We start from the raw sequence: 70,474 nt of genomic DNA, 5'->3' as shown, positions 1-70,474 counted from the left end.
ATATTAATGTGCCTCAGTCCGTGCGGGTAGCGATGGCAACTTATAGTCTGTACAGTATGCCACACGCTTTCGCTTTTTTCTTGCTCTTGTTCATCATTTTCATTGTTGTGCCTCACTCCGCAACATGAGTTTGTCTAAGCTGAAATATGACTTCCTGCAAACACGTTTTTACATTTCCGTTTCCGTTGATTTAATGCCAAACACACAAACAAACAAACACACAGCTGAAATTATTACCATAACAGTAAGTAAAGCAACCCCCCCACCCAACCCACCTTCTATGCTCGACACTATCTGTACAATTACGAGCGCGTTGCGGTTTATGTGCGACATTGTCCCTCCTGGTAGGCCTGGTAGGCCTGGCAGGTCTGCTAGGCTGGAATTTGGAATGAATCTTTAACGATGATGTGCGCGCTCTCACGTGTCAGCAGTTTCTGTTGCCTGCCTACCTGCCCCTACCCGAGAGCACCCTCCGCCTATATAACACGCCCTTTATTCCTCAGCTTTTTACTGAAGCATTTTTTGTCACATAATTCGCTCGACGTTGATTTCGTTTGCCGTATGTTGCATATAACGACGACGACAACGATGCCTCAGCGGCAGCCATAAAATGTTGCCACAACACGTTTTCGCTCAAAAGTGGACGGAGGGTAGCTTTGGGAGAGCTGCGGGGGGCGCGAGTTTGTGGACTGCGCCATTTTTCATAATTTGTACATAATTACATAATGCGTTGACAGCGGTAGCAACAGAAACAGGCCCAACAGAGATACAACAACAGCAGCAATAACAACAACATCACCACGACTTTTTTTTTGGTTGGCTAAATTATTTTGTCTGCGAAATTTCTTTTAAGCGCTCTTCTCATTTTTTTAATGTTATTTTAGGCACATGATTCACATGCAACTGGCACAGTTTTTAATTAAAACATTTTCCGCATAATTTTATGCAATCCTTAATATTTTCCAGCACTGCATGCAATTGTTGAAAATGCTGCATTTGTTTGTGGCATCAGCAACAACCGAATAAACAAACAAATGAAAACTTATTTCAAGCACTCTAGTGAATTTCTCTGCTGGAATACTCGTATTTTCACGGCACGCTAAATGCTCGCAAATTGAAAAGCCAAACAATAATAATTCTCAACCACAACGACTTTGGTTGGCCCTTTAAATATTCATTTCTTATGCATTCATAAAAATATTTGGAAATAAAACATACAAATGAAGAACTTATCTAATCTATGAAATGCTATTAATATGTCTCTTATTCCAAAACTTTTGAAAACGCTCTAACTTTTAATCATTAATTTCGATTAGCGATTATGGTTAGATTACTGATTAGTAAACATTTTATTGTTTAAAAATTCCACTTGAAATCGCAATATTTTTACCATTGCGATTGCAATTGGCATTTTTGTAAAGTCTGCATGCTTTTTCTGCAACACAAATATATTTATGTCAACCAATTGGCTGAAAATTATTTCTTGACAGTCATATATTATGGTCGAAGTAGAAACGTTCTTACAAGTAATGCGTGGAATTTAAAGAATTTGTACATGAAAACATAATCTTTGCCAATATTTGAAGGAACAGTACTGAACACCAAAATATTCCTTGTTTTAAATTAAATATATATTTTGAATAGAGAGAAAACATTAACTATTTAATGGAATCATCATTTTTTATCCTATGTACAATGTTAGTTGTTCTTTTTCTTTTTACATTTCCTTCTTTTATTCATAATGTCATGTTTCTCTTCTGAGCGGTTTTGTAGCAGATATAACAGGACATGCATATTCGAAATTAATTTCCTATTTTTCAATTCTTTATATAATTTTTGTATATAAGTATACATACATATAATATACATACATACAAGGGCGTTGGCAGGGGGGAGGTGAGGGGCCATTGCCGCCCCATAGAAAAAAATTTGCCATATAAAGTCGACCACATAAGATATTTTTTAAATGCATCGTGCATTATTTGATCAAATTATTAATTTTTTGGACCCCCCTTTGGGGGCCGGTGCTTACTAGCCGTTATTAAGGCCAAAGGCAGGCCTACAAAATATTAAAATTTAAATAAGATGTAAATTTAAGAAAAATAATTTGAAAACAATTAAGTGTACGAATAATTTATGGACGTAAAAACCTGCCTTATTTTGATTAGATTAAGTTTTTTCTATTACCAATTATGAAATTGTTTGTTATTGTTTTTAAAATATAAAATATAAATATTAAGTGTTCATTTGAAATTGTTGTGTATTATAAATAACAGTCAAAAAATAAAAATATAAATAAAAATAATAAAAATATTATAAATAAAGTCAAAAGTAAAGAGTGTACGAATAATTGTTGGTTTCACTGTATGTAGACGAGCTTTCTTAGCTGTCAATTCCATTTCGTACTTCAATTCTAAATGCACTTAATTGAATTCGTTCCTTTACCCGAAGGGTAAAAAGGTATATTAGGTTTGTGCAAATTATGTAACATGCAGAAGGAAGCATCTCCGACCCCATAAAGTATATATATTCTTGATCAGCATGACGAGAGAAATCGATCTAGACATGTCCGTCCGTCTGTCCGTCCGTCTGTCCGTCCGTCTGGATGATCGCAAGTATCTCAGAAACTATAAAAGCTAGAATAACCAAAGTTGGTATCCAGATTCTCCTAGGTCCGACAAAGGAAAGGACAGGTTTATTTTATGTTTTGGAATTTCTCCCCCTTTCCCCGCTACAGAATTTTGTCTATAGCGTCCACATTTGAAATGCTACCTAAACTAAACTTTGTACACATAATTTATTTATAACTATCTACTGTTGTTTAAAATTTTAAATTTAAATTTTTCAATTCGGTCAATTCTAAGTTATTATCGTAACAAATTCTCTCCAGTACAACCCTTTAAACTGCAGCAACAAGTTCGCTCTTCTTCTTCCTCTTTTTGCTGCTGCTTTGGGCGGATATAACTCAGTGACTATAAAATCATTCAGCTGATATATTTCATATCCCCCCTAAACAATGATCCTTTTTATGTCTGAAATACCCCTTTAATCCAAGCCAAATAAATGAAAAGCACAAAAAAATGCTGCAAAAATTAATGCATTCACATATACATACATATACATATATTTATTCATGAAGATATTTCCTTGTTTTCCCCCGTTGTATGTGTGTGTGCCTTTCTCGCACACAATTATACAAAATGAGCGCTATTTACAATTTAAATTATTCAGCAGCCTTGCTAGTTTGCAATCATAGTCAACAACTTACTTTTGATTGTGTTGTGTAGTAAGCATTTTAAGATAAGTATGTGTGTAGTTATCCAAACTTACACTGTTGACAGCTGCGCAATTGTGAATAATTAAAATAGAAATGCAATTCCAAGAACCTTAAGATGCATATACTATGTAAATACATACATACATATGTATATACATATGTGAATACACAGAGAAAAAACGACGTACTTTGGCTTCAGCTGTCGGACATCAAGCAGCGACAAAAGTTAGTTGCTTTGCGGACCTCAATATTTCAAAACATACACCTAAAATCGAAGTCATTTATTGTAATAAATGAGTTAAAAGTATAAAAGCCAATATTAAGTAAACTGTAATATTTTTAAAGTATTTCATTGTATTAGTATTTCTTTTGTTTATTTATGTCTGTTCCATTTCGTATCTACTCTTCAGATATAAATTATTTTAGATACCCTAACAAAGGGTTCAATACCTTTTGCTAACCATACTTAATGGAATCCCTGACTTGAAATAATATTTTCGAATTTCAAAATGCTATCTTTTTTATCGGTGTATTCATATGGGATTATGTTTGTTTATATTCTAGTATTTATTTCAGTTTACATCAAAATAGCAAGCCAAGGTAAATAAATGCAGAGGCAAATGAATTCCATTTGAAATCAAGTTATTTAGAGTTAGCTGCAAACAATACTATGCAACAACAACAACGACCATAGCTTTGCAATCTCATTTCCGCTCGCAAAAGGAATTGTACTTAATCCTTAATACACACGCACACGCACACGCACACACACATACACTTGCACACTAATGTATATATAAAGTGTTGACAATTAACATTTGTCTAAGCCAAAGCTGCAGATGTTGTGGTTTTGCCATTGTAGTTGCCTACTTGATGTTGTTGCTGTTGTTGTTGTTGTTGCCTCTGCCACTACTAGTGCTAGTGATGATTACGAAGCTGGCGATGTTATGGCCACATGTTGTTGCTCGTATTAAGTGCTAACAGGCGCAGCAGCTGAGCCAAACAGCTAAGCTGACAGGCGTTTAAATGAGTTATGGCCAGTGGCAAGTGAGCAAGAACGGTGGCACAAGCAGCAGTAACAGCAACAGCAACAGCGATATGCAACAGCAACAACAATATCACCAGCAACAGCTTGTTGTCCGTTGCACTTAATTAACAGCGTTAAAGTTTCAAGCAGCGGCTGTCAGCTTTGTAATTGACTTGGCGCACAAGTCGACGCCGCATTTTGGGGCCGTTTAATAAATATTTATAGTGTATGCTATAAGTGTATGCAGTCAATGTGCAGACTCCCAGATAGCAGGACATACTATACATATTCAAGTCTCCATTGCCAGCTTGCTGCAACAGCAACTTCTTGCAACTTTTGCGCGTTTACCGGACATTTATTTGGGACCAACAATATGAGAAGCTAATTTTTGCGAGACAAGTTTACAGCACTATTCCGAATTCTGACAGCTGCCTGACAGCTTTCTCCTCAGACTTCTAGCTAGCCGCCCACTGGTTAGTTATGCCACGTAGCTGCGCTTCAATAAATCTGTTGCATAAAATGAAAGGAGGGCAGTTTGGAGGGAGTATCAGCTGCTGTTGCTTCTTTAAATAGAGATGGCCGTGTGATACAACATCAAAAGTTCAGCTTTTTGTTTTGTAAACCTAGTCCATATTACTAGTATTTCAAATGATAAATGATATTAAAAAATGATATTAAAAAAATTCAAAATTAAAATTAATAATTAATTTTTTTTAAAACCTACCCAACAAGGCGTATTTAATATTAAAGATCCTCAGAAAATCTATGTGGAAATTGTAGTTGGTTTCGGGCTGGATTTGAAGTTTTAAATGCATATTTGATTCAAGTACTTAGTTTCATGTAAGATAAATACTTATAAACGGTACGAATTTATAGTTTTATATTGCCCTGATAGAACCATCCGAAGGATCAAGCCTTCAAATTAATGTTCACTCTTCCTTCCTCCACTCTTCCTTCCTTAAGAGTAACTCATATTCTTTTCTGTCCAACAATGAATCCAAATCAGTAGGCAAAATATACACTTGTTTTCTATGTTTATGGAGAACAGGCACATTATACGTATTGAATAATTTACTCGGAACAGACAAAAAATTCAATTTGGAATATATATAACAATTTAATACAATTTAAACAATGTAATTGTTTAAATATTACAGAATAGCTTTTAGATGTATTTCAAGTCTTTTACTTACGATATTCCTATGAACTAAAAACTGTTTTGTTTTGTACCATCGATGAACTCAGTGCCTAGAGAGGTAAGTTCTATGTCGTGCTGTCATGGAACCCGTCATTGTTAATTTAAAATATAATGGAAACATAAAATCAAATATTTTTGCATGCGTCAGAGTTTCTGTCACATATGTTCGGTGTTTGCGAATCCGCAGAGTTTATTCCTCTGCTTATATGCTATAGGAAAATATCACACTTTTTCCAAAGTTGGACAACTTTCACGTCGGAACTCCATCACTAACTGGCACGCACATTAACAATGTAGGCGCTCGCACAATGAAAGATGCATGAGAAGACCGAGCAAGGTTGGATGGTGGGCATAACAATGGCGTCGTTGCTAGTTACCGGCTTCAGCAGCCTGTGCGATTCCCTGGCTGCTTCGCATAAATACGAAACTACACTGATACGCCTACCCTACCCCCACCTCCATTTACCACCCATTCACTATATAGTATGTATGTAGCATCGCCTACATCCCCGGTAGGGCAGTTGCCTGGCACAATGGTCGTTTTGTTCGCTCCTTGGTTTCTGCGTTCGAGAAGCAGGAGCGCGCACTTTACGGCACAAATATTTTATGTCATAATAATAAACTAAACTCTATAAACTTGTCATATTCAATTCCCGGGCATACACCACAGCAGCAACAGCAGAAACAACAACAACAACAACAATGTAATAAGGAGCGGGAGCCGCCATGCAACGGCATAAATTAGGCTTATGTTGAAGCAGCGGGGAGACGACACCGACTGTGATACTGCGTTGATGTGCCAAGCCGCCTGCGAGTACGTGCTGTGATTGAGTGGCGGTATCTTCCTGACATGTCATTGCACACTAGTGACCATATGTGTACGCACGTGTGTATATTGATCGAACGATTGGACACGAAAATGTGTGTAAAATTAAGTTTATTGAATTACTTTATGTTCAGCCGTTCAGAGCACAGTCCAGTGCCGAAAATAAGCCTAAACCGCTGTAGTATTAACCCGACCAGGTAGCAGTAGTGGTATTTGCGTGCCCACAGGCCTCGCACGCCGTCAACACGCAACGGTGGCGGGCTCAGTCAATGCCAAGCCTACTTGTATTCGTCATATTCGCCAAACTTGTACAAGGCATATCCTTGTTCGCACTTAAACCCTTCAAGGCCTATTAATTGTGAGCTTATCGATTCGCAATTGGGCCAACCGCAAACAGATGGCCAGTTAAAGCATTATGTAAGCCGCCACCAACGATATGGAAGATGGCTTTAAAGCGAAACAGTGCCAAACATTCAAGTTGATTTATATATGACATATACACTTAAATTTCATTCAAATCAATATTAAATCTTCTGTGTCAAAAAATACTCATTAAATCTGGTTTATATTGAGCGATATACAAGGTGTGATCCAAAGTGAACAGGACTTTTCGCCCCTCGTGGCGCTATCTATATGTCGACTGTTGCGTTAGAATCTGCTATCATTATCGATGTCTAGTGAGAATTTCATGACATTTCATAGATTGGAAGTGAAGTTATTGCGTTTTAAGTGTCAGTATGTTTGTGTTATCGGTGCGAAAATGAGCTTCGAACAAAGAGCCAACATTGTTTTAAATTTTGTTTTAAAATTGGTAAAACTTTTATCGAAACGTTTCAATTGATGGAACAAGTTTATGGCGATGATTGCCTATCCCGTAGCATAGTGCACGAGTGGTTTCAACGTTTTCAAAGTGGTCGTGAGGACATAAATGACGATCAACATGTGGGCCAATCAAAATTCGTGATCACCGAAAATTCCATCGAAACTGTGCGTGAATTCATCAAAAATCAACCGAAATCATTAATGAAATTGATGGAAATGGAATTGAACATCTCCAAAACATCGATTTATCGCATTTTGACCGAACATTTGGGCTTACGAAAGGTGTGTGCACGGTTTGTTCCGCACAAATTGACTGACGACCACAAATTGCTCAGACGATCGACTTTTGTGACCGATTATTTGACCAAAAATCACATTTTAACCATTAACCACTCGCCATATTCACCTGATATGGCACCGTGCGACTTCTACCTTTTCGGAAAAATGCATTTGCCCATGAAAGGAAAGCGTTATGCAGACGTAGAGTCCATTAAAAAGGCTTGCACCGGCATACGAGCTAAAACACTCGTTCGACATGCTTTTGGATCGTGCAAAAAGCTGTATTGAAGCAGAAGGAGACTATTTTAAATAAAATAAATTGATTTTGCCGAAAAAACCATTTGTTCTGTTTTTTTTAAAAAGTCGTGTTTACTTGGGAACACACCTTGTATATAGTATTGTAAGCTCTATCAGGTGTGCCACAGAATTCTCTTTCTCCCAAATTTCGCCCGAAAACCAAATCTCGGTGCCACAGAAATTTAGCTTGGGATTTTTTAAATCTCGTCTGTTAGGCCTAGAGTTTCAAACACTAACAAATACATATTTTCTCTTTAAAAAAATCATTTGAATATAAACCTTATAGTTTTTCTTAACACAATTTGTTTGTCAAATGTAAACGTCGACGCTCAACTGTTACTAATGGCTTAAGGGGGAAGTTCGAAAAATGAAATCTCTGTAGCCCTACGAATTTTTCGAGAGATTTCGAAAGCAACCCTAGCCCAAATCTCTAGAGTTTTCTGTGGCACCCCAGTATATCACATTTTTCTTAAACCAATGTTTTCGGTAACTCTGTTTGTCTATTCGGCCAGCTCTGATCCGGCAGAGAGGAGTACAGGCTCTGGGTCGGACTAATATAGTACAAGAGTATGAGGGCTGAATGTGGGACCAGCTGAAGATTTCAGAGTAGAGCAAATGTTCAAATAAAAACCTATTGTTGCCTTTCAACACAACTCATGTACAAGTAAATTCATTTAGAGCTTTTCCAGGAGCTGTTGAAATATTTACAAAACTTAAAAGTTGAAAACGCAATCAAAAGATTTATAAAATTGGAGGCAGGGGAATACTTATTATATCTGTGCAATTGCCTCTAGAAATTTAAACAAGGATTGTGTGTTTCAATGTTAACCCAAGACGATTTGTAGTCTATAGGAAGCCAGTCTATGGCGCTATCCCACACACACGCGCACGCACACAGCCGCACTTTAGTGCCTACGCAGTGAAAATATTAAAAAATTCCCATGGAAAAATATAAAATATGAGCGTCTCATGAAAATGTAGCACAGATAATGGTGCACGGCACTGCGGCACGTCTCATTTTAACAAAACGAGCTGGCGGAATGGTCGAGATACGTTTGTACGAGTATACGCAGCAGCACGCCGACGAAACGCAAAAGTAATATGCTCCAACCAGAGTTGAAGAAGGCAACAACGAGCCAACAGTGTGGCCAAAAACATAATTAAAGCTGTTGACAACGAACGAGCAAGACAGCGATGAGAAGAACAAAATGATGTAGGCGGCGATTGCTATGGCGATGGCGATGGCGATGGCAATGGCATCTCTTGGGTCGCAGTCGTGAGTTATGTTTCATGATTAATGAGTTTATTAATTTTGTGCGGCTATAGCATGTACATGTACATGTATTTTAAGTGGCCCAGTTGTCCATTCACGCACACATCCTTAAATATTTATAAACAGTGTCTACCTATGCCCTTACGCATTACGCATACGCAACGTGGGCTTAGCTACACAGGCTTGGCCTAATGCTGCACAAAGATGTTAGGAGGGGGGGGTGGCGAGAACAACATTCAATTACCGCTTTCGGTGGCAGCTGCAACAACCCGAGCTCCAAGTTGAGCCTCAGCGCCCGCCCGCAGCATCATCATCAAAAACGCATCAATGTCATTAGCGAGCGGAGCGTGTTTTGTATCGCTCGTTTCCCAACACTTTTCCGCGCCCTTCTCCACCACTGCTCTGTCATTTTATGGTCGCAGCAACACGGAAGTGGCTGTGACTCTTTTTCCTGCCCGCCTTTTGTTTAAATTTCGTTTTGCTTTGCGCATGAAATGAGCGCAAAATGACAACGATGTGGAGCACAAGGACGAGAATGCAAGGATGCTCGGGTGCTGGCGACGACAACTGTGGCAAGCAATTTTCAGCTTGAATCGTTTGTGTAAGTTTGCGCTAAATGAGTGCGCCGCAGACTTTGTTGCTGTCATTGCTTTTTCCCATTCTGTGTGCATGCTCGTCATGTGTGCGTGTGTGTGTATGTGTGTGTGTGTGTGTGTACGGCAATATGTTGCAAGTGTTGCCAAAGCATTTTGCAGTTGTTGCACACACACACACAAACAGATGCCGCCACATATTCATAAAAAATTATCATTGTCATAATCATAAAAAACAGTAAAAAGTGAAAGATGAAAAGTTGTGCTGTTTTTGCGACTACGAAGCCTTAGCACTTATAAGTTTTACTAATGCCCTGCAATTTACTCATAATGGAAGCAATTTTTCCTCGAAAATCCAGATTCTATTCTATGCGTTACATATACACGTCTATGTATGTTTGGAAGAACAAAAACTGTTGACATTTTACTTTCAAAGCGCTCAAATTACATATATTGTCAAAGAGTTTCGCAATTCTCGAATATTTCTCTAAATTACTGAAAATGTCCATCGATTGGGTGTTGTTTGATTTCAATTCAACGATGTGTCAACAATGCAATGGGGATTTAAAATAACAATAAACTATATCATAACATAATCCGGATTATTGCTGCGTTTTGTGGCGCGTTTTGTTTTGAAATGCCTTTTCAGCCGCATTTGCGTTTGTTTGTGGAAACTATAAAAGTTATTCTCAATTACAAAATTTGAGTGTTGCCATCATTTTGGTGGAAAAAGAGACGGATTAGAAAGTAAAGAAAAAATATTAAAATTATAGACGTTTTTACAAAAGTAACACTGTTAAGTAAATGGTTGCGTACTCGAAAACAAAAACAATATGTGTTTATAAAATCGAACATTCAAAAGTTGTCTGGAAAAAAGTGAGAAGAAAGGCATAACAAAAATCTATTATATATGAATTATATAAGTAATGTTTAAAAGTATCAAAAGGCTTAATAATATTCTGATTTGGCTCTGAGAAATGCTTGGCCAAATTCCATTTAATTGACCTCCCGGATGTAATATATGTTTTCTATCCAAATTATTTAATATACCATTGCAGATACAAATTTTAAAACGAAAAGTTGACAAATTATTCAGAAAACAAATATTTTTTTGGAAACTCCGTAGTCTTAAAATAATTTTTATTAAAACCCAGAAACGTGAACCATATACCTCATTCATCGATCACAGAATAATAATATGTAATAAAAGTAGGAAGTCCAATTAAATGAAATAATATTCCTGAACTCTGCTTCTTCGTAAAAGTCTAATTTGTATTTAAAGTAAACCTGAACACAAATCAATCAATCGCTTCATAAAGTTGTACAATAATTTTATATTGCAATTTTTTGTTTACTAGAAAGTCTAAGCTCTAAATGCACGCAGACCCCATGTACACAGTATATATTGTCAGCATGACGATACGAATCGAGATAGGCATGTCCGACTATCCTTCCATATTAAAACCGGCAACTTTTTAGCCATAACATGTAGACTTGTCTTATCTATGTATATGCAGAGCATGTTTAAACAATTCACATATAGCCTCAATAATTCAAATATTGAATATATATTCTTGATCAGGATGACAAGCCGAGTCGATATAGCCATGTCCGTCCGCAAGGATCTCAGAAGGTACAAGAGCTAGAATAACCAAACTCGGTATCCAGATTCCCATAAGCCCTAGGCAGGTCAAGTTAATTTTTTTATTCTGATGCTTTGTTGATGCTTTGGTTCAACTTTGTGCTGCATACATACACGCATATAAACACGCCGAGACACGATTCGCATGTAAATGTATGCTGTTGAAATTGTACATGAACGAACATGTCCTTAATTTAATAAATATACTTTTTTTTAATTATTTAAAAAAAAAATTTTTTTATTTGTTCCTTTTCGGTGGGAGGTACAGGGTATGTAAGAATTGAGCTTGCTCGACTTTAGCATTCTTTTCTTGTTTTCTGCTAGTCTGTATAGTGATCTGATGCTCTGAAGTTTCATCAAAATCGAAGCACTCAAGCATTAAACAGAACTTTAACTAAATAAAACTAAAGAAATAAAAAAAATAATGAATCCGACACATTTACATAGCTTCAAGAGTTCATAATTTTCCAATAATGTATTGTCCTGAAAAAACAAAGAACATTTTATAAAAAGTATATTCTGATTAAAATGTAAAAATCCTCAAACTATTATTTTGACAATCGAATGAGTGTCTGCAGTAATAGAACGAAACTCCTTCAATAAAGAAATAAATGTCAGCTACATATCCATATGATCGACTGCAATTTCTTTCTTGGCTTTCCCCTTGGCCTGTAATAATCATTATGCCCATCATGTAGCGACCCATTGTGGCAGGCAACACAATTTCCACACTTAAGCTGACAAATGGCGACGTGGCGCCTGGTTATTTTTTTTCTCACTATCACAGACTCTGTACGCGAATGTAAAAGTAACGGCAGATTGTATGGCAATACCATATACCAGAGGATGTGTGAGCGTGTTTGTGTGGACATGTGCAACACGCGTTTGCCACAAAGATAGCGCTAAGTGGCCTGGGGCGCAATTTCGCCATTGGTGCTCGTTAAATTTGCATATGCATGTGTGCGTGCGTCACATTTCCGTGCATATTTACATTTACAATTGTATGGGTGTCTGCTAGTGTGTGTATGTGTGTGTGTGTGTGTGTGTGTGTGTGTGTGTGTGTGTGTGTGTGGAATTGTAAACGTCGCTAAATGCGCGCAACAGTTACACAAAGCCTTGATACGCGCGTCTAGTTTGTGGTTCCGCTTGCACCAAAATGAGTTTTTGCAGTCCTTCCTTCGCTTTTGCATTCAACGTGCGTGTCAAGGACAAGTCTGTTGCAAGTCTGCCTCAAAAGCTTACACCCCACCCCAGTCTGCCGACTGCCCCCCTGAAAAACTGTCACGCATTCAAGTCCTATGCAAATTCCATGCGCTTCGTGTTTGCGTAGCTGAAATTGTCAGAGCAAGCGACTGACAATCGGCATTGGACGGCAATGCAGCCAGGGTGGCGTATACGCAACTTTCCGCTGTTGCACACGAATTTATTCATGGGCTGGCACAACAGGAACACGGCAAGAAGGGAAAAATAAATGAATGCCTTCGTACATTGCCAAATCTACTTACTACAGTCGAAACTCGCTATAACACACCAACAATAAAAATAAGGTTTTTTTAGTTTTTATAAAAATGTGACTCCAAGACGGATATTTGGTGACATAGTTGAGGAGTTAAGGATTACAAAAATAGTTGAAGCAGCAAATGGACTACAGAATTATCTCCAGCTTCTTGAGCGCTAGGCTTGCTTGAATCTGACAAAGTGGAGAAGTGTCTGCTACGCACTGAGAAGAGGAGTAATACCTGCTGTCGAGTCAGATCAAGAGGCGACGTACCAGGACATTATACTAGACCGAAGGAGCCACATATTATTGCCGAAAGAAACTGGCGCAACATATTTGACGACTGGCTGGCAGGAACAGCAGATGGGTGCAGAATAAAGCCCTACTGACCATCACTGGATGGGACTGGTACTTAGCTTTAAACATTACTACTTGAATATATGTATATAAACATACTCTACTTCATACGTGTACTCCTTGTAGCCCTGTTATTAAAACTTTGTTAAGTGTGGCGTTTGCAATAAGTTAACTAAGTTGGCCTAAGTTGTAAGCCGATTCGGCAAAGTAAAGTACCCTTATCAGAAAATGGTTAATAAAGCAGTCATGTAATGCGAGCATCAGCTAGTGGTTTATTCTAATTTTAAAAAAATAATCTTATTGCATGAGTTGTATAAATAAAAAGGAAAAAAGCAAGTAATATATGAATAAGAATACAGCATTTTTAAAAAGGAAGAGGGGTAGTAGAAAATAGTTCATTAGTTAATTAATATTTAATTTTTATCAAAGACACAAAAGAAAAACTCTTGTAAAATCAAAATTTCAATTGCCATTAGAAGGAGGCTCGACTATCTGTAGACTACAATAAAATGCAAAACGTAGTGGCGAATATCAACAAGAGCATTAACAAGAAATAGAAGAGCAGCAGGAACTACTTGAAAGTAGCGACGAAGCAATAAAAATCGTGCAGCTGTAAAACTTTATGAATTAAACAGTGGCTGTGGTAGTGTAGTGGTGGGGGTAGAGGCAACACCGTCTTGTAATTAAAACTTGCCAAGCGTTTTTCACAAAGTTAATTATGTTGACAGGCAGCCTGGCTGGCTGGCTGGCTGGCTGGCTGGCTGGCTGGCTGGCCGTCTTTAGCCCAATCCCTTACATCCAACCCACTGCTGGCCTATCTGTAGCCTGGGGCTCTGGAAATTTCATAATCTCGGGCATAGTTTGCTTTTGGCTTTGGCACAAAAGAATGTGCCACAAGCTGGCCACAAGCCGTAGGCGGGCGAAAAGGCACAGAGCTCGCTGCTGACAGGATCCCCAAGCAGACCAGAAACAAACTAGACCGTTGTTGGGTCTATATAGTACAAGTAGTAGTATAGTATACAGACGCTGGCGTGCATTGTTGTTGGTGGCAATATCGATGTTAGCGCTTGATTGAAAACCACACGCGCCAAATGCATGCACCATTCTCGGATCCTTTTGCCAATTAGGCGACGAACGCACCCTCATCGAGTACCTGCCAACCAACCGCTGCTTATCACAAAAGCTCATCAATTTGCATTCGCCGGCAGAAATTAAAAAAAAAAAAAAATGATGCCAAAATCACAAGCAGTTGCTGGTAGGTCAAAAAAACCAGAAAAAAATTGAGAAATGGTAAAAACCAAGAACAGAGGAACAACAAGCGAAAGGAAAAACCGTCGAACTTTGACGAATTTAATTAAAATGCGAGTACGTCAACGATCTGTACGCTGAGATGGGAAAAGGAAAGGCTATGAGACCACCCTTTTGTTATCGCATTCAGCTTTTGTTTGCTTGATTAAATAATTTTTCATTATTTGCCAAATAAAGGAAGAAGAAGGACAAGCTGACGAGCACTTTGGTTAAAGCGACGGCTGGCTTACACATTTAATAAGTTTATTATTAAACGACGGCGGTCCAAAGTGAAGAAAAATGGAGAAAGTAAGGCAGAAATGAAGAAGCTATTATGCGAAGAAAATATGAAAAATGAAAAATCTTATCTACAAGCGGAAGTTGAGTGACTTGTCATTTGGCTGTGTAAGCACACGCACGCTCACACACACACACGCACTCTCACACACACACACAGACAAGAGTGAAATCCTTTTTTCTGCGGGATAATTGAAGGGCTGGTAGAGGAGACAGCGACGTGACTGCACCTGGCGCGTGGCTCTTGTAGCTCAACAGCACGCAAAAGTTACGCGCCATAATTGCTGATTTGTGTCTACGTGTTTGCCTTTCCGCTTTTCTCAACCTCAGGACACACCTCTCTTCCTTCCCGGCCCGCAATCATCCGCACCGCTTCATTGCTTACGAATTCCATTTTTTGTTGCACGCAAAATGAAAAGTAACCAAAAGAAATGTCTCCAGCAACAGCAACACTGATATTCTTCAAGCAACCTCGCGCCAGCAACTCCGCTCCCCTCCCCTCCTCACCCCGCCCAACAATTTATACAGCTACTGTCAATGTCAGCACCAAGTTCCTCGTAGTACGCAGTCATCAGATTGTGGCATTCGTTACCTTCTCCATTATTTTAGCTCCAATATCAAAGTCGTCTGCATACATATGTATATACAAGTAGTAGTGTGCGACCAATACAGTGCACAGTGGGCCTATGACAACATTTGAAATTTACCTTAAAACTGACAGAACTAATAACTTTAGCAGAATGGAGTCAAATTATTAAACACAATAAAATAAAAACAACTCTATCCCTTTCAGACCCATCACCAAAATTCGTATTATTTTTTGATGATTTTTGAAATATATGTTCTTTATATTTTATGAAAATGTTCTCAATGTCTAGGTTTCGCAAATTTCATATCCTTCATGGATTTCCTGGGCATGGACATCGGTTTAAAACTTTAGGTGAATAGCATTTTTTTCACAAATGACTCAAAGTCATTTTAAACACTAAATATTATTTTAAAAAAATTGTAAATGCGTTATTTTTGCTACTTATTAATTTTTAATTTAAGTGTCTTCTTACTTCTGCAGCTTATTTTGTCAAAACTGAAAAGTTTCTCGAGAAATTCACTCCGCAACCGCGGAATAATGTGAGAAACAAACGTAAACATTAAAATGCATATAGGTCTTATTGACATTCGTTAAATATAAATGGAAATATGGTGGTCAGAACCTACCCTCACAATCGATGCATCAGGGTCTGAAAGGGCTATTGAATTGTAAACAAAATAAAGTTAACGTGCTAGATAGTTGTCTCCAAAGCCCTTAACTGTGCATATTCTGAGCGTTCTAAAATTTAATTTCTAGCTTTTTCAATAGAAAACCATCCACCAGTAAAGCTATAACACTATGACAAGAATAGTAGTGATTGAAGCAGGCAGACAGACAAATGAATGAACAGCCATCAACAAGGGCGTAGGCAGCTTTTACCAAAGGGGGGAGCCAAAAAATTAAAATTTTGATTAAATAAATCACGATGCATTTAAAAAATAACTTATGCATATGATCAATGAAAAAACTTCAACAAATCCAACTCAGATCCATTTTAAGGCGAAATATTGCGTCTTAATAATGAACGTGTGGTCGACTTTATATGGCAAAATTTTTTGTGCCTACGCCCTTGGACATTAACCATTTCTTCATGGGTATTACAAACTAACGCACAAAAACCAATATGGCCTTTCACTTTTGTCAATGAAGGCCTTAATCAATAACGATCAGTACGAAAAATTCCTTACATCAATTTATATCGAAAATGTTTGTTACAAATTTTCGCACATCTACTTGTATATTACCGTAATGGTTGGGGGCCCCCAAGCTTAATCGATAGTCAACCTTTTTGAAATCTGTTTGTGAATGAAATCTGTGTGATCATAAGGAAATTTACAAGTATGTTACGCATTGAACAACTTATAATTTCTAACGCATTTTGAATATTGATATTAAAATACTTAAGCATATTTTTTGTCTGCCAAATTTGAGAATAATTGAACAGACTTAATTCTTACAATACAGAATACAAGTATTTATGTATTTAACCGTTCGTATGCCGTAATTTTTCTGATTGCAATGCGGTTTTCCACTTTAGTTCGAAAAGGCTAAATACAATTAAACATGTTTTAACGTTTTTCGTATTTCTTTTTGTTATTTAAAAAAAAGGTTGTGTTTTTTATTATTATATGTTTAATTAGGATTTGTCTAATAAAATAAACCACTTTTTCGAAATCAACGTTGATACTTTGCTGTAGTCAGCCTATTACAAGTATACAAGTAAGTCTAAATGTATCATAAGAATGTTTTTTTAAGTCTTTAGGAACTTTTTGATCTTTAATTAATTAATTAATAAAACGCCTTTCAATCGATATCAAGTTTTAAAATTTCAATCCGGGATAGGAGCTAAACCCGTTTGATGCTTACATAAAAACGTAAAACTGAATACTTAATACGTAAATGCTGAACATAACAACGGACTTAGGCTGTGATTACAGAATTGCGATCGGGTATTTATGAATTTTCTGGCTCTTTATAATCTAAAGTTTTTTAAGAATATGTAAATTATATCATAGAGTAGCCATTGGAATGATTGGTAGCAAAAATTTGATGCTAGTTGAAAAGTTGTACTTGGACAAACAGTTGGTATAGGGTTTTAGGAATCGGGCTCATAAGACTCTGGGAATTTAATTTGTAATCGAATTCAGCCGACAACCACAGAAGATATGTACAGTTTTATATACATATACATATACATATACATATACATATACATATACATATACATATACATATACATATACATATACATATACATATACATATACATATACATATACATATACATATACATATACATATACATATACATATACATACATAATAATATTAATGGTACTATATCTAACCCACTGTGCCAAAGGGGGTTAAAGTTCTTCATGTCAAGCCACACACTTCGAGCTGCTTCAGTGGAACTTTGCAGCCTTTGATGTCCCCGCTCGTCTTTGCGGTCAATTTGCAACGCTCACCACAAATACACAATAAGCCGAGTGGCAAAGCTAACAATGTCGATGGCATCCAATTCGAACAGCAGCTTTAGTTTCATAATCAGGCTTACGGGTAAAACTGCACGTGCTGGTTGGCTGACAGCTTACTCGTTGTATTGAGCATTGGCATTGGCAAAATTTGCAAATCTCTTTCGAAATACTTTGCTTCGCTTATTATAACTAAGAGAGCAACCCTTTAGTCGGTGCTCAACAATTTCTTAGCTTATACAAAAGTCCTTCCGAAGAACTATGTAATACGCTTTGCCCTCATTATCCTGCCAGCTTTAAAAAGCTGCTGCTTTAGCTTTAACCAGAAACCCATTTCAAGAAATTTATTTGCTGCTCAGCTGCCTGCTCTTCAAATTTTTTTTTTCGCACTCAATTAGCATAGAAATTGACTTTCCTTTGATTGAGGTGCTTTTCATGGGGGATTTCGAGTTAAGAAAAAAATTTGAGGACGTGCCGTAGATAATTTTATTGCATAATTCTTCAATGTAAGTGTGGCTTCTTAAAAGTAAAATAAAAATTTAACTATTAACTATTTAACTTAGTAATAGCTAAGCAGTAAATTCAAGTAAGAAGAGAAAAATATAACGTGCTTAAACTAATATTTTTACCCTACTCTCGAAGGCCAAAAGGGTATACTAGTTTAGTGAGAGTGTAAATGTAACCCACAGAAAGGGAGGTATGATCAGTATCACAAGACGAGTCGATATAGAAATGTCCGCCTGCCCGTCAGTCCGTCTGTCTGTATGCACGCAAGGATCTCACAAGGTATTTTAAAAATCTTTAATCTTTTTAAGATCTATCCCAGAAGAAAGTTTAAAAGCAAGAAAAACCAACCTTAAAATCCAGATTCTCCAAAGTCCGGGAAGGACAAGAACTCTTTTTTCTAAATAAATTTATACATATAGTACATATGTATATATGAGGAAATTGTCACAATTATTATATTTACCACTAAAGTTCTGGATACCTCACTGTCTATTCTATATAAACAGCGCGTAGTTTGTAATACTTATAACATCGTATATCTGTAATTTATTTAAATATTAAATATTTAGGCATATTTTTAGAATTTTTCGCCTTTAATTTTAATTTGAGTCTCTTTTTAACAAGTGAGTTTCCACTGACTCTATGTGTTGCTGTCAACTCTCTAGTACGCGACTCTGTTCCACTTCCGCGATTCTTATTCCTGCTTATTCCTAATTTTTTTCACTATCAATTCCGGAGCCGGGCATAGTTCAACAAGCAAACAGGAGAAATCTGAAAAAATTGTCAAACTTGCCCTTTCTCGGGCTTAGGAGAATGGTTATTATACTTATACTTTCTTATACTTTCTGAGTTCCTTGCGTTCATACACACAAACGGACAGACAGACAGCTATATCGACTAGCCATTAACGGATAAAGAATATATATACTTTGTGGGGTCTGTCACGCCTCCTTCTGTGTGTTACATGTACACTCTCGCAAAAAACTAACACCCTTTGGGTACAGAGTATAAACATATTATCAACATCGTAAGTCATTAGCATAATTACATTTTTATCCTTCAATTTGATTGCGAAAAGGAAGGGAAAGCCTTTTGCTACTTGCTTCTTAACAATAATTACTTCTGGTCCTCTATGGTCATCGATAAGCGCGCCACTCTCTAAAGAGATGTTCTCCAACTTTTGCAAATTGCCAAATCTGTTACCACAAAGCAATTTCATCTTGTGTTCATCCATCATAATTCAGGTGAATGTAAGGCAGTTATTCCATTTCACATCGTACATATACACATCTATTATATAAGTAGTATGCATATATGTACTTTACCCGCGATTTTACCCCACTTGCGGATCGAATTTTCTTATTGCTCACTCACACTCAAAGAGGAAGCTGACGTCAAAATTCGAAGCATATCGAGTACAAATAGATGTCGATAGAAATATAACTCTGATTAGACTGTCAGTGGGTGTGTGTTTGGATGTGAATGTGTATTGATGTGTGTGTGTGTGTGTGTGTGTGTGTGTGTAAACATGTGAGAATCATGGGGAGACAAAAAGCCAAAACCAATAACTAAACACTCACCTTTAGTGTTTTGGGAATTAAATGAAAACAAATTGACTTTGCTAAATCAATTTCCACTCAATCTGCCTGCCAGAAAAGTGGTGGCTGGCATGCGACATTGCCACGTCAGGCGCAGTCCCAGAGCTTGCAAGTCGGCCCAGAGCTCAGGCAACGACAAACACAACAAAGCAGCGACATGACAACAACTCCAACAACTCCAACAACAGCAACAACACCAACAAACAGACAGGCGACTAAGTAACTCAATTCACTGCTGAGGAATTTGCGCACAGAAAGGAAACTTATCGATTTGTTTTAAAATTATATTTCAAACTTGAGAATTTGATTTGGTGTTGCACTTTTTTTTTGCTGTTTCTGTTGCTGTGTTGTTGTTTGGTGTTTACAGTTATCTTTGCTGTTAACAACATCACGAGGGGGGGAAAAACGAGCTGGAAAAACTTTCCAGTTTTCTTTGCGTTCACTTAACTGAAGGATGAATAAATGCAACAGCGGACGACAAAGTATACGGTCCGATCCGGTTTGGTCCTCTCCTGCGTCCGCCTGTAAATATTTAGTTTTAAATAATAAATGCCATTAGAAGAGAAAATCAGTGACAAGCCAAACGCATAACTGAATAGTGAATGGCAGTGAAAGAGCTCCTTGAAAATCAAGTGGCTCGGCCAAGTTAAAGTGCCGACGGAGACGTGGAGGGCTGGGGCGGATGCATAAGCAAATCATTCCATAATATAATGAGCCGTCGCTGCTGAATGGAGGCCAACAGCGCTAAGGGCGACGGAAGCGCTTGTCGCGAGAAAATTGCAATGGTCATGTCTACGTCTGTCTGCCTGCCAGTTGCCAGTAAATGGCCACAAAATTAGTTTAAACTTTGGCGGAAGCTGTGAATGGCTGCCAAGACAACTTGAGTTATGCTCATGCAGCCTCTTCTTTTTTCTCTTACAGATGGTGCACCTGGTCGGCAGATACGACGACGACAACGTCGAGGCGGACAACATCAGCAGGGACGCCATTTAGCAAGTAATTGTGCACGGGTGAGGGCAATGTAAACAGGTGGAGGACATAGGACAATAAGTCGAAAACAAACCATTTATATATATATATATATATATATATATATATATAGATATATATATATAGAGAGAGAGAGAGAGAGAGCAGCAAGAGCTGATTAAGTGAGCGCACAATGGCCAGAACTTCGGGTTTGCACAGCAACGAGGAAGATCTTAGCATGTCCGGCCTGGATGCTGACAATAAAACTGACTCTATCTACTCCATTAAGTCTAATTGGATTACGGAATGGTGAGTTTCTCTTCATGTTTTGTGTTAGTTAACTAATATACTTATGTTTAGAAAATACGCATTCATTTGAATAATTGGAAAAATATTCTTACACTTTTCTGTTCTTAGGCGCCTTCGCAAGGAACGGGAAAATCTCTGTCGCGTGCTCTATAATCGTGTGTTGAAACACAGCGACTGCAAACGTCTACTTGAGGCGGCCAAAATCTATGGCGAGAATACGGACCTCAATTCATGGTCGGCCAATGAACAATTGCAATGGTATCGCAACTTCAGCTTCAATGGCACCAGCGTGGCGCGTAACAACTCAGATGTATCGACAATGGACAGCGGTCCGGCGTTGGTGTTGCCGCCATTCGAGACATGGCAATCGATAGCCATTGCTCTGTGCCTGGCCATCTGCATCATTTTGACGGTCGGAGGCAATATTCTTGTGCTTATGGCGTTCATAGTCGACCGGAATATACGACAGCCTAGCAACTATTTCATTGCCTCTCTAGCCGCCACGGATATGCTGATAGGTAGGTACTTTAATTCTTTGCAATTGTAGACTGTACTGATAAAATTCTGTAACGGTGGAAGGAGGGAAATTGTTAGACGCACTTGAACTGCATACACATGAAACGGATCTTTGTGGAAAATTAGGTGGTTCTGGCTCTTATAGTCTTTGAGATCTAGGTGTTCATACGGACAAACATAGCTAAGTCAACTGGGCTCTAAGAATGTATATATACTTTATGGAATGGAAGAAGCTGTGTTGAAAATCATGTGTCTCTATCTCTTATAGTCTCTGAGATCTTCGGGTTCATACGGACAAACATAGCTAATAGGAATAGGAAATACCTACTGCCATTTTTGACATTCAACAGCCCTTATATAACTTTTTGTAAAAACATGTTCATGTAAGGATTCTTTAAACCCTTTGAATGCTAATGGCTATTATTTTTTAAAGTTCTTGAACTACACCGCTTACTTAATCATCCTCCAATTTCATTTCGCAGGCACTGTGTCCATGCCTTTCTACACGGTCTACGTGCTGATGGGCTATTGGGATCTAGGACCGCTGCTTTGTGATCTCTGGCTATCTGTGGACTATACCGTCTGCCTAGTCTCCCAATATACAGTGCTGCTTATTACCATCGATCGTTATTGCTCTGTTAAAATAGCGGCCAAATATCGGAGTTGGCGAACTAAGAAGCGCGTCATCTATATGGTCACTATTACGTGGATTATACCAGCCCTGCTCTTTTTCATCTCCATCTTCGGCTGGGAGCATTTTACTGGCAAGCGCGACTTATTGCCCGGTCAGTGTGCCGTACAATTCCTTAAGGATCCGGTGTTTAACACAGCACTCATCATTGGCTATTACTGGACGACGCTAATTGTGCTATTCGTCCTGTATGCGGGCATCTACAAGACGGCATACGAGATGCAAAAACGCAGCGAGGCTAAGCAGCGTAAAATGCAATCCATGGTGGCACTTAGTGCGGGCGCCATGTCTGGCATGGCGGGTCATGCTGCTGGCATTGGTGTAATCGAGGAGAAAATATTGAAGACAAAGGTGGAATTGGCCGGCGGTCTAACAGATCTGACGGACAGCGGCTCCGGCACGACGGCCGTAAAGCGTCTGAGCGGTTCAGGCCAAGCCAATCCGCTGGCGCAGAGCGATGCCATCAACTGTACGCTGGTCGAGAACCTCACGCCCGAGCAGCGGCGAGCCTCAGAGGCTAAAATCGAGGAAGCCAAACGTGATGCCGCTGAAGCGGAGAAGAGTGAACGCTCCAGCAGTCCCGCATTCGACTCAGATGAGGAATCGTCTGTAAATCAAGCACAGCAGCTTATCAATCAACAGAAGATGACCAATTTGCGCAAGCGTTCATCCATTGGTCTAGTTTTTGGTGCACAGGCAGCGCTAATGGCGACACGCAGCAAAGGTAACTTGCATCAGAGTACACCCACCTCCAAGTCCAGCGAGGCCATGGCCACGTCGGACACTCACTTGCCCTGCCCCCCGACGACGGACATGAGTTCCAGCACTCTGAAGCGAGCGCAGAGCAAGGAGGAGGTTGGCCATCACCATCATATGCAACTCGAGCGTCCCAAACGCACCTCCTGCTCTACGCTCTCCCAGATAGCCGAGCATGAGCGCCTCATTGATTTCCAAACCACAAATAGCAGCACCCATAAGAATCCTTTCCATGGCAAACCGAGTGACCCCAAGAGCCCGCTCTCACCCGTCGACATAGCACCCATTGAAGTGCCGCGCGAACAAGTGCAACAGTGCTTGGTGCAGGCCATATTGCCGCCACCTGAGCAATTCCAGTGCCCCTCGCCCTTCTCCGAATATTCGGATCGCCCGTTTGGTAATAGCTCCGGCAACAGTGAACTGGCCATGACCTATGATCTGCTTACCAATAACTCCGAGCTACGTTTCATGGACGAGACTTCGGTCATGATGGCCTCTCCCACCACCAACGGCAGTTTAAGCTGCTCGCTTAATCAGCCAACAGCAACCACACAATCCAGTGGCAGATCCAAAACTGCCACACGCACTCCGCAGGCACAGAAATCGGCACAAAAACAACAACAACAATCACCTCAACCCGCTCCCAGTCAAGCCAAAACCAATAATAACAATAGTAGCAACAATAATAGCAATGGTTCGGGGCTGCAGCCGACTCGAAGCTCAGTCCCACCACCGCCACCTGCACGCAAGCATATTTCCCCCACCGCCTCGACAGTGCTGCCCCTCTCCGATGTGGTTCCCGACAACAACAGTAACAGCAGCCAAAAAGATGGCGAGATAGCCATTGAAAAACGTCTTCTCGTCTCGTACACAGGCATCGAGGATTTCGCGAAGGTGCGTCGTGAAAGTTGCATCGAGGCCATCTGCTTGCTGGACGTGCCGGGCAACAAGCTGCTAAATGACTGCCCACATAGACGTGCCTCCAGCCCTCTAGAGTCTAGGAGTAAGGATGCTATACTTTACTCGCCAATGCCGCCAATAAAACTGACGGCAACAACCGAGCGGCACTCATCGTTGGGCGGTGGCGCTGCAGCGGCAACATCGGGCGCTCCATTGGAGCGCATTGAGGAGCGTGAAACCTCGGACACGAATACAAATAAAATGCCCTCCACATCGGGCACCACCAGCAGCTCCCAGGCAGATGTCAAGCCCACGTCCGGAGGCAGCATCAAAAAAAGTGACCCCGATGTCGGTGGTGGCGGCGGCGTCTCTAGGCGCAGCTCCAGCAAACGCGACTTTATGCACTCGATAGGGAAGCACTTCAAGAGCAAGAAGGCGCTACCGTTGGTCATTGGTGGCGGTAGACAGAAGTCGAAATCAGAGAATCGTGCACGCAAAGCGTTTCGCACCATCTCCTTCATTCTGGGCTGCTTTGTGGCCTGCTGGACGCCATACCATGTGCTGGCCCTCGTCGAGGGCTTCTGCCGCAACCCGCCGTGCACGAACGCACATCTGTATATGTTCTCTTATTTTCTGTGCTATGCCAACAGTCCGATGAATCCTTTCTGCTATGCACTCGCCAATCAGCAGTTCAAGAAGACCTTCACACGAATTCTGAAGGGGGACTGGCATATGACCTAAGCGAACAACTGAAAAAGCACTATAAATGCTGTTCTATCCCACGACCGACTCCATTTTCGAGCAGTCTAAAATTTAGCTCTGCCGTACTACTTCAAGTAATCGAAAGTGGAATCGGAGATTGGACAGACATAACATTTGATACATGATGCATTGAAGCGAGGCAAGCACTCGTGGGATTAGCTTAGCATTGCATTTCGTTGTGGCGTTACACTCTCGAGAGCCCCGGAGTGTTGCGTCGATTATAGAGCTCTTTTTGTATCTCCTTTTTATTAATCCGTAAAATAGTTCGATGTCAAATGCTCCGCTAAGCTATTGTCTCAGCGCGGGGTACTGTGCTCCGTTCACTGCATCAATAAGCCTGATTCAGATCAGTCTACACAAAATAAATTAAAAATGTACACGGTGTGTAGGCGCCATAGTCACATAAGTAGCCAAAATTATTTGAGTGTATTAGTTAGAAGAATGCGTTAGTCAGTTAGTCAGTTAGTCAGCGAGAAAGGAAGCGATTTAGAGCATAAGTTGATGGATGAATTGGGGAAATGGGGAAGTGGAAAATGTTTTAGACAATAAATAAATTAATGCTAATATCTAATTATATAGAGTATTATGCATACATGCATATATTAAATAAATGGAAAACACTTGGGAAAGATCTGATATATGTGCTATATAGTATGTGTGCATATATTTGACAACAAACATACACACACACGGACACAGGGGCGGACATGCAGGCGCATATGCTTGTCTGCCGTGTCCGGCACACCACACGCAAACATATCTACTAATTAAACAATTTTAGCATAAAACTAAATAAATATGAAATTAGCACTAGTTTAATGATAATAATTTATTTATGCAGAATACAATAAATATGTAAACCGAATGCTGTCATTAAATAATAAATATATATACATACATATATACACATAGGTACATACATATATACAGGAACCCATAAATACAAATGAATGTATATGTATATGTAAGTTCCTTAAAAACAAATGTCCGACATACACGAGCAATGTCCAAGGAGGTAAATACCCGTAGTACTTGCTACTCGGAATTATTTGTTTATCACTTGTTTATTAATACTCGTATAATTGTCATTTCTCGTGTGGATTGGACATAAAGGAACTAAGCCCTAGGAGCTAAGGAAAACACTGTGTGAAAGAATAAAACATATTGATGTCAATTTTGCGCGCGCTATTTAACCGATATCGCCATTTTTGTGCAGCACTGTACTTCTCTGAGAACAACACATATTCCATTCAACCGTATAGTCATCTCTTTCGCGCCTATACCAATCTGCCTATTTGAGTTTACTCTTTGACTTACTAAGTACTATATACTCGTACATATGTATAGCATATCAGTCAAGCTACATTATAGTTGTTATCTGTTTTTCACTGATATAGTTTATAGTCGAATTTATTTACATATTTTTAAGTAATGCGTTGCGCGCATTTTAAAATGCGCCCTTTTTTCCCAAAAAAACATACTACGTGTATATTTATTTCGTTTAGCACAGAAGTGAAGTGTAACAATAACTAAGGAAATAAATAAATATAATACAATTATATCAATCAGAAAAGCTCGCCTCACAACACTGGCACAAAGTGCTGAGAATTTATTTGAAATTAAATCGAAATCGTATCGAATTAAATTCGAATTTTATGCACCAAAACGACAAAGCCGCTTTGATACCCCCAGTTTGTGTTCAGACGTCGAAGCGCGTGTTCTAATGCCCAAGAATTTAGCAAAGCGAACTGACAACGGACCTACTTACAAGTAGTACCACATTATTGGTCAAAGTCGCAAAGTACGCGCGACCATCAATCGAACGCATTTCAATTAACCTTCTGTGTGACCTCGAATCGTAGGAACATTTGAATTTGCTGTCTATTTGATCATGGAGTTTCTTATTCGTTTGGTCGCCCTAATTATGACCGCCGTCTGCACGGTGCTTAATAAGTTTCTGGATATAATATTGCCGTGCAAGAAACCAAACTATCCCCCCATAAGAGATCCCATACTCTTGAAATCGGTCACAGAACTGTCTACGGAACTGCGACGCGGCGAAGTATTGAACATTTGCAAAGCAAATTCCGTCCGTTCTCTCTCAATTTCTGTTTGTCATACAGCTTAAATCGGTGGATTTGGTCAGCGCATATATTACACGTATCCGGGAAGTAAACACGGCATTGAATGCTGTGGTCGAAGATCGTTTCGAGGAAGCACTCAATGAGGCTCAGCTGGCGGATGATTTTATTGCGAAGGCCAGCTCCGAATTTGATCGTGTGGCGCTTTTCACGCGTTATCCACTCCTTGGAATTCCATTCAGTGTGAAAGAGTCGTGCTCTGTCAAAGGTTAGTATAAAATAATATGAACATTATATGGCTCATGTAATCCCCATTTCCTAAGGGCTCTCCTATGAGGTGGGCAGCATAGTGCGCAAGAACATCAAGGCACCCCAGGATGGCGACGTGGTCGAGCTTCTGCGGGCAGCTGGCGGTATTCCCATGCTTGTGTCGGCCAATCCCGAGTTTTGTATGAGTTTCGAAACAAACACAGTGGCCCATGGTCGCTGTCTCAATCCCTACGATCTGCGTCGCACCACTGCCGGCTCCTCGGGCGGAGAGGCAGCCTTGAATGGCAGCGGTTCCACGCCATTTGGAGTTGGCTCAGATATCAGCGGCTCTATACGATTACCTGCCATGTTCTGTGGCGTGTTCGGCCACAAGCCCACTGGAGGGCTTATATCCGTCAAGGGTCACTTTCCGAACTCGGCGACTGACAAAAATATGCCCAAGTATCTACAGATAGGACCGCTGACACGGTTTGCTCGTGACATGCCGCTGCTGCTCGAAATAATGGCTGGTGAGAATAAGCACTTGCTGAAAATGAATGAACCGGTGGCCTTAAAGGACATCAAGGTAGCACCTTAATGTGCAGGACTAGCTCTGTCTACTTTACTTAAGCCCTATCTCCTTGTAGATACATTACGCCTACGGCTATTCTGGCTTGAATGCGCTCACACATCCAATGCTGGACTTTGACATCAAGCTGAGCATCTTGAGGGCAGTCAAGTGCTTTGAAAAGGCCGGCATGCAGCCGAAACAGGTGAGTGGCAGATCGATTACTATATCTATCCAACTATTTATCAATCAACTATCATCAATCCCAGCTTGATCTGAAATTTCTGCATAACTGCATGGAGGTTGTGCTGGTGGCCCTTGTCGATCTGAAGGGTATACCCAGTATTGTGACACAACAAGCCCATCGGCAGCCACACATGCGGCTGCTAGTTGTGGAGATGTTCAACAGTCTTATTGGCCACTCCCTGTTTACCAAGGAGGCGCTGTTCCTGGAGCTAATGAAGCGTCTCAATGCTTTAATGTTTGAAAGCCACATGGAACAGTATCGCAAAGAGGCTAAGACAATCAAAAAGCAAATGAGTGTAAGCAGATTTCAAACACACATATGTACCTACTCGTAAGCCTTTCTATTCATTTTATTCCCCCCTTCTATAGACTATTCTCGGAAATAATGGGGTGCTCTTTGTACCCACCTTCCACACCAGTGCCCTGTGTTTTAACACTTCCGTGCTGAACTTTACTGGCATTGATATTGTGTTGTTGTTCAATGTGCTCGGCTTTCCATCGACGCATGTGCCCATGGGTCTGAATCAGCGTGGCATGCCCATTGGGTTTCAGGTGATAGCTGCACCCTATCAGGACAAGCTGTGCCTGCAGATTGCTGCCGAACTGGAGGGCGCCTTCAAGGGCTGGGTTCCGCCCGTACCACATCAGCTGGCCAAATAGAATAAAATGCAATACAACTATTTGTAAATAAGGTTAACGGTATAGTTATTAAACTTTTTACAATAAAATGCACTTGGGGTTTCCATACAAGAGACTTTACTCTTAGCTCTCACTCCACCATCTCCTCTGATATTTCCATATACATACATACATACATATGTATATGGCACGGCTCTCCAATCAGTGTTGCCAATTTGGCTTTTTCCCCGTCAAAATTCAAAATTGCGGAAAGCGCGAATTCAGGCTTTTTTAAGTACATTCAGCTTTTTCCGCTTTTTGTAGTTTGGCCAACATTTATGTAAAAAAAAGTGGAAACTATGCAGCTTTATCATTATTTTTTTTATCAATATCCAATGACACTACTATCTTAAACCATCTTTCATTCAAAATTGAATTCTCCAAAATACAAATTTTCTGCTGGTTTTTGAAGCCATCGAAACTAGAAGCGGCGTTGTGCCTATTTGTTGCTCAGCCTACAGAAATAGGGCACATTACACTAAGCTACTTTACTTTTACACTAGCTACTCACTCACACTACTTTTTGAAGGCGCCATGTCCTCGTATCATGGAACAAAATGCGCGAATATCATATGAAATGTCCACCAACTTTATTAAAAAACCTTGAAAATACATTTTTTTTAGCATTTTTTTAAAAAGAGATGTAGCTTGTTTGTAAAATTGTTTAGCTTTATTTCACTCTATTTCCCGTCAAAATCAGCTTATTTCCTTCTAAAAAGTTGGCAACACTGATCGGACGACTCTCCAATTGACAGCCGAACGTGCTCATAAATCGCAACTCTCTCGCTGGTTAATTCGCGAACGATGCTCGCTCAGTCGATCAGTTTGTCGGTGTCTTCCATTGGCTTCGGTTCTGTGTGTGCGCGGCTGGCGAAATGGAGATTCTACTGCGTTTCATTCTAATTACAGTTAAAGTCGTCGCTTTGTGTATTTATCCGCTGCAATGCGTTTTAGCATACCTCCGCCCCCGTTCTGCCACCCGCTTGCCATCCATTCGCGATCCTCTGCTGACGCTTAGCGTGCGTGATTTGCGAAACAAGCTTAAAGCCCGCCAAGTAAGTCAGAAGATGCATGATAAGAGGAACGCGAATAAGAATTTTTGCAGAGTACTACTAACTAACTACACCTTAATGCTCTTAGGTCCAGCCACTATCTGCTTGAAGTTAATCAACAAAATTATTATTGTTTTTTTTTTTAATTCAAAGTCTTTACACAGGTTTTAATTTTTTTTTTTAAGAATTTATTTCAAAAGGCTTAAGATTCCATTTGCCATGTCACATACTTGTATATTTGTTATTAATAAAAGATGTGTAGGTAATAGCCTACTTATTTGTTGAAAATGTCTGTCTCCTAGCGGTTGAAAATATTTCCAAAGCCTTATTCCAAAATCTTATCTTGATGGTATTAGCTGTCTCTTCTGCTTTAATACGGGAGTCGTCTAGAACCATTTAGTGAATCTTGGAGATGTTTTCGCCAGTGGTTAGATATTTTGGACGTCCTTTAGTCCTTAAGTCTTTACTTTATTATGCAAAAATTGAGCAAAAATCTCGTTTTTGTTTTTGATTTAAATAGGCGTATTGCCTTTAAAAACAAATAACTTATGACCTTACGATATTCAACTTTTTTCATCATTGCAATCGCACTGATATCGACTTAATTAGTTAATCGATTGTAAAATAATGCCCTTATATCGATATGGCTCAAGTTTTTGAGAAAACATTAAAAATAGCCTTACCTAACCAAAGTTTGGTTAGTATTAGAGTCCGTCTTCACGGCCCGGCTTCGAAACATTTTCAACTGCCCTCGTAAACTTAAAATTAGGTTTTTTTGTTTACATACATTGTACTTGAAATAAAATCGGAATAATAAAAAATCAATTGAATTATTAATAATACAAAGATGAGTCCAGTTTGTTCTTTAAGCTCAGCAATACACGTACATAACAACGGAGAAGAAATGTCAGTTTTCACGATTTTCTGAGAGACTGGTTTACAGTTCCAATCATTAATGCGTTTATTGACAGCTTAGTTCCGTAGATCTGGTTAACGCTTATATAAAACGAATTGAGGACGTAAATCCGAAGCTGAATGCTGTGGTCGAGGATCGTTTTAAGACAGCACTACAGGAGGCTAGATCTATCGATAAGCGCATTTGGGAACACGCTGGGCACGCTGATGAGCTATTTAAGGAATTTCCACTGCTAGGCATGCCCTTCACCATAAAGGAATCCTGCGCACTGGCCGGCATGTCCTTCGCCGTGGGAAGCACCGTCCGCAGCCATATTCGAGCAGATGCCGATGGAACTGTAGTCGCTCGACTGCGTGCCGCTGGGGCAATTCCACTGCTGGTCTCTGCCACACCAGAATACTGCTACAGCGTAGAGACAGACACATTGCAGAATAGACGCTGTTGCAATCCCTATGACTTGGAACGGTCAGCGGGTGGTTCTTCTGGTGGAGAGGTGATTGGCGATATGCCTTTCAATGTCAGCTTTTGATTAATAGCATGATGTTTCTTTAAGGGCGCTCTAAACGGTGCTGGTGCTTCAGTCTTTGGCGTAGGCTCTGATATTGGTGGTTCCATACGCATACCAAGCTTGAATTGTGGGATCTTCGGCCATAAGCCCACTGGCGGTGTAGTCTCCACGACGGGTCATTTTCCCACATCCACCGACGAAGATTTCAAGCAATACCTACAGTTGGGTCCCATGAGTCGCTTTGCAACCGATCTCACAGAGTTGTTGGAGCTAATGGTGGGTGAGAACCTCGACAAACTGCTGCCGGCCGTGCAACTGAACCGTGCTAAGGTATACTACGCCATGGGCTTTGAGGGGCTCAATGGTCTGATGCACCAATCAGTGAATGCGGACATAAAGGGAGTCCTACGAAAGGGTCTGGACCATCTTAAGAGTCTTGGCCTGCCTGTAAAGCACGCCCGGTTGCCGGGCATGCAAAACTCATTGGAAATCGCGCTCTCGGGCATTGCACGACTCGAGAACATGTCGTATCTCATGAACAAGGATGGCACATTGGCGAAAACCTTGCTGGAGTTCCTTCGTAGCTTTCTGGGGTTATCAAAACACACGACCAATGCATTAATATTCGAACTTATGAGACGTGCTAACGCCTTCATGCCCCTCCAGCAAGTATCTAAATATCGGGAAGAAGCATTGGCACTAACCGAAAAGTTCACTGTAAGCTCAAAGTTCTTATTTGTCTTCAATTATTTAACATTTTTATTTTTTGTAGCAACTATTGGGCAAGGACGGTGTCTTTATTTTCCCCACAATGCACATGCCCGCCTCCTGCCCCAAATGGTGGACGCTCCTACCTTTATGGGGTGTTGATTATACCTTAATTTGGAATATTCTCGGCCTGCCGGCGACTCACGTGCCCATGGGCCTGAATGCCAAGGGCTTACCAATTGGATTCTCGGTCATTGCAGGCCCATATCAAGACCGGCTTTGCATAAATGTTGCCATGGAACTGGAACGCGCCTTTGGAGGCTGGCAACCACCAACACCACACAATTTTAACGAGCAGCAGCACGCACAAACATAATTGTCAATAAATATTCTATGCATAGATTATGAAATAAAGAAACCTTAAACATGTATTTATGGTTTTTAGGATCGGTCTTCTGTAGGACAAACAATGTTAGCATTTGAACAAACTAGGTGGTGACTTAACCAAAGGTGGCGCTACAAGCACCGCCATCTGGTGCCATTCATTATCATTTGTGCGCACACTCAATGAGAGTGAGTGAGTGAGTGAATACAAGAGAGTTTATCTCCACTCAAGCCACTTCAAATCAGTGTTGTCAAATTGCAACCGTCAAAAAAGCTACATGAGCACTAGAAACAAGATAGAAATAGCTCAGAATATAAATATTCTCATTTCCAATAATGAGTCTTCATTTTTATTGGCAGAAGAGAAGTTTGTTCCACTTTCTTTCAGCTTTTCTTGAAAGACTTCAAAATTATATAATTATATAAAAATAATTATCTAAAAATAATTGTTACGTTGTGAAATTTGGTACTAAAATACTTATAATTTAAAGCCTTTTCATACAGAACTCTTTTAAGACACATTTTTCCAATGACTGCTACATGCTGTAATGCTTCGAGTTACTTTACAAACTATAAAAGAATAAATGACAAACTCAGGTTGCCATAAATTCCGCCCGGCGGGAAATGTCAAAATTGACAACACTGCTTGAAACTCAAAATAAAAGGCACCACCGCCAACTGAGTGTTTCAGTCTCAATTCATTCGCCTTCGCGTGAAGTAGTATTTGCGCGTTTCTCTGCTTCATTCTTTATGCTCTCGCAGCCACTGTTACTTGTGCTCAACTGTTAATTGAGTGCTGTTTATGGCTGCCACGCAGAGAACGCTACACCGGTTCAACCCGAGCATTTAATCTGTTATTTAACATGGAGCAGAGCAGACGTACGTGTCGCACATTATCAGAGTAAAAAAAGAAGCGCGTTCATAAATTTATTAAAATACTGTGTGTGTGTATGTGAGTGAGTGCCTCATAGTGTATTGGATCACATAACAACTAAAGTCACGGTGCAAATAATAGTCATTTGTTAGATAGAACAAACAAAACTTTACAAAATTTGAATACATCGGGTGTGCGTTGCCCAAGTATTTTCCTGTGACAAAGTCGAGAGCAATACCAGCTTAAATGTAAAGCGATTACAATTGCACGCGCAAAAGCAACAACAAGTGGAAATACAACTACAACATCAGCAGCAGCAGCAGCAACAACAAGAGACAGTCACAGAGAGATAGCAACAAATGAAAACGGGAAGTGTGTTTGGCGGACAATTTACAACCACAATTTATACCACAACAATAAAAACCACTGGGATTATCTAATAAACCAATAAAAAGCGTCTCAATATAACGAGATTAATATAGAAAGGCAGTGCCTCAGCAGCGAGCAACAAATATTAAATTTAAACAATTTTCGTGTGCAGCCAGCCAGCCTGCCTGTCAAGTGTTCTTTCGTGTTCGTGTGTTTTGGGTTTGTTTCTGTGTGTGTGTGTGCTCAACAGCAACAGCGGCAGTAGCAGCAACAAAAACAACAACAATACGGCAACGTCAACAACACGCAATTGCTGTGAGTGCGACGGAGACAGCAACAGCGTGAGTCATAAAAGTGAAATGAAAATGCGTATAAAGCGAGAAGCGCCTTGTCTTCTGTTATGTATGCCAATCCCAAATAACAGAATTGGTAAGTTCAAAATTAAATAATAAACAAATGAAAAGATAGTTTTACTTTATTGTTTACATTGGCAGGAGTTTGCTCTATTAAAAACACAATTGAGTTATTTTCATTTATCCCACTCAGTAGTGTAGCACTAACAACAACAATAGGAGAAAAAGCATTTTCCCGCTTAATATGTTGTTTTATAAACTGTGTGCTTGAGCGCGCATCCACATTCACACACACTAACAAACATAACACAAATATGTACACATACATACATACCTAGGCTTATACACGTACACAAGAGCATACACACACATGCATACGAAAGCGTGGACTGTCTGTTTGTCAAGCAAACGAGTCAGCCAGCCCAGCCAGTCAGAGTTTCTACTTACTTCATACGTGACTCACATTCGCGTGTCTTTCAAAAATAAAAAAAAAGCAAGAAGCGTTTCAACAGCAACAGCCGCAGTAGCGACAACAACAACTACAACTAAAAATGTAAAGCAAAGCAGGTTTTTGCAGCGGGCTGGCAACACTGCAACGCTGACGACGACGAAACCCGCTTTGAAACGACCTTTCGAGTACGAATTCGTCGACGTACCAACAACAACAACAATAATAATAATACCCCAACAGCAACAACTTGAAAACTTGGCAACGGAGTTTCAAGTCAAAATTGTTGGCCACTCGCTGTTTTTGCGTGTGTGTGTGCGAGTGTGTGTAGTGCATTGGCATGCAATTTTACTTGTTTTTCGTTAACAGGCAACATGCCACAGCAGCAAGAACAACAACAACTTACAACAAGCACAACATTTCCTGTCGAGCGAAAATTGTTTCGGTTCGGTTTATGGTTTTTGAGGCTTTGAGGTCGCGCGCTCATTTGCCATAGCCAAGAAAAGCTGATAAGACATTTTTATTCCACAATACGATGTCGTTTCTTCTGTTATTGTTGTTGTTGATGTATAGTATGTACGTACATACAAACATACATAGTTGCCTTGTAGCATAATAGACAAGGGCTCTAAAAACACTCGTTCGCGCTCTCGAAGTTGCGGTGATAACAGTGTGAACGAATTAACGTTGAAACAGAAGGCACGAGCAATTTGTCACAATACTAATATTTACTATTCTCCTTCATACGCCATAATACATAAGTAAATACATATACATATGTATGTATGTATGTATATACGCATACGTACATACATACATATGTATGCCATAAACGCGGGCCTCAATTGCACATTTTTTGCTATTGTTGTTGTTCTGAGCTGATAAGATGGTGCCTTGAAGTGGCCCCTTCTTTGATTGTTAAAAATATAATAATAAAACAGCAAAAACCAAAACTCTGCTTTACGTAAATTCAGCCATCAAGTGGTGAACGGCAATCGTCGCAGTCATAAAAAACGAAAAAAAATCTTACGTCAGTTTGTCAAACATGCGCGACTTCGACGACTATAACGAACAGTGTACGAAAGCGGTCAACAAAAATTTTTGCGGCTTTTTGTTTTTGCTTTTTGTTTGACAACTTTTTGTGGTCCATTTGTTTACTTAGTTGACGTCATTTGCATTTTTGTCTAACTTATCATTTCCCTTTTGGGCTTCACGTCTATGCATTACAGCAAACCAAAAGGATTATCCAAATAAGCGTTCGCGAGAGAATTTGGCATGTGACGAACAGCTGGCGGCGACGTCAACAACAATGAATGCAAATGGCCCCATTCGGACGCCGCCACTGACGCGCAGCTGCTCCAGTCCAGCGGTCTATGGTGAGTATTCTTAACCAACGATCTATGCCATATAGCACATAATAAAAGGTCTAAGTAAGCTTCAGATTCAATTACAATTAATAGAATAGATCGAGTTTTTAAATTTTTGGAAATTTAAAAATAAAAATGGGTGCTGGCAATAGTACGAAGTTAGTTACTCTTAGTAGGTAGTTAAGTTTGGAAGTTAATTAAACTGTTTTCTGGTGCCAGACCTACTCAAATACTATTGATCTAGACCTAAATCTTCCAGTAGGCCTATATTAAAATTTGAAAATTTATAAAACATTACTATTTTAGTGGTCGGCAACACCAATAAGTCCAGAATGTTTCATACACATGTACATATGTACATATATACATATGTACATGCAATTATGTACATAAGTCGTTCAGTAATCTATACCAGGAAGTTATGGATTAATTTAAACTAGACGTGTGTGAATGTACTTTTGACATAATTATCATCAAATATTATAATAATCAGAGGAAATGGCCGGTTTTTCATTTAGCGTGACTGTACTTGATTGTCGTCGTATCTAGTAATTTACCGTTACAACTGGCTCAACATGTTCATACACACACTCACCTCAGCGCGACAAATTTCTTCGGGCAAAAATATTTGCATGTTTTTGCAGTTTGTGCTTTTAATTGAATTTCATTTCCTACTTTACTACGAGCGATCAGACAAGACAACAACCAACAAGCAATCGCTTGTGATAACTGCGCAGCAGCCCTGGCAGAGACCCCCTTCCACATTTCACACCTTTATTTCCATCTCACACGATAACATTGATTGCAATGTCACCCGCCCCCCTGCACTGTGTTTTTCGCCATGGAACTTGCAGAGACTGGCATTGCTTAACATTATAAACATACATACATACATACATATAAAACGTACATATGTACAAGCCATGTTGTTTTTGTTATTGTTTTAGCACGTGCTCTCTGATATTATACATGACGTTTCGTCTGTTTTACTTTTTCGCATTATGAAACCGACATGTGCATACGAGAAAGCAGAACATGCAAAAAAATTTAACAACAGAATCGCACACTTAGGTCACAACAACAGCACAGTAACAGCAACAACTGCAACAGTAACAGAAAGCACTGAGATTTTCAATGTCATACATTCATGGCTCTCTCTCTCAGAGTCCGAGTCTAATAAGCAGCACTTAATAGCAGTCTAACAGGACGGATTCAGAATGCTGGGTTAGCACACTCAGAAAAAAAATAATTTATTTGTTAAAAAAAAAAATAACTGCACAAATACAAATTATGTTTGGGTAAAAGTTTGTGTAGATAAAGAGAAGGTATGCTTTTTAAATAGTCGATTTAGTTGGCAAGGTTTGTTTTCTGGGAATGTTAATCTTATCAAGAATTGTGTATGCATGTTTGTTCTAAGACTAAATTCTCTGAAAATATTGTTTAAAGCTATGCACATAATCTTAAGAATTAAAATCAAAATATTATTAGGCAATCCTTAGTACACATATGTCATTGTTGAAGATGGGTATACATATATAATTATTTCACAAGAATGCTCTCAGTGTAGGGTTAGCCAAGCATTACTCACTGTCATCAAGAAGTGTCAACACAGTAGAATTACTTCTTACCACCTCCCACCTTCCCCATCTGCTGGATTGCATTGCCCTGCAAAACGTGCGATCACGTCGTATGTAAATAGATTTTTAGTAGTCGGCTTTAGCTTCGTTGTGCGACTTTTATGGCTGCATTTTTGTTATTGCTGATTTGTTTTTTATGGCTGCGGCGAGATTTACGTGCTGCCCAACGCCTCACCTTACCTCATCTCGTCTTGCCACACCTCGCACAGCTCCCGTGCCATAACTTGTCTTGACAGTTTTGGCGCTTACGCACAAGTCGCAAATCACAAGTAATTGCTGCTGTTGCAGTTGTTGTAGTTGCTAGGCGCAAAGTTTTATCCAATTCCTGTTTACAAATATGCGACAAATTGTTATTGATGTTGACTCATTGTGCATATGTCTTTATTTAAACATAAGTGTATATTGTGGTAACCCCCCGTTGGCTTTAATTGCAAATATCTGACACATGTACATACATACATATTTATAAATATCTATATATGTACATATACAAACCTATGTAAGGGTACATTTATACACGTACTTATTTCAGCCAAAGGTTAATTTTGTGGGCTATCAACACGCTGGGCGACAAATTCCATGACTGTCAACCGTGGACTTAAAATGTAATTGTCAAGGGGGAGTTTCCTGAATTGGCTGACTAATCGATAAATGATTTCCGGGCCCATGGAGAATGAGTTGTTAGTTGTTGTGGTGACCCACATAGTCATGCGATGTTGCAGCGAATACAAAGCCCAAAAAAAAAAAAAAACAGAGTCACAGCAATGTACATATGTACATATATTCAGTTGCCATAGTTATCAATTAACAATAAATTAGAGTAATGGGAGCATTGCATTATGCTGGCAAAGGCAACCGCAAGGCATATAAAAACTGAATAGATAGATATACATAGATACAGCTTTTATATATACACAGCTCTATATATACACATCAAATGTATAAATGGACGACGATGACAACAACAATAACAGCAACAATTGTGCGCCTCATTGAAAGTGCTACGAACTCAACGACGCAAATTGCTGTGAGATGGTTGGCAGCCACCGCCAACCACCGCCACACATCGGCCCTGAGGCATGAACTAGCCGCCCACCCTACCAACAGCCACAACAACAAATGCCAATAACGAAAAAATGAACTGCTGTGCGGTTGCATGACTCATGCAACAACAACTACAACAACAAACAAAATGAAGGCGCACAACACAAACAAACAAAAAAAATAAACAATTTGTGTTGTATAGAAAACTTAGACGTAGTAGATACACACATTTTCATGCCCCAGAGCTCGCCAAACACTGCCAATAGATGATGACTTCGCCCGTTGTCGAATCCGTTCATCAGCAGACATCATTATTATTATCATCATCCTCATCAGCAACTCATCCATCCACACTGGCTATTGTGAAATGACGTCTCGAATGCCAACTCTCTCTTTATTTGCACGTTAATGACTGAATGACTGACTAGCCAGACATTGCTGCGGCTTCCTAGCAAAGTGCTTTATATTTTAGAACAATATCTAAAATAGCTTCCATAAGCCTGAATAATATAAAAGAAGAATATAGTGTATCAAATTTTAAATAATTATAACAGGGAGGGGATAGGATTTGACAATTTTTGGACAAGGAGAGTAAAACTTCGGATATCGTTATATAATAATTAGTATTATGCGATGTAAACTCATTTACATGAATTGTTGTCTCTATATTATTTCATTTAAGGTACATCAAATTAATGATAATGTTAGTCAAAGATTGATAGAAACCAGAAACCATCCTCTGGTTTGTTAGGTGCACTTCTCTGTCATTTATCAATATTGTTGGCTGAACTAATTGCATCAGTCTACAAAAATAGAATATCAAATACGAGTACATTGAATATTTGTATTTAAGGAACTTTCCATTGCCTATGAACATTTGTGCTAATTGCCATTCGTTTTTCCTGTTCTCTCTCTCTATCGCCCACACAGATATCGAAACACATCCCGCCTCGCCAGTTTTCCCACATCTATTGCTGGGCAATGGCCGCGATGCCGACGATCCCAGCAGCGTTGGCGCCAACTGTGTGCTCAATGTTACCTGCCAAAGTCCCAGCGAGAGTCATTTAGCTGGCTTGAAGTATATGCAAATACCTGCCAGCGATACGCCCCATCAAAATATCAAACAGTACTTTCAGGAGGCATACGACTTTATAGGTAAGTGTCAATCCTCTCTTGCCTATCTGGAGAGTTCAACCTCCAGCTTAAGCATTAGACTTTAAGTTGAAGTTGTAGTTGAGTTTGGATTTGAAATTGAGTTTACAGTCAGATTCGCGCTTAGTCATCGTCGTCATCGTTGCCCGTTTTGTGGAACTGCGATTGGAAAACGTGACTTGTTATTGGATGCCGTGGGGTTTTGCATAACGGTAACGAGACGACGATTTAAACAGACTTCTACGTACAAACCCACTTCCCTTTTGCGCCGTTTTGTAGCATGTTTGGGTTTTGGATTTGTTGTTGTTCTTGGTGTAGTTGTAGTTGTTGCTGCAGCTCGTTTCGTTCAATGGAAAATTCATACACTGCTTTTTCTTTGCTTATTCTCTTTCTTATTCTTATTTAATTTTTTGCGCTGTCTTAAGCACTTTCTGGCCTCTATTTTAAATGAAAGCAGCAAATATACAATTTTATATACATACATATATACATATGTGTATGTACATATGTATATTAATTACCATGGCAAAATCTGCTGACGTCAATCGCATTTTTCCATATGTATGGAAAATGCTTCGTACATACATACATATTTATATATGCGATATATTCTTAAGCTTTTATTTTTGTTTTTTATTAGATCACTATTTGGCACGTGTGGCGTAGCTAATCACGAGCCTTTGTTGTTGTTGCCGTTGTTGTTAGTGTCGCTTTAAATGCTGTAAATATTTCATTTAGAATTAGTAGACAGGTAGGTCATCAGCAACAACAACAACAACAACAACAACATGAACAATAATAAGCTGTTCAAATAAAAGGCAATTCAGAGACAACACGTCGTATGCGCAACAAAGCATTCCAAAACGCGCGCTTCCTTTTTGTCTTGTGGCCGGCCCTCTCTCTGTCTCTCCCTATTCTCCTTTTCTCCAGCTCCTACACTTTCCACGCCATTCGTAGCCGCTGTCGTTGTTGTTGTCATTTTGTTATTGTAGTTGCTGTTGCGTGTTGGCGTTGGCAGACAGCTTGGCGGCGTCGCAGGCAACGTCGTCATCGTCGTTGCGACTCGTTTGCGGCTTCAACTTCGTTTCCTACCCATTATTGTGTGTGTGTGTGTGTATGTGTGAGTGTGACTGGGGGTTGGGGGCAAGCTCCTGTATTTTATTTGCTTTGCTTTCCCTCAGTATTAACCCATTTCAGGCCACGCTTCGTCTTTTCGTTAAAAGCTACTCTACAGGAGAATGCTTGGGCCAAATGTGATATAAGAAAGAAGGCTTACTGAAAATAAAAGGTAACCTAATTTCCTTCAACCAACTATAGAGGAGATGCTGATTTTATATTAGAAATTTCATGTTTTCTTAATGGGACTCCAACCTCAACCTAAGAATCGTTACAAGTAATTTTTTTTTATATCTTAGTCATAAAATTAAAATATGCTTTCTATAAAACTTCAGGTTTCTCGGAATTGTTAAAATGAAAAATGAAAAATTTGATTGTGATATCAAAATAGGCAAAAGGGTTATTTGAGTAACGGTGGCTTTTACACCGATTAGGAGCTATAGTTATAATATGTATACCTTTTCACACCTAGTCTTTTATCTAACTGTGGGCCTTAATGGGTTAAAGAATAAACGGTTAGTCGTCCACTTATGTCCACTTTGCTACTATCTTGTATGTATATTTCTCACATTTTTTTCCTCTTCTATTTCTTCTGCTGTCTACTTTTGTTTGTAATGGACATTTTATGCAAATGTGACGTAAGCAGTAGCCGCAAACGTCCTTACTGATAAGCCCAAACACACACACATACACATAGACGGGCAATGAAAGCAAGGGTTGCCCGAGACTTGCGTCACGTACGCATTCCTGCCTTTTGTCCTCCACAAAAATCGAAATTTGTAAAAGAAAAGGGGGTGTGCCTGTTTTTTTGGCCAGCACTGTTGCTGCTCATGTTGCATGACTCATCGACGTCGACGGCGTCGTGGCCGTCGCTGGCGTCGCTCACAATGCACAATGTGGAACACAATTACAACAACATCAGCACTCCTTGTAGCATTCAACCAGCCGCATCGATTTTTGTTTTGTACGTTTTTTTTTTGTTGTTGCTATTTATTGCGCGCGCCGCCCGCCACTGGCACTTCACCCCCGCAGCCAACGTTATGCCGCCGTCAACGCCAACGACGCGTCGCTGCCGTGCTCTTTGGCATATGTTCTATTTTTAAAGCAGGCAGTCGCAGCAGGACGAAGTGTGGCGCGGGCGGATGTTGAAATGAGACGGGCAAACGACCGCCAATTGTTTTGCACTCGCTCCCAGCGTGCCACAAAAATTTCTGCTTACGCTGAGCGTTCGTGTGTGTATGAGGGTTCCTGTTTATGAATGAGTCATCGCCATCGTCGGCTGAATATCCTTGTGCGTGGCCTCGACTGTGACGCGACGGCTGATGGTCAGGTGCGTGGGTCGTCGTCAGTTGAGTAAGAACAGCTGCTGACTTTGTTGTTGTTGTTGCTGTTATTGCAAGGCAAAAGCATTACATGCTGAATACTTAAATATTACCAATTATATTACTGTATAGTGCGTATTTCTTCTGCTGTACTAAGTAGTTGTAATAACTATCAACCAACTAGCGAGCTAAATAGAAAAATAATATTCTTTACTACACCTTAGTGCGTGACTTTTAGGAGACCTGCAAGTTGTCGGTTTCGCAACTCACATCCATCCATTGAGTGGAAAACCCAATAAAAATTTGATTGATAATGCTACTAATTATTAAATAAAAATGATAGATTGTCCATTTTGAATTAATCGTTTTTATTTTTTAATAAGTTTCTTTATGTTTATAATTTTATTTTATTAAGGGCTGTTTTGCCTAAACTGTGAGTGATATTCCTGTAATTTTTAAACATGCCATTAGTTAAACACAAGTTTTTCATGAGATCCATCTTCCTCAGATACAAAATATATGTAACTGTAATACTTAGTTTCAGTTTTGAATGACACCTTAAGGCTTGTGCCTATGCATGTGCATACATACGCACGTACATATGTATATAGTATGTATGTATGTACCATGTGCACATAAAATCAATGCCACCCCAAAATTGTACCAGAAAACACCCACTCACCTATCAACCACCTCAGCAACAACAACAGCAAGAGCAATAGCAATATTACCATGCCACCCACCCACCCTTCCACTAAAGCATCTCCACCCATTCCAACACCCACCTATTAGGCTAAGCATTTTCAAAATATATTTTTATCTTTCTTCCGCTCTCTCCCTCTCAGTGTGTCGCACTCGCCTTCAATCAAGTTCTCCCATGCTCTTTCATATTGCGCTGCCAAAACACATTAGTATTGAAACACGAAGAAAAAATTAAACGAGAAATACGACAGCGGCAACAAAACCAACAACAACACAACAACAGCTACAGCCACAACTGAACTGTATGAGTCATGATTTTCATGAGACCGACCGACCGTCCATACGTCTGCTTCTGCTTTTTTCCTCTTCTTTTGCTTGTGTTTGTGCTTCTGCAGCTCTCGTCGTCGCCAGCTTGCCTTCTGCGCATTCGTTTTTTTTCAGTCGTTCGCTCATTTGTTCGCTTTAGCTGTTGGGCATACTTGACGGCCCCCTACAAGCCGCCTTCTGCCCCTACTCGCCCCGCCGGTCCACTTAGTGTAGCCACCCGTCGTCACCTTATGCTTATTATTATTACTTTTATTGTATGAATGTATGTATGTATGTATGTAGGTACGAATGCTTTGTAGATATGCTTTTATGTAAGTATGTACGAGTATGTTCGCCTGTATTTCATACTTATGATTTCTCATTGTTGTCGACATTTTGCCGTTGGCGGGCACTGTCGCTGAAGATGGGGAGGAGGAGATTGGGACCGAGGGAGCAGAGACGGGTGCGCATGTCAGTTTCATTTCATTCATATAACAGCACTTTTGTGTCCGCCAGCCAGCCAGCAATAAACGGACCCACAGTGGCTGGCAAGGCAAAGCGTGGTTTGGAAAGCACGAAAATCTAAAAACTATATGCGAGTATACGTGTTTGTATGTATGTATGTTTGAGCTCGACATATTCATCATGGAGCTCATTAGACGACGCTGACTGCGACGTCGACAGCACCGGCAATGCTGACTGAGTGAATTGTTGTGTTTGGATTTTAGTTTTCGGTTTTTGGTTTTTTAGCGCACTAATGTCATTATGCTAGCCACTGTTGTCATTAACAATGAAGCACTAGCAACCACTTGGCCTAGAAACCAATCAAAGCTCTGTTGAACCCCAAAAAGCGTTTTTACCATAGTTGTTGTTGTTGTTACTGCTGTATGTATAGAAATTGTATTTAAGGAGCGCATTTATTTTATTGTCAATTACTTTACTCACTTCATTTGATAAAGAACAATCATTTTTGAAATAACGCCACCTTGTCTGATTAGGCAATATATTTGTGTGTGCACAGCCATATCACTTATCTAACTATGCACACACTCGAATAATAAACTAAGGCCTCTACTACCCTATTGTACATATGTATATGTATACATAGGTATGTTCATATCATGAGTGTACTCGGCTATATGCTAAGCACCGACTATCTAACAGCCATAAAAACTTGAAGCGGAGCCCAACATTTCAAATTACTTTCTTGCGATGTCCCCATGCTTTTTTTGTTTAGGCGATCCCGTGATAAGAGAGGTCATTATTTTCACAAATGTTGAAAAACCTGACAGGTTCTACAGAAAAAAAAAACAGTGAATCATGCTTATTTTGAACAAATTTAAAATTTGCATATATGTATTTGCATTTGTGTTAATTATTTTCAGGGCTTCACCAATTATTTGTGCAAATGAGCAAAGAATTAAAGATTTAATAAAATAAATACTTTTTGATTACGCACAGAGCAGTTACGAGGCTTTGAAACGTTCTAAAGAATAGATAGAATGGCTTGAAACTGAACCATATTAATTGTAATATTCATAGGTCTGTCTAAAAAAAATCCTTTGTAGAATTTGTTTCCATGAAGCCCAACTGCATTACAAAATTGTCAAAGCGATGCTAGTTGCGATCGACTTAAGATGCATGATCACTAAGAACTGTAATATCCATTGATTTGTCGTAATAATCACTTGCGGAACTTGTTTCTTTGTAACTCATTCTACAGCCCAGTAGAAATAGATAGTCGTCACCGCGATCCTAGCCAATTGAATCAGAATTTTAAAATGAAGCTGGAACTCTTGATGGTTATAAAAATCAAAAACCTCCATGGAACGGTTTTTTCTTTTCTTTTGGTTAAGAAAGTACGGATACTAAGACTAATATCAACAATGGATTGGTTTTGTAAATATTAGTATATTTACGTGATTCAAAACCACATTGCACAGTGCCGTCTTCAGATTCTACTCCTACTTCTATTTGATAGTACGAAACTCGTATTTTTATCTGACTTGTGTGTAAATGCTCATAAAAACGCGTCAACTGATTAGATAAAAACCTTTATATACATACCTATGTATGTACATAGTAGTTGCAAATAGACAAGGCGCAGTTCTTAAGTACATATGTGTGTATATATGTATATACTCGTATGTATTACTTTATGTATCGCTTGCACCATTCGTCATTGGCCTGTCACAGTAAAGAGGCCAGAGATCGGTGATCCTGTTAAGGTAGCCAGCCAACTAGCCAGCCGGCTCGTTGGCATGACTAAGAATGCCGGATCAGCGACGACCTCGAGGCGACATTTTTGTCATTCTCTGTTAGAGCTCTCTATAGAAGAGCTCTGTTGTGACCATTTTGTACATATGTACATATATGTATGTATGTATGTGTTGGCCCCGTGCATAATTTCAATATTCGTCAGCGTGCTATTTTTAAAATGCAAAACAAAAATCTTCATGCAGGAATTCGAAATTCGAATTTCGTCGTTTTCTTCATTTTGTTTTATTTGTTGTGCCGGGCGCACACACACACACACATACACGCGTGTTTTTTTGTTGCCAAGAAATGCGAATAAAACACTTAATCATATTACAAGGAACAACGCATGCATGCGTACATGCCTCCGCCTCCGCCCCCGCCTTCTTTACACACTTCTTACTCATGCTTTAAACAACATTAAAAAAAAAAGAAAAAAGTAAAAAGTACAACTACAACAAATTAACATGCGCCCGCGCATTTTTTCTCCGATTTGTTTATGAAATTGTTGTTGAGTGTGTTGCGCATGCTTTTCGCGATTTTTTCTTTCAATTCAATGAATCACGAGCCGCCCCCTTTGGCAGTCGCTGTACGAGCGGTTGTTGTTGTTGTAGTTGTTGTACGTCTTGAAGCTGTGAACTTGAAGGCAACTTCAAAGTGCAGCGCCTTACAAACTCTTTAGCGCTATTTCCGCAAGACGCGTCCAGTATCAACAACAATTTACCAACAAACATCTAACAAAAAGCTCAGCCTGAAGTTGAAGGTCAATATTTTGATGCTGAGTGTTATTTTTGTTGGTGTTGTTACTTGAGTTTTGTTGTGTTATGGCTAAGCGTGTGATTCATGCCAATCGTCAGATAAGGTCGTCCAATGTCAGCTGCCTTTGTGCACTTATCATCGACAGCAACAAAAGGAAATGTATAAAAACGCATCCTGCGTCATCCTCTGTCGGTAGCGACGGCAGCGCCAACGCCAGCAGCGACAGCGACAACACCTGCCGTCATCAGGTTCCCGGTTCTCAGAGTTCTGTAGTAAGCATGACTTGGACTCGCCCGTTGGCTTCTGCCGACTGTGTGAGTAAGCGCGCTTTTTTAATGATAAACAGCAAAAGTAATTAAATATTTTAAAACAAACAAACTACTTGTTGCTTGACGACGACGCCGTAACGCCTGTCTCGGACCTTACCGATATCGGCCATTTAAGATGTGTTCAGACGTGCTTTACAAACCTAATTTGTTTAAAATTTGAAGAAATTAATGTGCATAATGGACTTGACACACTTGAAGGACATTTGATATGGGAGGTTTACTTTTGATTAACTTTAGACAAGAAATGAATATAAATTCATTCGGCTCGATAATCCTTAATTCCTTTTAAGTAAGCTAATCTCGGATTTGGCAAAATAGTTGTTCATTTGCTTGGAGTGACTGAATTTAGTATTATTTTTATTACTCTTAATACGATGGTTGTTGGTGCTGCTGCTGCTTGTATTACTTACTGCTTTTGTTGTCGGCTATGAGTCAGAGAAGTTTTGTTTGCTTGTTCGCTTGTGTTTGCTTTGCCAGTTTTGCGTCTAGGTAGTACATACAAGTACGAGTACAATAAACGACTTGGCAGACTGACCCTTCGAATTTGTGCGCTGTGCTTAATCATCGACCAAGACAAAAGTGAAACATCAAATGCAACAACAACAAGAACAACAACGAGAACACCAAAAACAAAGACAACGACAGTGTCATCATTGCAGGCACAGACAGCCGGCGCCACTTACTCGGTGCTTAGTCGGTCAAAAGTATCTCGACACTGCTGCGTCACAGGGACAGAAATGTGAGGCATTCTTGCCGGCTGCCTATCTGTCAGATGCGCGTCTACCGCTTGGCCCAATTGTTGCATTGTGCCGCATGACGCACAACCGTGTACACCCCAGTGTATCTTTCCCATACGCACATATTTGTATACTCGTATATGCATATGTACTATACATGATGCAGCAGCCAGCCAGATCGGCCAGAACGGCGGCGACATTAGTGACTGCACTTAATCATCGAGAGATCGGGCACGAAATGCAATCGAGCGTGCCACTTGTGAAAAGCGCGCGCATTACGCATCAGCGCCCCAAAAATGGAGTCACGATGAGCTGAGCGCTGAGCTGAGTTGAGTTGCCCTACTAGATGATTATAATGATGGTGATGACTCTACTTGTATATATAAATATACATATCTACAATACATTGAATGTGGACTATGGACAATGACTGCAGCTACATACTATACATACCTTAGACATTTCCAGGCACGGCACGATTTTAATTTCGATTCTGATTTCTCATCGCTGGACTATGCAACTGGCAGTTGTTGTTGCTACTGCCGCTGCTGTTTAGTCATAAATGTCGCATGGCTAGGGGATTAGTAAGCATACATACACGCATACATATCGCCAATGGGCAATTAGTAGTAGTAGTAATGGCAGCAGTAATACCAACAAAAATCAATTGACCTAGCCGGCATTTTTAGAGCGTGCGTTTCCAAGTTCCGTTTTCGATTTCGCAACAGCATCAACAATAGCAAGAAGAAAGAGAACCCTAGCAGCATTAAGTAAAAGTGTGTATGTACATATGTCTGTATAAACAGACACACATCCATACATATGTATGAATGCAAATCTTTCCTCTAGCCCATGACTCACTGCCTTCGCCTGGCGTTTATGGCGCGTTTTATGCGCGTTTTTAACTGTCTGAGCGACGGGGTCATTAACTAAGAGGATTTATGAGCACAACCGCGGTGACCAGTTGTCTGTCTGTGCCTCGACTGCTGTTGCTGCTGCTTCTGGCGACATACCTACACACATGTTCATAAATCTATATTCACCCAGATATACATATGTATGTACATATATCTGCGAATGCACACTTAACGGTGTTTATTTTTAGACCAGCTACTTGTGGCCAGAAATAGACAAACAAAAAACTCCCTGCTAGCCAAAAATGGTCGTCTTTAAATTCTAATTGTTGTCATCAGTCTTAGAATTTTGTATCGGCCTATGCTATGGCATTGCTCGAATTACTCGTAATGTTTCGGATTTTAATCAAACCATGCATGAAAACACAATAACAACTATAGGATGTTTGTTGTTTATTAAAGAGAATTTTAGGCCCCCCCTCGAAGGAATAGCGTAATGGGAATTCACATACAATTCGTTGGAAAACTGTGTTGAGCTTTTCAGTTCATCGCTGGCTGTGTCCATTTCATTGGAAATATGAGGCTTTCCAGAATTCAATGTACGAGTACAGCATTCATTTTAGATACAATAAATTGTCTGTTCAAATAATTTCATGTGTTATAATGGGAAAGATATTTAGGGAGTATCCGGATAAAAGAGATGTCTATTAAGAGAGTTTTCATTGTATAGTATTCTCATAATACCGTACATATTGTTTTTGCCAATAAATTTACAATGGATTTGATTTTATTTTACAATACTCAAAACAGCATTATCATGCCAATATATCGATGTTATCAAATATTGATAGCTTGATTTGATTACCAAGCCACTTCAAGGCTTGACGTATGATCTAGAAATAACTTTGGGGTTGTCATGAATTAACAAATCATACCTACATACTCGTACAATATGTGCATACGTACTTGTACATCCATTTGTATGGATGACGGAAATCATGCAATTATCAGGGCCCTTGAAGAGCTTGAATATCATATGTACATATGTATGTATATATACATTTCTGTATATACAGATTATGCCTATTAGTTTTGTGTAAAGTGTAAGCATTTCCTAATCAGCATGACGAGACATGTCGGTCCGTCTAGATGGACGCCTAAATTTCGGAAACGTTTGAACCCATATTGAGCAAACACTAGATTTATATTATATGCATATGTATGTATGTACATGTACCTCTTCCTCCGAATTTTGTCAAAACTTTCTATAGTTCCAAAGCTACATTAACTAAAATGCATACATAATTTAATTATAATTCTTTAAATGAATTTTACCGTTTGTAGCTTGACATGCTTTTTTCTACATAGACACATTCATTTTTTTACATAAATACATAAGTACATATGTATGTATGTATGTATGTATGTATATGATAGTATACGGTTTCCCATTCTTAACTTATCAGCCTCTTCTTTGCACCCCATTTCATTGATAAATCTAATATATTAATATACATATATGTATGTACATACATACATACATACGTGCACTCTATTGATAAATGGATTTGTCAATTGCTCGAAATTTCCTAGGGCGTAAGGGCGATGCAATTGAACGAGGAAAGCATGCGCACCACCGCACCACCTCCTTATCAAATTGAAGTGGGCTGGTGACCAAGTGTTTGCCTGACTAACTGCTGATAAGGGCTGTTGGGCAGTTAAGGGCCGAGTGCAATATAATGTGTACTTGTGTGTATGTATGTATGCAGATAGCTTACTTGATTAAAACACTTAAGCGTGTGTACCTGGGAACGACGCCACCGATATGACTAACGGGCTGTTATTTGATGGGCTATGACTGCGATGACGAAAATGATTGAAAAGGTTTTGCTTTTGGTGCTTGTTGGCTTTTATCAGCTGTTTCGAAATCGCTAAAGTCAAGTGTTATTACCGCCTTATTTGCTTTATGAGTAATGCCCGCTGTTGCAAGAACGTTGCGATCGGTGAGCGGTCGTTCAGTATTGTTGCCATCCCTGGTCACACACAGATTAGATTGCCAGGGCTGCTTTCTGCCCCACAATATCAAAAAAGCACAACAAAAATTTAATGCCGTATGCTTATCTGGTTCAAAAATATCAGCGTAAATTGTATGCACGCGTGTGTGTGTGTGTGTGTGCGTGCGTGTATATGCGGTGTTTGTATACCTCTATAAAAATGTACAGAACAGCTAAAAGCGAATGTTTTTGATATTGTGTGACTCATCCATCCATCCATCGCAGAGATATACACAACACACAGACACACAGCCACACACGCGCACACGTCAATGCAAAAACAACAACGGTTGAGAAGAGCACATTGCTGTCTGTGTTGTGAGTAGAGAGAGCATGGCGAATAGCCCAGTATATACGCAATTTACCAACACTATTGAAGCATTATCGACGACTTGCCGTCAATGAGCAATGAGCGAGCGAACAGTATCAACAGCAAACATGAAAGAAAAACAGTACAAGAAAAGTTTCTCCTCTTACAAAGTTGTTGTTTGTAGCAGAGAGCAGTGTGTTTGTTTTTAAGAAGGGGGAGAGGTGATGGACGCCAATCATTTTGCGTTATCGTTAAATTTCATGCCGTGCTGTTGAATTTTAATTTTTTGCTCGTTTGTTTTTGAAAAATGTTTTTATTGCAACTCTAATTGGATTTGATGGCGATGCTGATTGTTGTTGATGATGCGATTGAGCAAATAAAGCGCCTCATGGCGTCACAGAGCAGCACATTAATTGTTACTTATGCATACATACATATGTACATACAATTGTATAGTATATACATATATATATGTATGTACGTATTTAAATACAGTACATATCAACTGATAAGCCAATTTATACTTAATCTCACCCCCTTTCTTTCCCTTGTAATTGCAGAAGATGCACGGAAAACAGGTTCCCGAGTCTTGCTGCATTGCCATGCGGGCATCTCTCGAAGCGCCACCATCGCCATTGCCTATGTGATGCGCTACAAGTCTCTATCGCTGCTGGAGGCTTACAAGCTGGTGAAAGTGGCCCGACCCATTATCTCGCCCAATCTGAACTTCATGGGCCAGCTGCTGGAACTGGAACAGAGTCTACGCAAGAGCGGCGCCTTAGCCCCACTCTCACCGGCTGTGGTCAATCAACAACAGCAGCAGCAACAACAACAACATGCATCTTCAACTAGTCAGTTACTGGAGCTGCCAGAACAAGAGGCTGCGGAAGAGCAGCTGGAAGGCGCCAACTATCGCCACAGCAGCAGCAGCGTAAAATGCAGGAAAAGCAAATCTGATAGCGAAGCCATGGACGAGGATGTCTTTGATGACTTTGATGAAGTGGACAGCGGCGCTGGCAGCAGCAACTGCTCCTCGCGTCTCACATCGCCCCCAATAACACCCAGTACGCCCGATGATGAGGCGCCGCGCAGCTCAACGTTAGCTAAAGCAATCGTCGATTTAGATTCGCCCGGCTCGAGCAGTAGCAGCAGCCGCAGCAGCGGGATCTGCTCCTTGCTCTCAAGCTTATCATCAAACACCCCTAAACATAGCTTCTCCCAACTATCAATACCGCCTGCCGTGTTGGTGCCCAGCAGACCGCTGGTATCGTCTAAACGCAGCTCTCCCGCCAAGCTGAGGCTTAATCTGGAGACAACCTATGCGTCCATGCCTCCTTTCTCCTGCATATCCACACATAATGCCAGTCTACGCAGTCCGCTGCAGCGAGATCCGCCTGCCACGCCCAGTTGCGAGTTGGCACCTGCTCTGACGCCAACGCTCCAGACAAATGCGAATGCGGTCGAAAACAATAATAACACTAATAATAGTAATAATAATAATAATCTGATGGTAGCCACATCGAGCGAATGTGGAGGCCACCGCCCTTGCTGTGAATAAAATAATAAAATAAAATGTAATTGTGTAAATTTGTAGCCACTAAGCGATTGCAAATTTGTATTTTTATATCCTAGGCAGGATTTAAGAAAACGGTTGATGCATCAAAAGCACATCAATCTAACAACAATTTTGCAAAATTTTCAAAACCAATTTTTTGAAACGGGGCAACACCTTTAAACATAAACCATTAATTTATAAGCGTACGTTTGTACTTGCAATTGAAATTTCTATTACAATATTGGTCGTTTGTTCATTGAGTGATTTGTATAAAAGAAAGAATGTTAGGGAGCCTAAGTAATATGCAAAGAAACAACCTGACATTGTCGACCACTAAATTAATGTTTTAAAGCCCCTGCTTAGTGTTTAATTTAGCTTAATTTTTATGTTAAATCGCTTTTTAGTTTTTAAGGATTTCTTAATACTATTGCAACTTAATTTGAATGATACCAATCAGAAAGTCGCACTGCAAATTTCTATACAGCTTAGGCAAGTGTTAGGCCCCACACCTTGCCACGGACCCAACTACCACTTGGCCATATATACGAATATACAAACATAAAACTGTTCTAAGTTTTATCCAACTATTGTCCTACACCAACACACCATAATGTGCACACACATCACATATGTACACACTAGAAACTCCACTTATTGTACATTTAAATTTCTTCAAGTGAGAGCTCAGTTGTTTTATTTTGTGTTTGTGTTTTCTAGTTTTAATTATTTATAACAGTTTGAACGGGAGTGAATAAATAAATACAATTGAATTAACTTGATGTAGCGTCTAAGTCCTACCATTTAAGCATGTGTGTTAAGAAAAAAGAAAGTATATAAAACGTAACTAAATACAATTAAAAAGTCTTCTGATTTGGGAAGGAATTTGGATTTAAAAGCAATTTCTGTACGTTGAATACTTACGATCTTCAAATATCCATGGCAGTCGTTTAGTTCAGGATCCTCACCTTCATGCCGAACATTTAATTTTTTAACATTAATAAAGCTAGACCAATTTTTGATTAGCAGCACGATATATTGTATTAAGTAATACATAAATTAGGGAAGTGTCTCAAATTCTGCCTTTGTTAGAAGTTTTCTTGTTCGAATCTTCAATTTGATTGGCTTCTAGAAAGTAACTTGCTATTATTGTGCCTTGTGATCAACAGCTACTGTGATTAACTGTTGCTTTTTGCAGTTCTAGAGCTACTTTATATTAATACATACATACATACATATGTATGCAAAACTTGGTGTGCATATTCTCCTACAGGAGAAAATTATTTTGTTTATAAAAGTTGTGATTCTTTAAAAAACTGCAGGCTTAACTTTTTCAAAACTTAGTATACGGGTATTTCTTTTTTTTTACTCCTGGCTTGTACTCTTTACTGAGGTAAGGTAAGAGAATATTGTTTTTGCTGTGTACATATGTATGCACATACATACATATGTATGTACATTTGTAACATTCAAAACTTCACAACCCCAAATCGCAATGACCATGAAAAACTTATCCATTATTAAAAAAATATAAAAACAGCATATTTTTGAAGCCTGTTGAAAACCCTACTATACTATAGAAAAATTTAAGGAAAAATTGTGTATAAAAAAAACAAACGGTTAAAAATTAAAAAACCACTACTACCAAGCTTTGCCATCACTTGATGAAGTGATGAACTACTTCATGCTCATGTATGTATGTACATCGATACATGACAGATGAATCGAAATTAAATGCAGCGGGCGATAGCCATGTCCTTTTTCAACACTGTCATTGTACAGAGAGTTCAATTTTTCCGGTCGTTTTTGGATGCTTGGATAATTTATTAAATTTAAAACGATAATAATTTTTAAAACGGCGACGGAAATTCACCAAAAAGCTATTGTGCAACCTTCAATTCAAAGTTATTTGTGAGTTGAGCCAGCGACCACGCTTGCCAGTTTTGTAGAATTATTTCTCGAAATTTACCGTTTTTCGCTTACGTCTGCAAAAAATACTAAACGTGCAGGAACACATTGAAATTTGTGTTTTGCATTTTGCGGATCAATAAAGCTTTTGAAAATCAGTTGCAGAAAACCGAGCATGACGACATTAGATTGGGATGATCCACATTATACGGAGCCGGAGCCGCCAAAAATTTCTTATGAACGCTTCAACGAGAAGTATCAGAGTAGCTTGCGTTGGGACGATGATGCCTCACGAGACCGTCGTAACGGTCAAGGTCAAAGAAATGACGAGCGAAGGAACAGAGAACCTGGACGCGATAGAGATAATCATCGCGAATACACCTTTTGTGAGGCAATCAAAATCAGTACAAGCATGGTAGGCCGTGTGATTGGGCGAGCAGGATCGAACGTAACCCGCCTGCAAAATGATTTCAATGTACGCATCAACATTGATAAAGCCAATTTGGAGGTGAAAGTCTTGGGCAATTCCAAGCTCAATGTTAGCGATGCAGCCAATGAGATACGCCAACAAATAAGTGAAGACAATCGCCAGTCGACCGGCAGCGTAGGTGGCGGATTCAGTGGAAAAAGTTATGGTAGGTCGGGTGGAGAGGGAGGACAACGTTACAACAGTGGTAGCAATTACGATTTTGCTCCACCACCGAGCGCCATTCCGACAGATGGAGACTTGACCGGGTTCATTGATTGGGACGCTTTAAACAAAGCTTCGGTTCGTCAAACAATTTTAAAATCAACTTATAAAAAGAAAAGTTGTTCCTTATTATCATCCAATTCCTTAGATTGCTGCGCAGAAGGCACGTTGGGCGAAATTGCCGCCTCTGACCAAGAACTTCTACAAGGAATGGCCAGAGGTGGCGAATTTGCCTCAGGCAGAGGCGGACCGGCTTCGCGTAGAAAATAACAACATAACTGTGTCGCATGTTTTTGAGAATGAGAACAGTGAGAATCAACCTTTGGATCCAATTCCCAACCCTGTTTGGCATTTCAAGCAATGCTTTGCCGAGTACCCTGATCTATTGGCAGAGATTGAAAAGCAGGGCTTTTCGAAGCCATCACCTATACAGTCACAGGCTTGGCCTGTATTGCTAAAGGGTCACGACTTAATTGGCATTGCTCAGACGGGCACGGGAAAAACGCTGGCCTTCTTGCTGCCGGGCATGATACACACGGAATATCAGAGCACCCCTCGTGGCCAAAGGGGCGGGGCAAATGTACTAGTATTGGCGCCCACTCGTGAGTTAGCCTTGCAGATTGAAATGGAGGTGAAGAAATATTCCTTCCGTGGCATGAAAGCGTGAGTTATTGTTGTTGTGCCCTACATTTTTCTGTATTTATTTGTATTCCCCTAATTTTGGCAGCGTTTGCGTCTACGGTGGAGGAAGTCGTCAGCTACAAATTTCGGATGTAGAACGAGGTGCGGAAATAATAATTTGTACACCGGGGCGCCTTAACGATTTGGTTCAGGCAAATGTTATCGACGTGTCATCCGTTACGTATTTGGTCTTGGATGAGGCAGATCGTATGCTTGATATGGGCTTTGAGCCACAGATTCGAAAGGTGTTGTTAGATATACGCCCAGATCGACAGACGATCATGACCTCGGCCACTTGGCCACCAGGCGTGCGCCGTCTCGCCCAAAAGTACATGAACAATCCCATACAGGTGTGCGTGGGATCACTCGATCTAGCTGCTACGCACTCAGTGAAGCAGGTAATCGAACTGCTCGAGAACGACAGTGACAAATACTCCACAATTAAATCATTTGTCAAAAACATGAAACAAAATGATAAAATAATTGTTTTTTGTGGCCGCAAGGCGCGTGCTGATGATTTGTCAAGTGATCTCACGCTAGACGGCTACAACACCCAATGCATTCACGGCAATCGCGATCAAAGTGATCGCGAGCAGGCTATTGCCGATATTAAGTCTGGAATGGTTCACATTTTAATTGCCACAGATGTGGCTTCGCGTGGTCTGGACATTGAGGACATAACGTGAGCTTTCAAAATTCTTCTGAAACATATAAATTGGACTGACTTTTTGATTAATATTACTATTATTTTAATTCATTTTTTAGTCATGTCATTAACTATGATTTTCCCCGTAACATCGAGGAGTATGTGCATCGTGTTGGACGAACGGGCCGCGCCGGACGTAGTGGCACTTCGATTAGCTTTATAACGCGCGAGGACTGGGCCATGGCCAAAGATCTGATTAACATCATGGAGGAAGCCGGGCAGGAAGTTCCGGCGGAATTGCGAAAAATGGCGGAGCGTTTCAATGCAATGAAAGAACGTCGTGCTGCTGAGGGTGTTCGTGGTCGCGGGCCTGTGGGAGGTGGTCGTGATCAGGGATTTGGTGGTGGCCGCCGTAGTGGTGGCTTCCGCGATCGTTATTAAAAATAATTTCAAATGAAATTAATGCAATTAATGTATTGCACATAAATAACAAACTACATTCTACTTACGCTATTACTAAGTCTAAACCGCATTGAAGGGTTCTAATGGAACCTGGTCTCTTACTGCTCAACTTTATAAAACGTCTTACCTAAATGGTAATAAAATGAGAATCTTTGACCTCAGTGGGTTCGTTCTTTTATTTGGATTTATTTTTATGAAATATGCTGACAACATTCTGACAACATATCAATATATTCTGATTCCTCGATTATTGTGTTCAAATAAACAAAATACAAGTAGTGCAAGAAGTACACAATTATACTTAAAACTTTGGAGTCAAAAGAGTCGGATATAGGTTTGGAAAATCTTATTACAAAACAAGATCAGTTGCAGGATTACCTATGCTATATTTATTACAATTGAAAAATTGATCAGGTAAACTGGTTAGGATATTATACATTAAGACAATCCTATAAACTATTAAAAGCCATTTTTATGCGCGAAATTCCCTTATCCAAATAATGTTGAAACATCTCCCGCCTTCGAAAACCCACACATATACTTGTATACTATAGTATATGTATTTGACAAGGGGCCTACCATCCTTTGTTTTACATTATTTTGTTATTGTTATATACATTTTTTTTGTATTAGAAGTTTTTTTATTTAAAACTGTCCAACGTGGACAATCATTAAATTTGTTAAATAAAATTGACGATTAATTATTTCATTCATGATGAGGTTGTAGTATACGGCTAGTTATATACATACATATACAATATGAAATACGTTTTTTAAATAGAAATTTATAATGTATTTGTATAGGACGTTTAGATGCAACATTACTTTCGAATAGTTTTTTTTACATAATTATTTTATAAATTTTAAAGTTAAAGCATTCGTGCCGACCTTACAGTTTTCGTGTTGCGCGAGTTAAAAGAACTGGGTGGAAAGTTCGCAGCACGCTAAAATGGAGACGATTGTCATAATGTTTCAAAAACAACTCTCTGTGTGATAATTACTTACGACTATTCTACAAGACTTAATCTTAAAATTAAGAAATGTTATTTTGTAACAGCCCCTACATATTTTTGTAATAGCTCCTGTTTGCGCTTCTCTAATAGCGCTTCCTGTACATCCTTCTGTGTTGGCACCGGTACATGGGCGGTGAATCTGGGCGCGAGCAAGCCCAAGGGGTCTTCTTCGAGAGCACGTGCCTTGGCATCCTCCACAGCTTCGCGCGCCGGCCCCGAAAGCGGATAAATGTCATCGTCTTCTTCTTCCTCGTCCACAATACGTCCGTCACGCGCCATTTTCTCTCGCCATTCTTGCACGGCTTTCAGTAAAGCGGCACGCTCAATACGTTCCTCCAAGGGAATTAGTACGCCATCCTCGTCGTCCCGATAGCCATAATATTCGGCATCGATGTCTTTCATCAGCTCGGCGCGTGTTTTACGCGGTGGAGGTGGCGGTTCCTGCTCAAACAGTTCACGCACACCCGGCAAGTCCTTGGCAGCACCAAAGTACTTATACCCACGATTACCCGGCACTTCGCGACCCTCCGCATCGAACATTTTAGGTCCATAGCGGCGATAGTGAGGACCACCGAGTGCAGATATTTGATTCTCCCAGTGCCGTTTCTCACGCAACAGCTTATTGATCTCATCGTTGAGGTCCCTAATACGGAACTCGCCAAGACCCGCTGCAAAAATAAGGAAATTTTAGCTACTTGCTGATATGCACATAAGCTAATTACCGTTTTGAATTTGTGCGACCTTTTTAGATATTTCACGGATGATCTCCAGGCGAAACTTTTCGCATTTTGGCAAATCCTTGCATTCAGATGCCAGATATGGACGACGCTCCTTTTCGCCAGATTCAATTTCTTTAGCAGCGCGCCAGCGTGCCAAAGTTGTCCTGACGTTCCAGGGGAAAACTTAATTAAATTATTGTAATTTTACAATAGTTGCATACTTACATTGCCTTTTCCGCATTTCTCGCCTACAAATACATATTATTAATAAGCAAAACATTAAAACAAACGTCAATTACTTACCATTTTGTCTGTTTGCCGGTGTATTCTTCAATTGACAGTCACCATAAACACATGCAAGTGCTCGACAATCGATAGAATTGAAGCGAGGGCTGCAGCACCGATAAATACTGACCAATTGTATCGAGCTGGCGTGCAACCGTGCACTAAGTCGAAAACTCGGCCAATGCAAAGAAAGACGCTATTTGTGGGGAAAATTTTGCAAAAAGAAAACAAAACCTAAGCGGCCAGAATGTTAGCGCTAATAAACAGAATCCTAGACTGGTTTAAGAGTATCTTCTGGAAAGAGGAGATGGAGCTTACGCTTGTCGGCTTACAGTTTTCTGGCAAAACGACGTTCGTCAATGTTATTGCAGTGAGTATTTTTTTTGTTGTTGCAAAAACGGGCTGGGCAGGTCTGTCTGGAGAGGGAGCCAAAGGCAACTATCGCGAAAAAAAACCGTAAACTAACGCCGTTCTGCGGGCAATCAAACATGGTGGACGGTGACCAATCGACCAATGTATGCTATTTGATATTGATTGGCATTTGTTGTAGTTGTTGTTCCTGTTTCGGCATTAATTATTAATGTTATGCTAACTTCTTTTAGCGCAGTGTGTTTCGCTTTAATCAATAAATTGCTGCCCTGCTCAAGACAATGACGCATTATCAGCTCACACCGACCATCGACATCCCCGCCTGCCACGCATATTATTGCATATAGCTGATAAGTTGTGCCCCCAATACGCAGCCCGGTATACTAGCTTAAATGCTCCGAAATGAAGCTGAATTGTTTTGCCGATTGCATGATTGTGTGCCTTTGTGTGCGGGTTTGGGGAGTGAGTCATACAATAGAGTTTCTGAATGTACCCGCAGGCCGGCGATATCAAACGTATACTTGTTCAAAATGTTTTAAAGCTGCTTTTATTGATAATTGACTAATGTAGATAATATGTCTTCTCCTCCAGTCTGGTCAATTTGCTGAAGATATGATACCCACAGTCGGCTTCAATATGAGAAAAATCACTAAAGGCAATGTGACGATCAAAGTGTGGGACATTGGTGGTCAACCCCGGTTCCGTTCGATGTGGGAACGCTATTGTCGTGGCGTCAATGCAATCGTGTAAGTACTACAAATGCAGCAACGTTATAAAGCTAGCACTGACAGTTTTAATAACTCCGTAGCTATATGGTCGATGCAGCCGATTTGGAGAAAATGGAAGCCTCACGCAATGAGTTGCACTCGCTGCTGGACAAACCACAGCTGAATGGCATTCCAGTGCTCGTATTGGGCAACAAACGTGATCTTCCAGGTGCGCTCGATGAAACCGGCCTAATTGAGAGAATGTGAGTACCTAAGCTTTTCTCTGGAAGAAAGTGTTCTATTTACGTATTTCTTTGTATTTTAGGAATCTGTCGAGTATACAGGATCGCGAAATCTGCTGTTATAGTATTTCTTGTAAAGAAAAGGATAATATTGACATAACGTTGCAGTGGTTAATACAACATTCGAAAAGCCAAAGCCGTTAGACTAGAATAACTAACGTAAATACACACTCATATATATACACACACGAACACAAAAACAACATTCAAACGGGCACATACACACACACACACACAGGAACTATATATGTAATAATAACTTTTGCAAGGCGATGAAACAATGATGAGCAAATCAACTATTGAGTAGGCTGATGTATGAATTTTAATATTTGCTGTAAAACTGTTGTAATGGCTAGATATGTTTGTATGTATGCTTGTATGTAACTTCAACTGATTTTTTTTCTACTCATTTATTCGTAAGTGTGGTAGTCAGTGTGCGAAGTTCGTTTTTGGCGGGTGCTCGTTGTTAAGACAAAAAGTCTCGAATTTCTAGTTCACAAAAACAAAAAAAAAAAGATTAACAAAACAAAATGGAGAACAAAACTGCAATCGAAAAATTATATAATGGGATTCTGTATTAAGATTAAGTTTTGTTAAATTATTAAGATGCTTGCAGTCGGAAACACAAAACACACACAAACACGCAAGTTATCGGTTATACACTTATATTGCATGTCGTAGCCAAATTTCGTCGCCCATCTACACATAGAGCCTTTCCCCCTGTTTATTGATTGTGTCAACTACCTATAAGCCTATTTTTAGTGTTTCGTTGGTGTGATTAGTTCAAAATTACTATTTTTATTTAAAGGAAATCTATATTTGTATCCAAATTATTTATATGTATGTATATCAGGTAATTGCTTTGAGCGAAACAAATTTCAAAATCGTTGATGCCTAAACGCCATAGATAATGAAATAATCCAATAAAAGATTGAACTTAAAATTGATACATGTAGGATAGAGAAAAACATTGTTGTGTTTTAGACGCAGCACACATTTCTGCTTTTGTGATTTACTTCCGCTTTAAAATGCAAGCGCCGGCACGCTAACTGTATAATTTCCCTCACTAACACAAAAAAAAATGTAAAAGAAATTAAAGCTATCTTTATTTATATTGAACAATTAACCAAATATTCTGATCCAACTAAATTATCTTTAAATGAAAACAAATCTGAGCAAATTATAAAACCACTAAAGACAATTATAAAATAATAATAAAAAAAAAAAACATTAAAAAAAAAAATCAAATGCTGCCAAGCTCATAAATTAAAACGTATTGACAGCAGCGCTGGTCTAGAACAACGAATCAAATATTCCAAACGACTTGTCCAAATAATTTATAGTCGCATTTAAGGCGCAGCCAACACTGGTAGTTGAATGCATGTGCGCGTCTCCACACCCGTTTCCACGTGAAGGCTCCTGCCCACCCAGTAGCCGACATGGTCGCAGACGAATCCGAAGACTCTGAAAGTGACTGTGTGATCGATGGCAGCGGCATACGAACTCATAAATACTCGTACACTTGAAAAAAAGAATGCTCTTTGGCTCAGATCTGAGCTAAAAGAAATACAACAAAATATGCTACCAAGCCTTAATTTAAGTATTGATTGCAACATCTCTTGAGTACTGGATTTAGCAACATTTAAAAAAAAAACCCGTTCTAGAATAAATTGTACTTATGAAACAATTCTAATTTGGAAAATGTTGGAGTGCCTAAGGTTTCGAAATCAACGTGATGGCGTTAGGCAAAATGTTTGTATCCTTCCATAAAATTAAGAGTATTTAAGCATAATACGTTATATTTATTGATGAATGAATTATTGAAGGTCTTCTTTTTTTAAAGTGTATTCATTTTTAACTATTTTGCCGTTTTACCATTTTGAATTCGATTGGACAATATAAATAGCATTCCAAAGGGTGATGCTTAAATTATTTCCATTACCACTGACGCTCAACTGAATGGCATATTTCTTACAACCGAATGCAGCGATCAATTTCTTTGAAAAGTGATTCAAATTGTTTGTAACTGTTTCGGAAATATAGATAGCTGCTGAAATCTTATATGAATGTAAGTATTAATACCTAATAAATTATTCCATTTCTTGATAATGGATTAAGTAACCTGATTAATGATAAAATTACTTGAATATAAAAGGCATCAAACGTGAGAAGTGACTTAGATTTATGTAAAGATTTTGATTTAACTTGATTCTTGGTTCATGTGTTTGTAGCGCACCTATTTATTTTTCGTTTATTTATTTACAAGTATGTCAACAAACCTGGACTGTCGACATAGGAGAAACATTTATAAAAGGCATCCTATAAGCTAGAAAGGCCTAAGAAGGAGAAATCTATTCAAATTACTATAATATCTACTATAATTAAGCTGTGCGTTTCCAGCAAGTGCGTTAGTAATTCTTTCAGTGTAATGCGGCAGCACGATCAATGCAGTGTACGTAAATATGTATGTATATGAACGCATAAATACACTCGCAACGCACAATCATGCCTCTTCGATTGCCCGGGTGCAGTCTAATTAGAAATTCAGGGGGCAACTGCGAGTGCTGCAGGTTGCGGCTTCCAGGAATACGTGTCAAGTGTTTGAACAGGAGGCTACTGCAGCACGAGCCGCTTGTGTGACTCACGTCGAAATATCTACATGCCTGACATGGTTTCCTGCTTCCTTTTGTCCACTCGCACGGCTCAATACGAGTAGTTGTCCCGAGTTTGTTTCCTAAGTCTTTTGTATTGAGCGTGGATCGGTGAGGTTGAGGTCTTGCGCTTAATATTTCAAATTGAGTTAATTACACTTTTAAATGCTGGAAATTAACATTACGCCGATAACAATCTGCTGTGTGTGTGCCTTTAGTGGTTTTGCCACAAGCCAAATGGCCATAGCTTGCCCAAATCCGAACTCGGAGCTGAAGCTAGAGCTGAAGACCAAACGAGTCGACGTGCCGAGGCACGCTCGTAAATTTTTATAAACATAAACATGCCACCAACAATACCCACTTACTTAAAACATAAACATGTAAACACAGCTCAGATGTGTGTGTGTGTGCTTAAATGCGTGTGTGTGTGTGTGTAAATAAAATTTAAATGATGTGCCTACAACTAAAGAGCATACAAAACTGCTGTCAGAGCTTTATGTCCGCGCCTGTGCCTCTCCACAAACACATATGTATCGTAGCAACCAAAAACCCTAAAGATCTTTTTCTGTTTAATTTTGAACAATTTGTGCGACTTGTGCTGATTATATAATGACATTAAAACATGCCCAAAAGTGTGTTGCCAACATAAAAAAGCAACAAAAAAATAAAATTAAATTTTTGCAGACGACATTCGTCATTTGTATGCGCCAAAGGCAGCGCCGTCAGCTTCGTGACTCCTTTGAACAAATGCCGTCCCGAAGTCGCTGCAGAAAGCGACGAAGTGTTGACCATAAATACGCACAGATATAACCCTGATAATATATTAATTAGCTAAAACATTAAATGTGATTTCTCCCTCTTACATACTCATATAACGCTATCCGATAACCCTGCACCGATAATTACTTAAATTTGCATAATTAAGTACCCATACGAACTTGTTTATAGCTATTTGTGCGATGCAGCGGGAAATAGCTGTAGGGCAGGGCTGTTTGTATTCATTTGTATTACAAATATATTCCATCTACTTACAACTGGGTGCATATTGACTCCAACATAATTGTTTATTAAGGAGAATTACACAATATTTTGAAAGTATTTTTTACCCACCCTTGAAGCCTACTAATAATATTTTAAACCTTGCTAATGTGAGTCTGTTTCGAAATAGTGTCGCTTGCATTGTTTTCATGGTCAAGCCTTTAGCTTAACGTCCACCTTAAGAGATGAATTTATTGCATAAAACAAGTCGATTATTCCGAATACGGTGCGTCATTTTAAGCAGTAAGGATGCACTTTTATTTAGTAAAATGTAGTCCTTTATTACAGCATTTCATCGAGCAAATATACATCCAGTGCGATTAGTTCTTTTTGACACTAAAACAAAAGAATAGCATTTGTTAATCAATAACATTTCAATTAAGTTCTTTATATTTATTTTCAATTAGTCCTTTATATCAGCATTTCAGCGAACAAACACATCGAGATTACGTCTTTGCTGACACTGAAAGAAAATAATAGCATTTGTTAATCAACAACTTTTCAATTAATCCAATCGTTGAATAAAAAATGTTGGGCTATATTCTGAACTCATAACTGTTTTCATGATTTCCTTTAAGATAATGACTTGATTGGGAGGTAGGCTTCAAGTATTTGTTTTTTTTTTTTTAATTTTTTTGTTTTTAAGTAGTCGGCCTGAAACATTAGCTATAGCAATAAGATTAACTATTAAAATAACACCAAACAGTTGTACAAAATATTAATGCTTTCAATTAAATATCTTCTCCTAATAAGCCTTCTTTTGAGCTTTGTTATTGGACATTCAGAGGCAGGGCCAGCTGCTTGCGTTGAACTTAATAATTACAGTTTATACATAAATAGTAGTAATTAGTTATTAGTAGTACGTAGTTGGTTAGGTTCCATTTGCTAGCACAACAGCATTTACTAATACTTGGCACAAATTTATAAACATCAACAATACAATTTAAGTGGAAAAAAGCATGTACACGAATTCTGAAAAAGCCAACCAAGTGGGTGTACGATACCGATACCAAGGGGGCATTGTGTGGCGCGTTCCCTGTGCCTGCTTCTGGCTCTGGTCACTGGGCTCTGGTGGTGTAGTTTTTGTCATGTTAACAAATGTTAGAGGTTCCAGCGCCGGTCACGCCAACACGCACCCGGGCACGACGCGATCTTGCGACTGGATGCCCAATTTGGACACTGGCTGTTGCTTTTTGTGCTGAAATTATGCCTAAATATATTTTAATTGAAACCATGGTTGCTGGCTGCTGGCTGCTTCATCTGGTTCTGACTGTGTCCTCTGTTCCTCTGTAGCTCGTTGGCTGACCGGCTCTGGAGAGCGAGGCCCACCAAAAGTGTGTCTCCAAAACATGCTGTGCCACCTGAAAAGTTCTTGGAATTGCAGCACTAAAACAAAACAATAAGCCAAACAGCAGCCGGCCACAGTAACAGCAACAATAACAACAATCTGATGAGGACGAGGACTGGGACTGGGACAGGGACAGGCATAAAGTTCAAACCCTAACAAGATGAACAAAGGCATGGCTCTGGCTGACTGGGTATTCTGCAACTTCAACTGCCTCGACGGCCACTTGGCAGACTCGTGGGCAACAATTTTCATGTTTTTTGGACTGAAAGTTGCCTGTCAGTAGCAAATAGCAGCAACAAAAACAACAACAACGAAGACGATGACAACAACCCAAATGCAAATAAGTTTGTCTCTTTTGGTTTTTCAACTGAATTCTTCAGCTAAGTGTCAGCCAGCCAGACAGCCAGCCAGCCTGCCATGCAGCCTTCTAGCTAGCCGGGCAGGCGCTGCAATTTTTGCCTGATTTCCACCTTCACTTCGCCACCATGTGTGGGGCTTGAGCTTAGCTCGAGTCTCGTACGCGCAGCAATTTCGTGTGATTTATCGGTTTTTATCATTTGCGCCAATCCGCGATGTGATGCGCCATTTGCCACTCGCTTTGGCCACAAGAGACCCACAATTTCGCAGCGAAGTCAAGACTGGACGAAAGTGATGGTTTCGTGTTGTCACAGAAGAGAGCTATGGGGGGCTGTAAGAAGAGCTTTTTTAAACTTCTCCCCAGGTTGCAGGCAGAGGCCTTGTGGAACGCAATTTCTAAATCTGTAATTTGTTTGTTATTAAATGAGCTTTTGTATTCATAATTGAATTCGGAAAATGTAGGCCATTGCGATTTGTCTCGCGTTTCCGACATGTGTGCTCGTATGAAATACACATAAGAAAGCGGGGCAGTCCCCAGAAATGATTTTATACTTACGTATATGTATGTATGTATATATATATATATAGATATATATATATGATATCTATACTCTATTATATATATATATAGATATATATATATATATATATATATATATAGATAATATATATAATATATATATATGATATATATATATATATATATATATATATATATATATATATATATATATATCTATATATATATATATATATATATATATATGTGTTCTTTAATGACCTATAAGATCGAGTTCTAGGTTAAAATTACAATCAATTTGGTCATCTAGAATAAGTATACTGAATTTCCTAAGCTTAGAATAACATACATATTTCAATAATTGTACTCTAAAATCTCTACTCTTTTTAAAGATTTTTTTTTTTAATTTTAAGTAAAGTTTGTTTTTTCTTTTTGTTTATATTTGAATGAATATTTATTATTATTAAATTTGTATTTTTCCATGTGCTTAAATTGACAGTTCTTTGTCAGAAATAAATAAATATATGAATTTTTCATCAGTCTATTGAGATGAAACAATATAGCCATGTCCGTCTGTCTAGATAAGCGTAAGGAAGCTAGAATCGTCAATATATTTATCCGCATTCTCTTAATCCCTTATTAAGGCAAGTTTGTGTGTTTTTTTCAAAGCCCCTCACTACTAAACTCTTGGAACCTTTAGGATTTCGTACTCGAATCGAATTCTGTTGATCATTGCCAAGTGAAAGGGAAACTCTAAAGAAAGCTATAGCCATAAATGTAATTTTCGGCTGTATTGCTCACCAAAGCATAGACATCCACAAAAAAGTTCATCAGTATACATACAAGTCTGTATGGATGTAGTTGTTGAATATTGTTTTATTATTTGTATTTAAAACATAACAAAACATTCTCATTACATTCTTGTTTCTCTTTTCGTGAGTTGAACTGACTTTTCAATTGTACAGATTATTGTTTATTAATCTTCGCCCATTGATGTTGTTCTTCTTTATAAATTTATTGTCAGCGCTTTAACTCTTCCATCACTTTTCTCAGGTACTTTCCACTCCCTGGCGTATATTTTAATTTATTTTGTAATCTTTATCTTGGCGTTACAAGTATCAGGTTATTTTTAAATTAGTTTGCTAATCATTACAAATTGTGTACTCCCGTTTATGTCTTGCCTTATATGAAATAAGTCTTATTTGACCTATGACCTTTCCAGCTCGCTGAGTACATATCTCTCTCCCTTTCTTCCCCGTTCGAATTTCTTTGTAATCGAATGCGCAGGGCAAATTGGTTGGGTTAGGTTATACAACCCCACATAGTCTGAGTTAGTCCTTGGTATGGCTGTGTAGTTAAAGATCAGTTCGGAGAGCTTACTGTGATTTGAACACGCCAGCTGCCTCTTGAGTCTGTGGACCTTAAAGTATTTTACTCGGTATGTTCAGCGCATAAAATAGTTTTATTAATCAAAATTGATTAAACTTTTAACATAGATATACATATATATAGACAATATATATAATGGGTTTATAAAGTTATGTGGTCTAAACAAGGCACTATTTTAAAAATAACTAAGTGAAATGCCTTTAAACGAGAGACTGCAAATAATGATTATTTTGTTATTTTTAAACGAAAAAATCATTCACTTACAAGTATAGTAACTTTGAGAAAGCGGAGTCTTTACAGATTCTTTTTTAAAGATTATCCATCCATTTTCACCATGATTTATATTTTGTACCTTTTATTCATTCGCTAAAAATTTAGACCCATTATTTCAATTTTCAATTACTATACAGCCAATTTTCAAAAATACAGCATGCAAGTCTTCCTTTAAAAATTGTTGCAGAAAATAATGTTTTAAAAACCAACATTTGTATAAATGTGTACGCAAACTTTTTGCCTGTCTGAGAATAGCCATTGTAAACCAAATTGTAATTGCATTTATATAATAATGTGTACATAATTTAAATAATAAAAGTATCTGATGCTACAAGTGTTAGGAAGTGGCATAGCTAGAAGGTTTTCAAGCGTTTCTTCATTTCCGGTTGCTTTTATTTTCCGCGCCTGGCATGTTATAAGTCTACAAGTCTCTCTTCTCTGGAGTTGCTGGAGGTCTCTATCCTTGAAGATTGTACGGGCGATCCTGCAGTTGGAAGTGTTATTCCACTGCCCTCCAGCTTTCGCCCAATGTCAATGAAAATAGCCAGAACTAAAACAAAAGTGCTATGTAGTAGTAAGTCGAAAACTATTCTAAGAAGAGAAGAATTCATTCTATTTCGGACTAAATTAAAAACGGCATTTTGTTAAACACATTCAACTCTTTATTAATCTATTGATATTAGAAGATTGTTATATTGAATTGGAGTCATCATGTTGATCATATAGGTTGCCATATGTGGCCTACCATTTCTTCTATGTGTTACATACTTTTCAATGAAGCGTATACAAATAATAAACATATGTCTGAAAAGTTCCATTTTAATCAATGAACTTGGAATTCACGATATCTGCCTACAATATTTTTAAAAAATGGCGGGCTAGTCCACATGTAATTAATTCTAGAGCAATTTGCATAGACAGGTTAGTAAGTCTTTGAAAAAACCATCGACTACAATGCATTGTAAGCATTATCTGCGATTGTGTGGACCATTTATAACTTATGGCAATGGCTCTGCCATTCTCACGCTACAACTTCATTTGGTGAGGACGCCTTTCATGCCCCAGATTTATTGTATGTGCCACATACTGGTAGTTCACGTCTGTGCTGGTCAGGTTCATGCCCCAGCATCTACACTAATAAAGTTCTCAGGTGTGAACATTTTTCTACCTCGCTCTGCACTCTCTCGACTGCTCTTCTGCCGTGCGCATTTAATTGATGACAACATCTTGGAATTTCTGTTGGTATTTTTCGCCGAAGTTGTCTTGTCTCGCCTTATTTCACACTCGCATTTTTATCCGTTGCACCGTTTGCCCAGCTGCACTGTCTATATGCATATGCATACGTGTGTGTGTGTGTGTGTGTGTGTATGGTGGCCCTTAGAACTAACTGAAATATCTTGCCAACTGACTGGCTTAAATCTGTTAAATAATGAAACATTTGCACGATACTGAAATCGTATCGCATGGGCTTCAAGTTGAACGGCGAGGCAAACACTTGCCTGGCACACAGCCAATATGTATATATATATACTATATGTGAGTATGTATGTGTGTATGTGTGTGTGTGTGCATGGCTGCTACATATCGTACAAGATTTCCGGGAATTGAAAACTGCTAAAAATCGTGTTTGATTTTATACGTACGACTGCATTCGTCGCCATCCCCTCATCCATCTCCCCGTTGTCTTTGCATAAGTCTTGTAGCCCGGTCTGCTCGGATCCGATCCTGGGCCGCTGCCTGCAACTGGCCGAGTAGGAGCAAGAGCACCAGCACCAAGCAGCAGGAGCAGGAACAGCATCAGCATCTACGATACGCGTCGTGGTTCAACATGCAATCGAAACAAACGAAAGCAGCTTGTTAACTAATTAAAACCAAAATATATGCAAATCAAAAGCCAAAGATACAAACGTGCCTGGGCCAATAGTTGTTAAAGCAATTGTTGCTGTTGTTGCAGCTTTTGTTCCAACTGATGCCTTCGTGCAAATTTTGGGCTACTGTATTTGGGCAAGGCACCTTAGGCACCTTAGGCACCTTGGGGACGAAGAGACGAAGGGCACAGAAGGAAGGCAATTAAGTGAGACAGTTCACAAAACGGTAGCAATACCGAACTTCTTCTTTTTCTGCTTCTTCATCGACCTCATATGCGATGCCTGCCATAATGCCCGTCTAAAAACTAAATAGCACAAAGCGCATTGTGCAAAAATTAATTGCAACATTTCGGTGGTCCACAGGAGCCCACATTGACGGCCCTTACCGCGAGCTTGGACTCAGACTCAGACCTGGGCTTTGACTTTGGTTTTGGCCTGGGTCGACCAGAGCGCACAATCAATTCAAATGGATTTCTGCCGAAGCATTGGCAACCGATTTACGACAATGCTGCTCTTGCCCCCCTCTTCCTCTTCTGCTCCTTCCACTGCATGAGTTTTGCCTTTTAAGGCCTTCCATTTGGCCCATTGTCGAGCGTCCCCTGTTGGCCAAGTGGTGGGTGAGCGGCAACAACGACTACGTCGCCAAGGTGCGGACATATGTAAAACAAGCCATGAACAACCGCAGAGTCAAATGCACTGAGAACAATTTTATAACCTTAAGCTTACTTTTCTTAAACGCATTTGATGTTTTCAATTGATCCAGTTTTTATTGTTTCGAGAATCCATTTGTTTGTCTGTCTATCCGCACCTTAAGAATTTTGATTGCTAATGAATAAACGTTCAAAATTGAAATTTTTAAGATAAATAGTTAAATAGTTAGGAAAAACCTTTTGGGGAAAAGCGATCAAGTAGTGGCTGTCCTAGCAGTAATTCAGATCTAAACATTATCGGATGAGTAGCGGCTAGAACTCTCCTATTCTATCTGATTTCTTAAGTTTTCCCTGATAGATAGTTAATTAATTTGCTAGTGTTAGCTAAAAAAATAGACAAAAAAGTTAGATGCATAGATAAGCAAAATTATTGCTGGGCTGAACGTTAATCATCAACCGGTCTGAATCAACAGAGTCTTGTGGCATTAAGATCGATTATTTTGGAAGAATGTCAAGAGTCGGAAGACACCTCTGTGAATGAACAATAAATATAGAACAAATATTTCCCTTTGATTCGAATCGGAATATTTTTGTTGTTGGATTAATTAAGTTTATCCAAATTTGTTCGGTTACTTTGGTTCATAACAATTAACAATGTTTCACAAATGTGCGTTTAATTAAAATTTCACTAAGCGTCCTCCTTCTTTGACTGGTCAATATCAATTGACCTCTTACTTCCCTGCTATCGGTTACTATCGATTATTGATTACTTATCACTATTTAACTATTAAATCACTATTTGGTCACTGCTTAATTATTGTTAGTGATTAGGGGTGTTCCTAATATCACTCATTCCATTGTTTATATTTGGATAAGACATATATTCGATTGTACACACAGAAATCTACTCTACATTCCTTAA

General features: G+C 39.3%; 7 protein-coding genes across 12 annotated transcripts; 6 read left to right on the top strand and 1 right to left on the bottom strand.

The window, feature by feature from the left end:
- Positions 1 to 21,003: 21,003 nt before the first annotated feature.
- On the top strand, positions 21,004 to 24,995 carry LOC115620319 (probable muscarinic acetylcholine receptor gar-1). Its single transcript, XM_030513513.1, has 4 exons — positions 21,004 to 21,119; positions 21,228 to 21,637; positions 22,118 to 23,733; positions 23,833 to 24,995. The coding sequence occupies exons 1-4, from the start codon at positions 21,004 to 21,006 to the stop codon at positions 24,721 to 24,723; spliced, it is 3,033 nt and encodes a 1,010-aa protein (XP_030369373.1). The 3' UTR covers positions 24,724 to 24,995.
- Positions 24,996 to 26,436: 1,441 nt separating this feature from the next.
- On the top strand, positions 26,437 to 28,640 carry LOC115620781 (fatty-acid amide hydrolase 2-B). Of its 2 annotated transcripts, XM_030514191.1 has the most exons (7): positions 26,456 to 26,545; positions 26,607 to 26,806; positions 26,868 to 27,093; positions 27,149 to 27,660; positions 27,722 to 27,847; positions 27,912 to 28,184; positions 28,258 to 28,640. In XM_030514191.1, exons 2-7 carry the CDS (start codon positions 26,636 to 26,638, stop codon positions 28,546 to 28,548), a joined length of 1,599 nt encoding a protein of 532 aa, XP_030370051.1. In that variant the 5' UTR covers positions 26,456 to 26,545; positions 26,607 to 26,635; the 3' UTR covers positions 28,549 to 28,640. The 2 variants fall into 2 exon arrangements, with proteins under 2 accessions (XP_030370050.1, XP_030370051.1); XM_030514190.1 differs by having other exon boundaries at positions 26,437 to 26,806.
- Positions 28,641 to 29,384: 744 nt separating this feature from the next.
- On the top strand, positions 29,385 to 32,181 carry LOC115620952 (fatty-acid amide hydrolase 2-A). The gene is made up of 4 exons (XM_030514468.1): positions 29,385 to 29,621; positions 30,590 to 31,027; positions 31,088 to 31,759; positions 31,815 to 32,181. The coding sequence occupies exons 1-4, from the start codon at positions 29,442 to 29,444 to the stop codon at positions 32,124 to 32,126; spliced, it is 1,602 nt and encodes a 533-aa protein (XP_030370328.1). The 5' UTR covers positions 29,385 to 29,441; the 3' UTR covers positions 32,127 to 32,181.
- Positions 32,182 to 32,883: 702 nt separating this feature from the next.
- LOC115620553 (tyrosine-protein phosphatase vhp-1) lies at positions 32,884 to 52,121 on the top strand. Its single transcript, XM_030513839.1, has 4 exons — positions 32,884 to 33,806; positions 35,408 to 35,554; positions 39,157 to 39,381; positions 50,684 to 52,121. Exons 1-4 carry the CDS (start codon positions 33,737 to 33,739, stop codon positions 51,679 to 51,681), a joined length of 1,440 nt encoding a protein of 479 aa, XP_030369699.1. The 5' UTR covers positions 32,884 to 33,736; the 3' UTR covers positions 51,682 to 52,121.
- A 1,211-nt stretch (positions 52,122 to 53,332) lies between these two features.
- On the top strand, positions 53,333 to 56,224 carry LOC115620797 (probable ATP-dependent RNA helicase DDX43). Of its 4 annotated transcripts, XM_030514219.1 has the most exons (6): positions 53,333 to 53,367; positions 53,743 to 54,352; positions 54,423 to 54,937; positions 55,002 to 55,353; positions 55,459 to 55,637; positions 55,721 to 56,224. In XM_030514219.1, the coding sequence occupies exons 1-6, from the start codon at positions 53,348 to 53,350 to the stop codon at positions 56,040 to 56,042; spliced, it is 1,998 nt and encodes a 665-aa protein (XP_030370079.1). In that variant the 5' UTR covers positions 53,333 to 53,347; the 3' UTR covers positions 56,043 to 56,224. The 4 variants fall into 4 exon arrangements, with proteins under 4 accessions (XP_030370079.1, XP_030370076.1, XP_030370077.1 ...); XM_030514216.1 differs by having other exon boundaries at positions 55,002 to 55,637; XM_030514217.1 differs by lacking the exon at positions 53,333 to 53,367 and adding an exon at positions 53,455 to 53,586 and having other exon boundaries at positions 55,002 to 55,637.
- A 608-nt stretch (positions 56,225 to 56,832) lies between these two features.
- Positions 56,833 to 58,135, bottom strand: LOC115621276 (pre-mRNA-splicing factor ISY1 homolog). Of its 2 annotated transcripts, XM_030514880.1 has the most exons (5): positions 58,099 to 58,135; positions 58,021 to 58,043; positions 57,799 to 57,959; positions 57,069 to 57,744; positions 56,833 to 57,007 (listed from the first exon to the last, which is right to left on the bottom strand). In XM_030514880.1, the coding sequence occupies exons 1-4, from the start codon at positions 58,099 to 58,101 to the stop codon at positions 57,107 to 57,109; spliced, it is 825 nt and encodes a 274-aa protein (XP_030370740.1). In that variant the 5' UTR covers positions 58,102 to 58,135; the 3' UTR covers positions 56,833 to 57,007; positions 57,069 to 57,106. The 2 variants fall into 2 exon arrangements, with proteins under 2 accessions (XP_030370740.1, XP_030370739.1); XM_030514879.1 differs by having other exon boundaries at positions 56,833 to 57,744.
- A 135-nt stretch (positions 58,136 to 58,270) lies between these two features.
- Positions 58,271 to 60,405, top strand: LOC115620910 (ADP-ribosylation factor-like protein 8). Its single transcript, XM_030514402.1, has 4 exons — positions 58,271 to 58,450; positions 59,041 to 59,195; positions 59,258 to 59,419; positions 59,482 to 60,405. Exons 1-4 carry the CDS (start codon positions 58,328 to 58,330, stop codon positions 59,600 to 59,602), a joined length of 561 nt encoding a protein of 186 aa, XP_030370262.1. The 5' UTR covers positions 58,271 to 58,327; the 3' UTR covers positions 59,603 to 60,405.
- Positions 60,406 to 70,474: the final 10,069 nt, after the last annotated feature.

Source organism: Scaptodrosophila lebanonensis, unplaced genomic scaffold (assembly GCF_003285725.1).
Source record: "Scaptodrosophila lebanonensis strain 11010-0011.00,11010-0021.00 unplaced genomic scaffold, SlebRS2 tig00000024-arrow-pilon, whole genome shotgun sequence".
Taxonomy (NCBI): Eukaryota; Metazoa; Arthropoda; class Insecta; order Diptera; family Drosophilidae; genus Scaptodrosophila; species Scaptodrosophila lebanonensis.
This window is presented reverse-complemented; position numbering and strand designations above follow the sequence as displayed.

Excerpts from the sequence above, each read along its gene's own strand:
- LOC115620952 (XM_030514468.1), top strand. The coding sequence starts at position 29,442 with ATGGAGATTCTACTGCGTTTCATTCTAATTACAGTTAAAGTCGTCGCT. Across the intron at positions 29,622-30,589 it reads ACAAGCTTAAAGCCCGCCAA|CTTAGTTCCGTAGATCTGGT; the intron begins GTAAGTCAGAAG and ends GTTTATTGACAG. Across the intron at positions 31,760-31,814 it reads CACTAACCGAAAAGTTCACT|CAACTATTGGGCAAGGACGG; the intron begins GTAAGCTCAAAG and ends TATTTTTTGTAG.
- LOC115620910 (XM_030514402.1), top strand. The coding sequence starts at position 58,328 with ATGTTAGCGCTAATAAACAGAATCCTAGACTGGTTTAAGAGTATCTTC. Across the intron at positions 59,196-59,257 it reads CGTGGCGTCAATGCAATCGT|CTATATGGTCGATGCAGCCG; the intron begins GTAAGTACTACA and ends ATAACTCCGTAG. Across the intron at positions 59,420-59,481 it reads ACCGGCCTAATTGAGAGAAT|GAATCTGTCGAGTATACAGG; the intron begins GTGAGTACCTAA and ends TTTGTATTTTAG.
- LOC115620797 (XM_030514216.1), top strand. The coding sequence starts at position 53,348 with ATGAACTACTTCATGCTCAT. Across the intron at positions 54,353-54,422 it reads ACGCTTTAAACAAAGCTTCG|ATTGCTGCGCAGAAGGCACG; the intron begins GTTCGTCAAACA and ends CCAATTCCTTAG. Across the intron at positions 54,938-55,001 it reads TCCTTCCGTGGCATGAAAGC|CGTTTGCGTCTACGGTGGAG; the intron begins GTGAGTTATTGT and ends TAATTTTGGCAG.
- LOC115620781 (XM_030514190.1), top strand. The coding sequence starts at position 26,636 with ATGGAGTTTCTTATTCGTTTGGTCGCCCTAATTATGACCGCCGTCTGC. Across the intron at positions 26,807-26,867 it reads CGGAACTGCGACGCGGCGAA|CTTAAATCGGTGGATTTGGT; the intron begins GTATTGAACATT and ends TTTGTCATACAG. Across the intron at positions 27,661-27,721 it reads TGGCCTTAAAGGACATCAAG|ATACATTACGCCTACGGCTA; the intron begins GTAGCACCTTAA and ends ATCTCCTTGTAG.
- LOC115621276 (XM_030514879.1), bottom strand. Across the intron at positions 57,960-58,020 it reads AGAAATGCGGAAAAGGCAAT|GACAACTTTGGCACGCTGGC; the intron begins GTAAGTATGCAA and ends CTGGAACGTCAG. Across the intron at positions 57,745-57,798 it reads GGTCGCACAAATTCAAAACG|CGGGTCTTGGCGAGTTCCGT; the intron begins GTAATTAGCTTA and ends TTATTTTTGCAG.
- LOC115620553 (XM_030513839.1), top strand. The coding sequence starts at position 33,737 with ATGAAAATGCGTATAAAGCGAGAAGCGCCTTGTCTTCTGTTATGTATG. Across the intron at positions 35,555-39,156 it reads CTCCAGTCCAGCGGTCTATG|ATATCGAAACACATCCCGCC; the intron begins GTGAGTATTCTT and ends TCGCCCACACAG. Across the intron at positions 39,382-50,683 it reads GGAGGCATACGACTTTATAG|AAGATGCACGGAAAACAGGT; the intron begins GTAAGTGTCAAT and ends TTGTAATTGCAG.
- LOC115620319 (XM_030513513.1), top strand. The coding sequence starts at position 21,004 with ATGGCCAGAACTTCGGGTTTGCACAGCAACGAGGAAGATCTTAGCATG. Across the intron at positions 21,638-22,117 it reads CGCCACGGATATGCTGATAG|GCACTGTGTCCATGCCTTTC; the intron begins GTAGGTACTTTA and ends TTCATTTCGCAG. Across the intron at positions 23,734-23,832 it reads CTCAACCCGCTCCCAGTCAA|CATATTTCCCCCACCGCCTC; the intron begins GCCAAAACCAAT and ends CCTGCACGCAAG.